General features: G+C 56.2%; 6 protein-coding genes and 1 long non-coding RNA gene across 28 annotated transcripts; 3 read left to right on the top strand and 4 right to left on the bottom strand.

Moving 5' to 3' along the window:
- Positions 1–13,888: 13,888 nt before the first annotated feature.
- Positions 13,889–16,060, top strand: LOC130680398 (uncharacterized). Its single transcript, XR_008993393.1, has 2 exons — positions 13,889–14,443; positions 15,839–16,060. It is a non-coding gene; the product is annotated as an uncharacterized LOC130680398 (long non-coding RNA).
- A 1,362-nt stretch (positions 16,061–17,422) lies between these two features.
- Positions 17,423–25,368, bottom strand: IBA57 (iron-sulfur cluster assembly factor IBA57). Of its 6 annotated transcripts, none has more exons than XM_036927841.2 (5): positions 24,959–25,368; positions 21,801–21,915; positions 21,331–21,365; positions 18,822–19,165; positions 17,423–18,414 (listed from the first exon to the last, which is right to left on the bottom strand). In XM_036927841.2, exons 1-5 carry the CDS (start codon positions 25,297–25,299, stop codon positions 18,023–18,025), a joined length of 1,227 nt encoding a protein of 408 aa, XP_036783736.2. In that variant the 5' UTR covers positions 25,300–25,368; the 3' UTR covers positions 17,423–18,022. The 6 variants fall into 6 exon arrangements, with proteins under 6 accessions (XP_036783736.2, XP_057346817.1, XP_036783740.2 ...); XM_057490834.1 differs by lacking the exon at positions 24,959–25,368 and adding an exon at positions 22,064–24,588 and having other exon boundaries at positions 21,801–21,968; XM_036927845.2 differs by lacking the exon at positions 24,959–25,368 and having other exon boundaries at positions 21,331–21,415; positions 21,801–21,946.
- Positions 25,369–31,191: 5,823 nt separating this feature from the next.
- Positions 31,192–39,042, bottom strand: GJC2 (gap junction protein gamma 2). Of its 2 annotated transcripts, XM_057490829.1 has the most exons (3): positions 35,271–35,404; positions 34,025–34,254; positions 31,192–33,051 (listed from the first exon to the last, which is right to left on the bottom strand). In XM_057490829.1, the coding sequence occupies exon 3, from the start codon at positions 33,031–33,033 to the stop codon at positions 31,774–31,776; it is 1,260 nt and encodes a 419-aa protein (XP_057346812.1). In that variant the 5' UTR covers positions 33,034–33,051; positions 34,025–34,254; positions 35,271–35,404; the 3' UTR covers positions 31,192–31,773. The 2 variants fall into 2 exon arrangements, with proteins under 2 accessions (XP_057346812.1, XP_036783694.2); XM_036927799.2 differs by lacking the exons at positions 34,025–34,254; positions 35,271–35,404 and adding an exon at positions 38,484–39,042.
- A 128-nt stretch (positions 39,043–39,170) lies between these two features.
- Positions 39,171–46,027, bottom strand: GUK1 (guanylate kinase 1). 11 transcript variants are annotated; one of them, XM_036927807.2, is made up of 8 exons: positions 45,805–45,989; positions 41,364–41,477; positions 41,175–41,216; positions 40,631–40,727; positions 39,891–40,029; positions 39,734–39,818; positions 39,564–39,649; positions 39,328–39,480 (listed from the first exon to the last, which is right to left on the bottom strand). In XM_036927807.2, the coding sequence occupies exons 1-8, from the start codon at positions 45,863–45,865 to the stop codon at positions 39,445–39,447; spliced, it is 660 nt and encodes a 219-aa protein (XP_036783702.1). In that variant the 5' UTR covers positions 45,866–45,989; the 3' UTR covers positions 39,328–39,444. The 11 variants fall into 11 exon arrangements, with proteins under 11 accessions (XP_036783696.2, XP_036783698.2, XP_057346816.1 ...); XM_057490832.1 differs by lacking the exon at positions 45,805–45,989 and adding an exon at positions 42,021–43,579; XM_036927801.2 differs by lacking the exon at positions 39,891–40,029 and having other exon boundaries at positions 39,171–39,480; positions 45,805–46,013.
- On the top strand, positions 45,960–49,027 carry MRPL55 (mitochondrial ribosomal protein L55). 3 transcript variants are annotated; one of them, XM_036927819.2, is made up of 5 exons: positions 46,073–46,087; positions 46,783–46,846; positions 47,236–47,323; positions 48,345–48,546; positions 48,738–49,027. In XM_036927819.2, exons 4-5 carry the CDS (start codon positions 48,367–48,369, stop codon positions 48,885–48,887), a joined length of 330 nt encoding a protein of 109 aa, XP_036783714.2. In that variant the 5' UTR covers positions 46,073–46,087; positions 46,783–46,846; positions 47,236–47,323; positions 48,345–48,366; the 3' UTR covers positions 48,888–49,027. The 3 variants fall into 3 exon arrangements, with proteins under 3 accessions (XP_036783711.2, XP_036783714.2, XP_036783713.2); XM_036927816.2 differs by lacking the exon at positions 47,236–47,323 and having other exon boundaries at positions 45,960–46,087; XM_036927818.2 differs by lacking the exons at positions 46,073–46,087; positions 47,236–47,323 and adding an exon at positions 46,094–46,292.
- Positions 49,028–50,360: 1,333 nt separating this feature from the next.
- Positions 50,361–52,543, top strand: C13H1orf35 (chromosome 13 C1orf35 homolog). 4 transcript variants are annotated; one of them, XM_036927809.2, is made up of 8 exons: positions 50,361–50,870; positions 50,941–51,112; positions 51,286–51,331; positions 51,422–51,504; positions 51,578–51,650; positions 51,754–51,839; positions 51,935–52,042; positions 52,132–52,543. In XM_036927809.2, exons 1-8 carry the CDS (start codon positions 50,777–50,779, stop codon positions 52,187–52,189), a joined length of 720 nt encoding a protein of 239 aa, XP_036783704.2. In that variant the 5' UTR covers positions 50,361–50,776; the 3' UTR covers positions 52,190–52,543. The 4 variants fall into 4 exon arrangements, with proteins under 4 accessions (XP_036783704.2, XP_036783705.2, XP_036783706.2 ...); XM_036927810.2 differs by having other exon boundaries at positions 50,363–50,870; positions 51,757–51,839; XM_036927811.2 differs by having other exon boundaries at positions 50,377–50,870; positions 50,962–51,112.
- Positions 52,544–52,884: 341 nt separating this feature from the next.
- ARF1 (ADP ribosylation factor 1) lies at positions 52,885–66,325 on the bottom strand. The gene is made up of 5 exons (XM_036927815.2): positions 66,174–66,325; positions 54,431–54,613; positions 54,249–54,359; positions 54,042–54,166; positions 52,885–53,963 (listed from the first exon to the last, which is right to left on the bottom strand). Exons 2-5 carry the CDS (start codon positions 54,576–54,578, stop codon positions 53,802–53,804), a joined length of 546 nt encoding a protein of 181 aa, XP_036783710.1. The 5' UTR covers positions 54,579–54,613; positions 66,174–66,325; the 3' UTR covers positions 52,885–53,801.
- Between the last annotated feature and the right edge of the window lie 216 nt (positions 66,326–66,541).

Genomic DNA, 66,541 nt, shown 5'->3' with positions numbered 1-66,541 from the left:
CTATGCCAAGAGGATTCTGGTTTTCAAGGAATCTTGAAATTCGAGGTCTGAAGTATCGCAATTCTTGCTCAGGTTTACCTAAGGGAAGAATTCCTTCTGAGAAAAGGTTGAAAGAGAGTATGATCAATTATAGACTTTTCTCACTGGAAAAGTAACAGGAGGTCCACACAGACAGTAATGGTCACGGATGCAGTCTCTCCTGTGAGACATACGAACCTTTGAAGATTTTATCCAGCCTTCTCATTTGAGATAATTACCCATGTCTGGTCTCTGCTAAGCAACAAAACCAGTTGTGCTCCTTAGATGATAAATGTTCTGAGGCATTTTTTTCCTGGGAATTTGAGCTTATTGTTGTAGTATCTGGGTGTGCCACAGAAGAAACCCTTAGAGAATTAAAATATCCTGATTTTCTTTCTTGCCCTGAAGGCTTCTTGACCACTGTAAAACCGAAGATCTCCTGAATTGTTACACATCCAATTCATATGGCATTATAAAACATACCACCTATTAAATTTTAGTTCATTAAAAATCTATGAAATCGCCTTTGCTCTGAATACATGAAAAGATACCTGGAGGGGCAGCACAGGATAGTTTACGTTCTGCAGCTGAGCTTTTCCCCTTTAATTGAGGGGCATCTACTGGTGCCGGACTTTCAGTTTGTCCTGAGACACAGCCGTGAGAATAATATCCACCCTGCACCCTCACTGAGAAAATACGGCAGAACAGTTGAAACAATAAAGGTGTTCAACAGTTTAACAAAGTAACATATTCAGATCCCGGACCTGTACTTGAAGCATGTAAGAGGAAGACAGAAATTCTGGAAGTTTTCTCCAACTTAAGTCTACTACTCTGTTATCTAAGACAACAGTTTAACCCACATTATGTCCCAGGAAGAACAAGCTAATTATTGATAATTATTGTTAGAGATTTCAATAATCCCTTTCCAGCAAATGATAGAATAAAAGACAAAATGCAATATGATAAAGATGACTTTCAAAAACACTATCAACCAACTGATTTATTACTTGACATTTACAGAACAATCTACTCAAGAACAACAAAATGAAATTACTGTCAGTGCACTTGAACATTTACCAAGTTTGATCATATTCTGGGTTATAAAACATGCTCAGTAAATTTGAAAAGATTGAAATTTTACACTATGTTCTCTTACACGATGGAAGTTAATTGGAAATCAATTTTTTAAATCTGAGATTAAAGGAAAATTGCAGGATACAGATTAAAATACAAAAGTCAATTGCTTTCCTATGTGCCATCAATGAACAACTGGGATTTGAAATTAACACACAATATCATTTACAATAGCACCTAAAAATGAAAGTATAAGTCTAATAATATATGCACATGATCTCTATTGAGAAAACTACAGAATTCTGAGGAGAGCATTTTAAGAAAATCTAAATAAATGGAGAGATGTTTCACGTACATAGGATAGAAGATTCAATATTGTTAAGATGTCAGTTCTTCCCAATTTGACTTACAGACTCAGCACAATCCTAATCAAAATCCCAGCAATCTATTTTGTGGAAATCAACAAACTGATTCTAAAGTTTACTTGGAAAGGCAGAAGCCCCCAAACAGACACCACAACACGAAAAGAAAGAATGAGGTTGGAGAACAGACACAAAATGTTCTGCTCCGTGAATGACGCTGTTTAGAGAATGAAAAGACAAGCCAGACTGGGAGAAAATTATTTGCAAAACGCAATCTGATGAAGGACCTGTATCTAAAATATACAAAGATTCTTCAAACTCAGTGATGAGAAAACAACAATTTAAAAAGTGGACACAATCTGAATAAAAACTTCTCCAAAGAAGATATACAGATGGCAAGTAAGCCTATGAAAAGAAGCTCCACATCACATGTAATCAGAAAATTGCAAATTAAAGCAGTGATATTCCACTACATACCAATCAGAATGGCTAAAGTAAATAACTGCCACCAAATACAGATGAGGATGTATAACAAGAAAAATGCTTATTTCTGGTGAAAATGCAAAATAATACAGTCACTTTGCAATACAATTAGGCAGTTTTTTCAAAACTAAGCATTTCTTACTATATATCTAGCAATCACACTCCTAGATATTTACCCAACTGATCTGGAAATATACATATATATCCACACAAATACCTGTACATGAAATGTTTATAGCAGCTTTAGTAATAATTGCCAAAAACAGGAAGCAACCAAGAAGACCTTCAGAAGGAGAACTGATAAAACAGACGATGGTACACACAATGTAATATTATTCAGCAATAAAAAGAAATGTGCTACAGCTATGAAAAGACAAAAAGGAACTTTAAATGAACATTATTAAGTAAAAAAAGGTAGTCTGAAAGGATATGTACTGTGTAATTCCAACATTCTGATAAAAGCATAGAAGATAAGTAGTTGCCAAGGATTGGGGTGGGAAGAGGGGAATGGATAGGTGGAGCACAAGAGGTTTTTAGAGCAGTGTAACTATTTTTTGTGATAATTTAATGGTGGACATTAAGCACCTGTCAAAACCCATAAAACTATACCAAGGAGTGAGCCCTAATGTAAACTGTGGACTTCAGTTAATAATTATATATATATCAATCAAATATGTTATATATATATCAAAATTATTGGCTTACCAATGATAACAAATGTACCACACTAATACAGGACATTAATAATAGGGGGCTGTGAGCAAGGTAGACAGAGGTATGTGGGAACTGTCTGCATTATCTGCTTTATTTTCTGTAAACCTGAAATTGTTCTAAATATGGTACATTAATTTTTTTTAAACCCACTCCCAAAAATGGGTTAACAAGAAGAGAAATTAGAAAATGTTCTGGACTGAATGAAAATAAAAATGCAAATGTCAAAACTTGTGAGATTCAACTAAAGAAGTACTTGGGAAATTAACAGCTTCAAACCTTTATTTTAGAAAAAAAAGTCTACAATCAATTGTCTAAGGTTCTATATCAAAAAGTTAGAAGGCCTAACTGAACAAAGGAGAAAGAAGAAAGGAGATACAGTAAGATAAAAGCAAAAAATATCAAAGAAATAAATAATGGGGAAAAAAATCAGTGAAATCAAAACCTGTTTTTTGTTTTTTTTCTAAAGATAAACTTCTAGACAGACTAGTCAAAAATAAAAGGAGACATCATTATGGATCCTACAGAATCATACAGACTATAGGGACTATACTACAAGTAATTTTATATGAATAAATTTGTCAAAATAAATGAAATGAGCAATGACTCCAAACACAAAAGAAACTAATAACCAAAAATGTCTATTAAAGAAAATAATAAAATGGAATAAAATCTTTTCACACAGATATCCCCAGGCCAAGAAGGCTTTACTAGTCTATTCTACCAAACATTTTTAAGATACAAATCCTTTCAGAAGAAAAGATGAAAAGAAAAAATTCTGAACTCTTTTTATGTGACTAGGATTCCCTTGATAGCAAAATCAGGAAACAAATGCGGAGCGAGCCTGCTGGTTATTAAATGCGTGACCTTGCTCGTGGTGCTTGGGAGCTCTGGCTTTCACTTGTCTCGCCCATGACCATTCAGGCAGAGTGTTCTTGCTCGGATCCGGGCCCTATAGAGAAGAGCCTGGAGGAGAGACCAGCACACGGCCTTCAGGAGATGCTCCCGAGTGGTACATACGCCACCTCTTCCCACTTCCAAATAGCAACTGAATTGTGAATCTACTAGGATTCCTTCCTTCTGCGTCTTTTCTTCACAAAATGGGTTAATTCCAACCTATGAAACTCAGGAGATCAAGGGTGAGCCTACTGGAAATGAAGGTGTGCACGATAGAGGACAGAGAATGGATTGGGACAAACTAGATTATGTACCAATTTCCTGCCATCCCTCCACACCCCATGTCTGTCTGTCTCTGTCTCTGTCACTAAATAACTATTGCTTCTTGCTTTTCCTCTTAGACCTTACCACTGTGTCAAGAAACATTCGGGCACTGCTTCAGTCAATGATCTTTAAGACTCCTTCCCTCCCTCCGATAAATACTGAGAGCCTGCTCTGTGCCAGACGGTGACGTATGCAAAATCACACACGACATTTGTCCTCATGGAGAATATTGAGACAGGGACTGTGGGTTTAGACAGAGTAAGCTGAGGGCCTCCGGAAAAAGACCCCTCCAAAACTCCATGTTAAACAATTAAGCAAAGCCAGAGTTACATCAATTCTCTAAGGTAAAAATGTCAAACTGGGAATATAGGCATTCTTCAGTGAAATTAGTTAAAACTAAAAAGCCAGGAGTAACTTGGCCTGGAATGTTTGAACATCCCCCAGATAAGAAAACACCTCAGCAAAGCCCGTGTTTTCATTGTGTCAGTTAAATCAGGCTATTGTAAAATTTACTTAAGCCTGCTAAAAGGCCCAGCTTATTTTCTTTAACTTTACCCAGATGCTGCTTTTCTTCCTCCAGTCCTAAATCAAATAATTTGCAACCTAGGCAAGTAATAATGGCAAGCAAGCCCAATCATAAACAACACAGTAAAAAATAGGAAGGACTCCGTCTTAAAGATAAGATTGCATTTTAAAACTCAAGAAGTCAAAAAGTAAGTTTCTTAACTTAACAGAAAATAACTCAGTCCCCCTTGGGAGCAGGACAGGCAGTCTTGATTGATATGCTCCCAGACCAAGAAGCGGCTACTCTGGGAAAGAATCAAAGCAGTAAATTTCTTGTGCTAAGTTAACTTTGCAAAATAACCCGGAAGACTGATAAGAAACTTAGTGTCTCTTCAAGAATAAGCATTTGGGGACCATTTAGCGGGTCTGCATCCCTGGCTCTTTGTCTCTCAGCTGCCTACAAAATCCCTAGACAACGCACAACTACGGACTCTCTTGTCCCCTCCTGGTGCGAGCCAGGAGCTCTGTCTTCTCACTTTATCTCTAAATAAAAGCATCTCCTTGCTCTCCTACTCTGAGTGTTTGCAAAGGTCATTCTTCAACTCCGTGAACAAGAACCCCGGCATCAGTATGGTCTGTGTTCTAAGGCATTACAGACTGTATTAAACAGGAACAAGAACTAGTTCTTGAGTGACTCTATATGCTAACTACTACTATCCCTATTTATTGCTGAGGTAACTGAGACTTGGAGAGAGAGAATAACTTGAAGACTGTGAAGCCAGAAAGGAGAAGAGCCAGCATTTGCGCCTAGGTGTGTCCTACCCCAAAGCCCATGATATTTCCACTCTGCCATTCTGCTTAATTAAAAAATAACTTAACTTGATTCTGACTTTCTGTCTCACTAATGGAGTAATTGATTTATATATTATCATGGCTGACAGGGCTGTATTATATTCACTGCTTCTCTGTTATGTTTTTGAATGGCTGATTTTGGATTTGAAGTATTTGGAATACACTTAAAATTCTGCTAGACTGTCTAAAATGCAAAAATCCCTGAAATACTTTTTCTCTTAATTATGAAGTGGGAATAAAGTTAGTGGAGAGTGTCCCTGACCTCACCAGAAACTTGGTGAGTAGGTACTTCTGCAAAGGTCTACACACAGGCTGTTAGTAGCAGTTTGGGTACAACTGAGGCTGGAGGGGAGAGTCACTCAGGAACTAGTTGTTCTTGCAAGGATATAAGTTTGGGATATAAAAACCAAGTTCTAATCCAGTTCTTCACAATGCCAAGGAAACTTCCAAATGAATTTCTGATGTCAGGTCATTAGGCTGATAGATACATACAGAAGGACACATTCTTTCTCGCTAATAATTCTGATGAATACATTCTCTGCACAAGATGTCAGCAGGTGCCTGCAGGAAGAAATAATGACGTATCAAGTCCAGATTCCTGACTTGGAATCCCAAACCCCTGGCAGTATGGCCAGCTCTACATTTCCAGGCCCATCCTGTCGCTGATCCCTTCCCCTACTCACCAATGCTTCAGCCACGCAGAAAGCAAACCACTTCCTAAAGATTCCTCTAAGCTTCTAACACTCCTCTATAAAACATGTATCCATCCCACCTTTTCTCAGCCTATACGGCTCAACTACCTTCTCTTCTATAGAATCCCACCCCCATTGGGACTGATGTCACCTTCTTCCTCAGTTGTCAGAGACTGTTGCACAACCATCTGGAGCTCTGCTCTTTATGTGTCCTTATCAGGGCCCAGAGCACACAGGAAGGAGCTGGGTTGTTTCTTGTCTTCGATGCCTGGTACCTAGTTCAGCGATGACCCAGAAGAGGCAGTGTGTAAACAGCAAACACTGAACTAACATGTATGGAAAGGAAGTCAAGCCCAGAAATGAAGCTCCACCAGTCTGCACACCAAAAGGACAGGATGAGTCAGCACCCCATTAATCAATTCATCGCCAAGGTCACTTGTAGGGCCCATGTGTTCCGTATTCTAAATTACCTTAAATCATTGATGTGGTTCCCAATTTGGGTTTCCAATTTCAAGTGAGAACAGTAAGGTATTTTTCATTATTATTTAAAATCTCTTTTAATCATATTTTAATACCCACCAGAAGCTTGAAATTGGAATGCTATGACTACACTGCCCTGATTCTCCGGTGCTCTATTTGCACAACGGATGGTCTCCTCGGATCTGCACTGCAACTGTACTGATCCTTTTCCTCAGGTAATATTTATTTTTATTTGAAGCAGCATTATTAAACCAGTAACATAAGTAAAGGAATATGCCCAGAAAGAAAAGCTGGGGAATATTTTTAAAATATACCTAAGACAATACCTCTGCCTAAGTAAATAAGTCTCTCCCCATCTCAGTTTCCAATGGCACAGAGAGCCAACAGCGAAAGGAGCAGGCCTTCCCCGAGCCCCTTCTCGGATCCTGTGCCCCGGGAGGCTGCTCACTAGTAGCAGTAGAGACGTTTCTTCGGTTCTCACACACCAGCTTTGTGTCTGGCAGCTTCTTTGATGAGGCCTCCGAGGGACTGGCCTGCTGCCCCAGCGCGGGCCAGGCAGGGGCCTTCCACAGGACAGAGCTCTGTATTCTGTGCTCCTTCCGTGGGTCTCCAGCGCCCCCATCATCTCCACGGTCCCCAAGCACTGCAAACGAATGCTGGCTACAACTATCACGCTGAAGGTAAAAAGGAAAGGGAATGCTTCCAGAGGGCCACCTGTCACCTGGCAGGAAGGTGCACAGCAGGAAAGAAGAGCTGCAGGCCCTTGGAATCCAGGGAAGGGCCCTCTGCCTTAGACCCTAGCATGTGAAGCCCAGCAGTTTCAGTGCCTTGCATCCTATACACCCTGCTGCCCTGATGATACAGAACCCCACAATATGGATCCAATGTGGCAACCAGGGTTTCTGCACTCCAGGCCTCTCAGTCGCACTGAGCCTCAGCTCCACGTGAGGTCTCTGCAACCCTGGGGTGGTGGGGTGGTTCTGGGGTCCTGCACACAGACCAAAGGAGCTCATCATGGAATCAGTGACTGAGCCAAGGCAAACCCCACACTAGATGCGGTGTAAGCTTCTGCACAGTGCACGACTCCAACCACCTTCCATCCTGGCTAGCTGGGGAAGATGCATGGATCTCCAAACATCATGCAGGGCCTGCACAAGCTGTCGCTCCATCTCCAAAATACCTCTCAAATAAAACAGCCATTAAATAAAATGATACAAATTTAAAAGGGAAAATGGGTATCTTTCTACCATTGCACTCAGGTATTTCCTAGGGGTAGATCATCATACCCCAGACTTTATTTATCACTAGTACTAAAGTCTCCAAAAACCTACACTTCTCTTTGGGAAAATCTTAAACAATATAAGAAAAGCAAAACTGGTTAAAAGGAAATGGAAATAATCTCTAGATTTGGAACAGAAACATCTGGTCTCACATGTGGCATTCACATACCATGGCCCCTTGGCCCGGGGACAAAGCTGTCCATGCAAGGACCCTTTCACAAAATGAGAAGTTGACATAGATACCGTCTAAGGCCCCTCCAGCTCTCAAATCACGTCTGTTCCGGTTTTGCCCTAGGTCTCCCTCTTACTCCACCCTGACTAGGATGCAGCAGAGGTGCTGATAAGGAAAACATTCAGCACAGCCGACAAGGTCAGAAGAAAAAAAAAGCAGGCCAGGATTTCATGTTTTCCCGTAACATTGGGTTTCCTGACCTGGAATCCCAACCGCGCTGACCCATTGTTGCCCCCGGTTTGGGGCAATGGCGGGGCGGTGACGGAACGGGTGGCCACAGCAGAGAAGGTGCGCCCCGCCTGGTCGTTCGGCCGCCTCCCGCCCAGTCGTCCCAGGCCAGCCCCACTCCGCTGTTCCCGCCGGACTCAGGAGGCTTGGCAGGGGAGGACCTGGTTCCGATGCTGGATTACGGTAAGGCCCCGGGGCCCCTGACCAGTTCCCACCCATTGGGGTGGAAGGGGAGCCTGCTCACCTCCCGGAGACTTCTTAGAGGGAATGTTTACACTCTGGTCTGAGTGTGTGAGTGAGTGTGCAGGGCAGCTGAAGCCATTCAGTCTGCACTGAATCTGTGATTCCACGGCCTGTGCTATGGAATCCGAGTGGGCCCTTCGCCATATTCGCGGGCGGCCACCATGACATAACGGTGACCCAGCTTCGACTGACCTGGCCCAGAACTTATATGGGTGCACCTTAGTCAAGGCTGACTTAATTCTCCGCGAGCAGAGCAAACAGACAGGCATCTGACTGGTCTCCTCTCTAAATGGGGCACCCCCTCCCTTGTCTGTTGTCGAGGCACCATTACACAGACACGTCATGGGGTCAGGGCACAGCAAACCCACAGTTCGTGACACCATGATCAAAATTTTCAGGAAGGGATTTTCAGGAGACTACGGAGTAAAATTAACTCCTAGCAGGTTGAAAACCCTATGTGAATCTGAATGGCCCACCTTTGGTGTAGGGTGGCCTCCGGAAGGGTCCCTAGATGTCCAACAGTCCACCCGGTCTGGCGGGTCATCACTGGAGACCAGGTCTTCCTGACCAGTTCCCATACATTGACTCCTGGTTAGGAATCGCCCAGACCCTTCCCCCTTGGATGCGATTCACTTCCAACAGGCAGGGACAGGGTAGGGTCTTAGTCGCCTCAACAAAGAAGCCTCCAAGAATCAATAGAAGCCTGAGCCTCTGCAAATTCTTGCTGGTGACCCAGAGGAAGAGCTAATATTGCCCCTACCTTACGTGCCCCCAAGGCCGTCAGCACCCAGCACCCAGGTCCCGGACACCCTGCCACCGTCAGCCTCACGGCCACCTCCAGAACCAGTGGACCCACTTTCCCCTGGACCAGCAGCCAGACTGTGCCCTCAGCCGGGAGCAGGCACCCTTCAGATGCCAGTGCAAGAGATGCGGGAGCCTGAGAGGCATGATGAAGGGGGGACCACCCGGCCCGGCCATGCTTTACTACCAGCCCTTCTCCACGACTGACCTCCTCAGTTGGAAACACAACACCGGTCAGACTCGAGGAAGCCACAAGCCCTGGTTGATCTCATGGAATCCCTCTTCCAAACCCATCGGCCGACCTGGGAAGACTGCCAACAGCTTCTCTGCACCCTGTTCAACATGGAAGAGAGGAGGCAGATTATAAAAGAGGCCCGCCAATACCCAGAAGAACATGCACCAGCTGGGGGTCCCTGATCAGGGTCCCCAAGGGGTGCCCCAAGTGGGACTTCACCACCCCTGAGGGGCAGCACCAGACCCGCTGATATCAGGACGTCCTCCTCCAGGTGATTAAAGTCAGGTCCAAAAGCCTATGAACATGTATTCCCAATGGGATTTGGGCTTGTTTCACTCTGATAGCCCTACCCTCATATTCAACTAACAGCGGCAGTCCCAAGAAGCTGCTCAGGGTTGCCATAAATCAGTGTTCAATTCCTGTGTCTACCAGAGCCAGGACACGTTGTACATCCACTGGCCCCCAATGAATGGATATTTCAACAGGTGGCCTCCGGTCTCCCATAGTCCATCAGGGCAGGTACCTCGACCCTCCTCTCGGTCAAACCATGTCTCCCAATCATCCTCCTGAGTGGGGTCAGGTGAGGTTCTCAGGGGCTCACATTCCGACAGTAAGTCTTGCAAATACACAGCCCGGACTTGTGGTTCTGTCTCCAGCCTCTGCTTCTTGGTCCTCAGTGGCTGGAACTTCTGTTCTGGTTTCAATTGTTGCTACACCTCCAGTAAGATTCTATTCTCCAGTAAGATCCCATTTACTCTCTCTGTTTGCTCCTGCCCCTATTAAATCAACTCACATCTGGGTCCTTGTAACCTTTATGGGGCCCTTTAAATTCTTCCTTTGAGTAGTAGACTGTATTTCCTTCTGTGGTCTCATTGTTTCAGCCTCTCCCAAGTCTGCTACCACACAGGTAACCTGACTTATGGGCTGTCCTAAATGAGGGACAAGAATGGCTGCTAGGGGCCAAGAGGGATGTGGGAGCTGTTTAAAGCACCATATTTCTCATCCCTGCAGTAGAAGACTCCTCATCTGGGTCTAATTCTCTGGACTATAGATGGCATTTTTCATGCCTAACTCCCATAACACCTGTTGGAGGTCGGCATACATCAGCCATCTAGAGGGGAAAGATGGTAAATCACCCTGTTTGGGCCATACAGCACAGAGTGTGGGAGGGAGTGATCTTCTGGTGTCTGGTGTGCATTTTGTAATCGCTGCCTCAAGGCAGGATGAACTATCAGGGAAGCCAGCTTTACCACCTCTGACCCAGACAGAACAATTCCATCTTCCCCTACATCCCAAAGATGCAGGAGCCAAGCTAATATTGACTCCTAGGGCTTCTGCCCAAACCAGGAGCCCAAATCCACCAGCTCAGCCAGTGGAGAATAGAGTGCTCTATGACCTGAAGAGGGGGCTACACCTCTCCCAGATGAACCCATAATTGCAGTGTTTTTATTTTCTTTACTACAACTGGGTGGGCTTTCAATAGAGGAGGGGTCGGTGCCTCCGGCACCACCCTTTGTCCTTCCCCAGCTCCTCCATTTCCAGAGCTGATGGCACCTTTCTCTCCATTCCCCCGAGTGCCTCCTCTGCTCTACCCTTTATCTTTTCTACAGAGCCTCCCAGCAATGCCAGCTCACTCTTCAGCAGCTCTCTTACCTTCCCCTCAATACCTCACAGCTGGTGTTCTCGTGCTGCCTTTTCCTGTGCTTCCCTCAGGAGTATGTCCTTCTCCTCCATGGCCTTTGCCTCCTTCAGAGCACCAGGCCGTGCTACTGGCTCATTCTGTAAGAATCTTTTACCTCCTCACTGCACCTTGCAGCCCATGTTCTCGCACTGCCTCATCTTGTGCTTTTTGCAGAGATATGTCTTTCTCCTTCATGGCCTTTACCACCTCCACAGTACCTCACAGCAACACCATTTCATTTTTTTAAACAAATCTTTTACTTCCTCCACAGCACCTCACAGCTGGAGTTGTGCTGCTTCCTCTCACATCAATGCCATTTAATTCTTCAACAAATCCATAGCACTTTCTAGCTGACATTATTGTGCTGCCATTTGTGTCTCTCTCACAGAAGCATGTTCTCATCTGTAGACTTTTTTAATACAATGAGAAACAGCCAGCATGTGGTAACTGCCAACTGACAGGAACTCGGTTTCTCAAAGGACCTCCATATTGTGCTGAGGCACCTCTACTGCCTCAGGCATTGCCTCCACCTGTTCCCAGTACTGGGGTGGGGCCTATCCCTCTAGGAACCAAGCCACCTAAAACCACATGCCCACTGGGGGACACCTGAATGTGTCCCATTCATAGGGGCAGCCCACAGAAGTACCGCTCCCGTAAGGGCAGCGCATTCCATTCTTTGGTCTACAGTGAATCCTGCTGATGATGCCAGTTGTCTTGCCTGAGGGTTTCAGCCATGGAAAATTTCACTATGGATTCAGTGAGACCGAGAAATGACAATGGAACATTCTTGGGGTAAAAGGGTTTATACCTACCTGACTTTATTCTCCTGGTGATAGGTCACACACTAGAATCATGTCTGCATCCAAAAGTCTGCAGGTCTGTAATCCTCTTCCGTCTCTGCCTCCACCCAGAGCACTGGGCAGAGCTCTTTATACAGTGACTCAGTCAGAAATAGCTTATTGTTTATGAGTGTGTAAGCAGTAGCCTTGCAAGTAGGCTAATTATATCATCAAGTAGTTTAGGGTCAGGTGAGGATCCTGGCCATAGGAACTTCAAATTTCCCCACAGCTTTACAGGGAAATAACTTCTTACCTATGGGGACCAGGCCAAACCAGTCTCAGCCATGTCTCAATGCGCGTGCAATTTAAGAACAGCACAAACCACACCTTCTCATAATCTCATTAAAATAACATTACAGTTTTGCCCCTGCAACCGCCATGGGCTTTTCTGTGTGTGTTTTAGGAAAAGACATGTGCACCAAGAGGAATGGGTGTACAATTAGAGCTGCCAATCACATGACCTCACCCTGTCAATGAAAAGATGTGCCTCCCAGCCATGTAGTGATAAATAGACCCTCTGCTAAAAGTTCAGGGTCTTTGTCTACCTTAACTCTGGCCCACTCCTCCCTTGGAGTGTATTCATATAACCTGCCTTTGTCTACCTTGACTTTGGCCCACTCCTCCTTTGGAGTATACTCAAATAAAACTTTCCCTCTGCTTCGCTATTGTGTCTCTGTGTCTTGCCAATGGGTTTCAGCTCCAGGAAAGTTCGCTATAGATTCAATGTGACCAAAGAAAATTGACAGCAGAACGCTCTTTGTGGTGAAAGGGTTATACCCAGCTTTATTTCCAGGTGGCAGGTCAGTCACTAGAATCCCATTCACTCAGAGCGAGTCTGTATGCAGCAAGCCAGTCTCTGCCTCTGGGCCCCTCTGTCCGCACAGCCGTCCTCTGGGCTTCTCTGCACAGCCGTCCCGCACAGCCAGCCTCTGGGCCTCGGGCCTCGGCGCTGCCACCACTCCAGCCTCTGTTCTGCTCTCCTGCAGCCTTGCAGCCCTGCCACCGTGTTGTGCCCAGAGTACTGGGCGAAGCTCTTTTTATAGAGTCAACAGCCAGGTATTGCCCACAGGTGTGCAGTGAGCTAGTCAACCACGGCCAGGTGAGAATCCTGGCCACAGGAACTCTCATTTTATCCACACTCCACCCCTCCAGGATTCTCTCCTCTCAATCTATATGCCCTTAGTCTCTGCAATGGTCCCTGTGCAAGGAAGCTTGAACATTGTTCTCCAGCCTCTCCAGCAAAAAGTCTTGCAGACACACAGGCTGGACTCATGGCTCTGTCTCTGACCTCTGCCTCTTTGGTCTTAATGGCTGGAACTACTGCTCTGGTTTCAGGTGTTGCCATAGCTCCAGTAAGATCCTATTTGGCTTCCCGTCTACTTTCCTTCCATGTACTCCTGCCCGCATCAAATCAACCCACATCTGGGTCCTTGTAACTCACATGGGGCCCTCCAAATTCCTCCTGTGAGTAACAGGTCTTATTTCTTTCCGGGTTCTCATTGCTTCAGCTAGTGTATGTATCACCTCGCATTTTGTAATCGCTGCCTCAAGGCGGGCTGCACTGTCAGGGAAGACAACTTTCCCATCTCTGATCCCGACAGAACAATTCCATCCACCCCTAAGTCCCACAGCCCCCGGCTCAGCCTGAGTATAGGGGAGGACCATAGAGTGCTCCCCAACCTGGGGAGGGGGCTGCTCCTCTTCTTGGGGAACTTTCAGCTGCTGGGTCTTTATTTTCTTTACAACCACTGGGCGTGCTTTCAATACACAAGGGGCCAGTGCCTCCAGCACCACCCCTTTGTCCTTTCCCAGCTCCTCCATTTCTGGGGCTGATGGCACCTTTCTCTCCACTCCCCCGAGTGCCTCCTCTGCCACAGTGCCTCGCAGCAATGCCAGCTCAGCCTTCAGAAGCTCTCTTACCTTCAGTCCAATGCTTCGCAGATGATGTTCTCATGCCACCTCCGCCTGTGCTTCCCTCAGGAGTTTGTCCTTTTCCTTGATGGCCTCTTCCTCCTTCAGAATGCCTGGCAGTGCTGCCGTCTCGTCTCCAATGGCACCTTGCCTCCGGCGCTCCCGTGCTGCCTCCTCCCGCATCATAGCCATCTCCTTCCTCAGGGAATCCACAGAGGTTTGTAGCTCGCGTTCTCGTGCCGCCATTTCTTGGGTCTCCTCTGTAGACTTTTTTAATACTGTGAGAAGCAGCCAACCCACAGTCCCTGCTACCTCCCGGGCACTCTGCTTCTCAAAGGATCTGCTTACTATACCAAGGGCCACCCCTTCAGCCTCAGGTGTCACCTCCACTGCCTCCAGTCCTGGGGTGGCCCAGTCCTCTAGGAGGCAAGCCACCTCAGACCACATACCCAGTGGGGGACGATCCACTGTCTTCCCATTCACAGGGGCAGCCCACTGAAGCACCCCTCCCATAAAGGCAGCTTGTCTTTGTCCTTGGTCAACAGTGAACCCTGCCAACTTTCACCAGTTGTCTTGCCAATGGATTTCAGCCCCAGGTAAAGTTCGCTATGGATTCAATTTGACCAAAGAAAATTGACAGCAGAACGCTCTTTGTGGTGAAAGGGTTATACCCAGCTTTATTTCCAGGTGGCAGGTCAGTCACTAGAATCCCATTCACTCAGAGCGAGTCTGTATGCAGCAAGCCTGTCTCTGCCTCTGGGGCCCTCCGTCCACACAGCCGTCCCACACAGCCATCCTCTGGGCCTCTCTGCCTGCACAGTCATACCGCACAGCCGTCCTCTGGGCCTCGGTCCTCGGCAATGCCACCACTCCAGCCTCTGCTCTGATGTCCTGCAGCCTTGCAGCCCTACCACCCTGTTGTGCTCAGAGTATTGGGCGGAGCTCTTTTTATAGTCATCAGTCATGTATTGCCTACAGGTGTGCAGTGAGCTAGTCAACCACAGCCAGGAGAGAATCCTGGCCACAGGAACTCTCATTTTATCCACACTCTGCCTTTCAATTTTTGTTGCAGTGGGGACAAGAATGGAGAACTCAAACTGTAACAATTCTGACCCTGTCTGCCCAGGACAGCATGGTGCCCAGGTGACAGGATCAGCCCCACGGGACTGCCCCCACTGCAGACACCCAGCCCAAGTCCAGGATGTCACCGTGCTGCTGCCCAACCAGCTGGAGATCAGAGGTTCCCACAACCCCTCCCTGGGTTCCATTAATCCACTAGAGCAGCTCACAGAGCACTTTCCTTACTAGGTTAATGAGAACCCTGTTGCTCACTAGATCACCAGTTCATCATCAAAGGATGGGCCTCAGGAACAACCACATGGGAGACACACACTAGACCCAGCTATGGGAAGGGGTACAGAGCTGGGTGCCCTCTCTGGGGGCACCCCTTTCCCCCAACACCCACATGGTCCCCAGCCTGGAAGCTCTCTAAACCCTGTCCTTCTGGGTTTGTGGAGGTTCCATTAGTAGGCCTGATTGGTTAAATCACTGACCATTAGCAAATGACTCAACCTCCAGCACCCTCCTCTCCCTGGAAGTCAGGGGTGGGACTGAAAGTTCCAACCCTCTAACACCAGAGGGTCCCTAGGCCACCCCCCTACCCCATCCTTAGGGGCTTTCCAAGTTCACCTCATTAACATGAACTCAGGTGTGGCCGATGGGTGGGGGTGGAGCTTGTCAGGAGTATCAAGACACCTGTGTGGCTCTCATCACAGGAAACCCTAGTAGTCTTAGGGAGGGGACAGATCAAATATACAATTCTTATGATTAATCACATCACAGATGCAATTATCTCATTCTACCTCATTCTTGGACAATGAGTTGTTTTTCTCTGTACTGTCCTTGGCCCTCCCCTAGAATATTGCTCTTCCCTCCCCTTCTGAGGCTCCACCCACACCCATCCCACACTCACCACCTCCTACCACCTCCAGGTTTCCCTGAGGTCCTTCCTGCCAGGCTTTCTCCAGAACCATTTCGAGAGATCACATGCTTCCCAAGTCCTCAGGAATTGGTCCCTGGACTCCTTTAAAAAGCATATTTATTTCTAGAGGCTCTTTGGTTCTTTGTCAAACCTGTCTGATCATTTTAGAGTTTCTTGCTTCTTATTATTTAAATTCCTTATTTTATATTTTTAAATATATTCAATATACTTATTTCATGTGTCTGGTTACTTCAACATCTGAAAACTTGTGTTTGATTCTTCTGCTTTTCTGCTGACTCTTGTTTCTTTGGGTGTTAAATGAGTGTTTTAGGGCTTTTTTAGTTAACAAAGCAGATACATACTTTTAACTTTTCTCTGTGAGGCCAGAGCAGGATGAAGTTTAGGCAGAAAGTTTACACCCATATTTGCCAAGCTCCTAGAAACACTACCACCTGAGGCTACTTCTTTTTTTAACTATGACTGTCCCCTGGGGGTCATGTGCACCAGGTGGCCTGCTTACAGCAAAGAGCTGGAGACTTCTGGGGGCACCAGTGTGTCTATTAGGCCAACTTGGTTTGTCCTACAAAGGAAGCACTTCTGTTATGTGGCAGCTTCCGTTCAAAATCAGGGAGAACATGGAATGCATTTTCATTTGGGTCTGAACCAAACACTCCAAGGTCCTGGTTGCCTGGGCCATAAGGACACATATGGGAGGCATGGCCCGTGAGGTGGCCTCTCCCCAGGAAGCTGCCCACCCGGGGTGTCTAGCTAGCTTGCTCCTGGACTCATGGCCCCCACCCCATGGCTCTACTCACACTGGTGGGCTCTGACACCCCTTGAACACCGCTGCCAACTCTGGGTGTCCACGGAAGCCCAGGCCTGTAACTCGAAGCCAGGACACTGGCCACAGGAGCACACCCACCTACTGCAGGAGCCACTGTAAGGTTGGTTTCCACTAATTCATCCCAGGGTGTGAGAGGCCACCAGTGGGTGTCTGCTCCTCGATCATCCTCCCCTGCCAACAGCGAGGGGTTAACACCTTAGCTCGGGAGTTGTGGCAGGAGACCACAGACTGCTGAGGCTGGAGGCCCTGGTTTCTCCATCGGTATGGGGCCCCTAGTCCTTTGTTCATTCCTGACCGGGTGTTCACCCCAGGCAACACCTGCCTCAGTTCTGGGTTGGGTGGGGGTGGGGTAGTCAGACTCATCTGGCTGTTTCTCTTCTGCAGGGGCTGCCACCCCATGTCACCACCAACTCCAGTCCCTCTTTGTGCCACTGCCCACCCCTACCCCTCCTGCAGCTCCCCACCTCTCCCCACTGCATCCCTGCAGTCTCTGGGAGGGGGACCTGCCTTGGTGGCCCTAGGACGTACCCTCCATTCCAGCTGGGTGGGCCTGGCTGCCTCTTCCTGGGCCATAGACCACAGCTGCCCACTGTCCCGGCCTCTTGCCTTCTTGTCCACCCAGCAAGCTGCGAACTTTGCTAGATACTTTATCGGTGGCTTGGGCTTCCCAGGAAGACCCTGTCCAGGTGACTAGTCTACCCAAAACCAATCCCAGGGGCTTCCCCCAAAACGAAAGCAGAGTTCTGCGGGGCCACTTGTGGTTCACACTTTAATAGCACTGGGGCACCAAGGGGGACAGCTGTCCCCTCAAGAGTCACCATGCAGCAGGGAGACAGAAGCCAGCAGTTAGAGGGAGTGAGGTATCATCTTCCTGTAAGGATGTAGCTGCTTCTGGAAACAGCAGCAAAAAAGCAAGTAGAAGACCCTGTCCGCACCCTGGGCCGCTGTCCAGGGCACCCGCCCTGCCTCTCCCCACCACACTCACAAGGGATCCGTGGGGCCCAAGCTGTGGAGCCCGCGTGGAGCACACAGCAGCACTGGAGGATGGTGAGTGAGGCTCATGTCACTGAGGCACCCCCCGCAGGGCCAGTGGTGGCATTCCCGGAGCCCACCTGCCCACCTGCCGACCGAGCAGCCTCCTGACCGCCTGCCACGGTAGGCTGATCGAGGACAAGGCCCGGGATGGCCGGCCTTATGGTGGGCGAACGACCCTCAGGCCTACGTTTGTGACCTCATCCAAGAACCTGCTCAGAGCTTGGCTCTGCACAGTGGCAAGTGGGCCCCCTTTCAACAGAGGTCCTCCTGGGCACCCTAGATGCTCTGCGGCCTGTGGGTGCGGGGCACCCAGGGCTACTTGGTGGTCATGGGCCACCAATCCGGCACAAATGCAGTGAGGGTCACCCGGCCACCCTCAGGGGTTCTGACGTGGAGAGGGCCCCTGGCCTGCTCTGAGCGGAGCAGGGCCAACCCCACGTCCCCAAGGCCCGCTCTGTACTTGCCAGCTGCCTGCCCTGACTCCGTGAACACTGCAGCGCCAGGGGCCAGGCTATGGGCAGGGAGTAGTCCAGCAAGCTTCACCGGGAAAAGGCGCTTGCGCACCACACCCATGTGGTGAGTGCGCGCGGTCAGCTCCTGGCCAATGTAGCAGCCTTTGGTGAAGCTGACGCCGTTCATGAAGGCCAGGTTCGACTCCAGGGGCAGTGCTACTCCCGGTGGTAGGTCCCGGACACCCTCGGGAACACCTGTGGTGGCAGGATGTGGGGGGGAAGGGGGGAAAGGGGGAAGGGGAACACAGGCGGAAACACATAAGGGCTGTAGCACCCCTCTCCCTCCCACCAGATCCCCCCTTCTGCAGGCCCCTCTCACAGGAACCCCCTGCTGTGGTCCCCTCCTCCCACCAGGCCCCCCCTGCCGGGCCCTCTTACAGGATCCCCTTCCTCCACACCCCCTCCCGGGACACCCCTCCTCTGGGCCCCTACTCCTCTCGATGTCTGTCCTCTGACTCCAGGCAGGCCCTCGGTCTGGCCTTCTATGCTACTCCTACAACAGATGAGCCCTGCCCTCGCCCTCCCGCCTGTCTCCACAGCAGAGATTCCCTGGGGCTCTACGCTGGCGCCCTCCTGCCCCCTGCCTAGTCCTGCACCCATACCGTGTCGGTACCGGTGCTGGTGATAATCCCGGACATCCCCAAGCCGGCCCCCGGGCACCAGGGCAGGGCCCTCGTCCTGGGCAAGGAGCCGCCAGCCCATGCGGGCAGTCCGCGGGTCGCGCGTGAGGATGGCAGTGCCCTGGACCTGCTCCCGCAGCACTGCAGCCCCACTGGCCTCCTCCGGTACATCAGGCAGCACAGCCCACACGCGCAGCTCAGGGTGCGACTCCACTGTGACCTCCCGCCGGATTTTGTACAGCGCCAGGTGGCTCTGCAGTGCACCCAGCACACCACTGTCACACTCCAGGAGGAAGGCGGGTGCCTGGTCGGAAGGTGCGGGGACCCTGAAGGAAAAGGCGGGGCTGTATGGGTGCACCGAGAGACAAGGACAGGCGCAGCAGAAGTGGAGAGGAAGGGCGAGGGGGCAGGGGTGGGGGAGGCTGAGGGGGGCTTGGAAAAGAGGAAGGCACACAGGGGGCGTGGGGTTGTGTGGGTGTGGGGCACATGGGGGCCTATGCGGGTGTGGGGGTGCATGGAGAGGAGGGGTAGGAGGGTGGCACACGGGTGCAGAGAGTAGCGGGTGAGAGGACATGGAGAGGCGGGGGCCAACCAGGGCATTGGAAATGCATGGAGATGAGGAGAGCAGACGGTTGGGTGGGGAGGCAGGGGCTTGCACAGAGGCAGGGAGAGAGGAGGAGGCTAGCGGAGGAGGGTACTGGGGGTGTGGGGGTTGAACGGAGAGGCAAAGGAGCACAGGGTGCACAGGGTGAGGGGTGCATGGTGCACAAACAGGAGGGGGTCACACACGGCAGGGGCAAGGGAAGGCGTGGATGTGTGAGGAGGTGGGGGGGGGCACACATGGGGCACAGCAACCCCAGAACCTAGACCTCTGGGCACTGAACCTGCACTCTGTGGGCACTGCACTGGAACCCCAGGACCACTGTAGGACAAACCCCCAGGCACTGGCAGAGCCACACACATGCCAGGAGCATCACCCCAAAAGGGCAGAAAGGAGAAGGAACAGTCCACTTAGTGGAGAGGCTGTGGTGGGCAGGTAGGAACCGGTGGTGGGCAGGTAGGAACTGGTGTCGTCCAGTGCTCCAGGTGAGATGGGAAAACAAAGCCACAGGAGACCAGGCTGGCCTCCTCCAGCCCCAGGGCTTAATACCAGGCTGAGGGAGGGGCCAGGAGAACCGCAGACAGCAGACGCCTCTGCCAAGGGGGATGGGGGTGACTCCTACCTTACCTATGCCTGCCTCCCCAAGGTGAGTACTACACAGACCAGGGCCCCAGAACCATCCTAACCCACGCTGGTCCACATCCCCTGGAATAACCTGGAATAACAGATGAGCACAGAGAAGAGGCTAGCACAGCGCAAGGCGGAAACGTCCAGGACCCAACCAGAACATACTGGGGTCCTGATGTAGATGTGGACTGATCAAGGACCCACAGTCTGCTGGTACCCTGACCCCTCCCAGAGTGCACCAGCCCATGCCCCTGACCACCTCCCAGGCAGGGGGGTCCATGCCATCCTTGAGAACCAGTCATCCCCAGGGGAAAAAACCAGAGGCTCTCTTGGTGGGCAATCCCTAGAGTTACCCTACAGCACACAGCCTGTCCTTACACGGGTCCCACATATGCAGCCATGGGCCCACAGAACAGGACAACAGTGTGGGGAACAACAACTCAGCCAAGAGGCCCACAGAGGGTGGGGACAGACCAGTCACAGAGATGGGGCTCAAACAGGACACCAAACAGCCACAAGACCTCAGAGCTGTCGCGGGCAGGAAAAGTTTCACCATCGTCTGTCAGGAGGCAGCCGCACAAACCATGGGAGGCTGCTGTTCGCCCACTGGAGCGGCTGGAGAAGCCAACGCAGGAGGGTTCAGCAGGGCTGAAGGGGATGTAACCAGCACAAACTCCCTGGAAAGTGGTCCTTCTAAATCGGGACACGCAGCCGCCCACCGAGGGCCCAGAGCTGCACCCCTGTGCACGACCTGGAGGAAGGCTCGTATGCACACGGAAACCTGCACATGAACGAGGCTGCTGTTCAGTCGCAATGGCCCAAACCCAGAACAACCAAGGTGCGACCCTCCACGGAACAGGGAAAGGACCAGGTCATCAGGCTAGTTGCCGGCACTGGAGGGCATCAAGTGAGGGGACACAACCTCAAAAGACACCTCTGCATACACATCTGACCTGCCACTTCACAAAGGGACAACAAGTGGGCAGGTCGAGGGCAGAGAAAGCAGGTGGGAGGAGGGGCCTGCGGTGACAGGTTACATTGGCCACTCCGGGAGCACATCGCAGACCTGCCCACACACCAGCTCGAGGATCTGGAGGAACCAAGGGCCCAAGGGGCAGCCCGAGTCCAGACTTGTGGTTACCCTGGACTGACTGAATTTTCCCAGCTTCCTGTAAATCTAGTTATTTACACATAAAGTCAGAAAAAAGGGGCTGCTCTTGGGGCAGGCCTAGCAGGCAAAGGGGAGGCCACAGTCATACCTACCGCATTTTATGGCACGTTGGCTTGGCTTCTCGAACCTTCAATAGGGACCAGAGGTGAGAGGCAGAACGAGGTCAGAGGTGCTGGCCTGGAAGGGGTCAACCAGTGGGCTGGGCCAGCTGATGCCCTGTGTCATCGTGGCTGAGGCAGGCAGCCAGGCTGGGGCTCAGGCACGTCCTGAGACCTGCACCAGGCAGGTCTGAGCCAGAGCTACCACCCACTGGCTCTTCCCCCCAAACCATCAGGCCAACGGGGAGGCAGTTCTCAGGGCGTGCTCCCTGGGGGCTGCCCACTCCATGCCAGAGCTGCCACCCCAGCCCTGAGGCAACCACATTGGGCCCCAGACCTCACCCTGTGCCTGGGGCACGGTGGCCAGATAAAGCAAATAAAACTTGGAAGTTTTATCAGATAAACAGCAATAACTCTGCATAGGATGTCCTTACCCAAAAAAGCCACCATCAACTGAGGCTCACCTGGGCATCTTGCATTTTTATTTGCTGGACCCGGAGTCCCTGGGGGATCCCCAACACGGCCACAGGCAGAGGGAGGTGGCAGGTGGCTGTGGCTTGCCCAGCCAGCAGGTAGCACCTGGATGCAGCATGTGGTGGCAGCACAATCCCAGGCTGATCCCTCAGCCAACCCTGCGAGGGTGGAGGCTGTGTAGAAACTCCAGATGGGCCACCCAGCCAAGCCCTGGCCAGGAGCACTCCCTCTAGGAGTTGATTCCCCACAGCACCTGCTGCCCGCAGTTAGCAGTGTCCTCACTCCATAACTGGTCTCTCCAGACATGGCTGGTGCAAGGCGGCCGGTGGGTCTGAGGCCCCTGAATGCCCTGCCAAGCACTGGGGTGCCCACCGGGGCTGCAGGCTGCTGCAGGACTACCCCAGGAAGATCGCATCAGGCAGGCAGTGCTAAAACACTGAGGGAGGCAGGGAAGGGGCAGCCTGCAGGGAGGCCAGGCCTGAGGGTGGGGGACATGTAGGCACATGGGATCAGGGGGTCTGCAAAGGAGCAGGAGACGGTGAGCAGATGCAAGCCAGGACCCACTGCCCTCCTGCCAGTTTTCTGCCACCCGCACAGGCTCAGCGAGGCTGGGAGGTCCACACCAGGGCACTGGGACCTGGAGAGGAAGGTACTGCCCGAATGCACACAAAGGGGTGAGGAACCGTCCCAACCCCACAGGCCACCCTGAGAGCACAGACACAGCCTTGAGGGAGCCTGGCCCCACAGGGAAAGCCACTTCAAGGACCGAGACCCAGGAATATTCCCGGTCCAAGAAGAAAAGGCCTTCGAGGAGTAGATGTAGGCCGCAGACTGGGAGGCAAGCTTGGAGTCACCCTGACAAAGGACGCCCTTCAGAATCACAAGACCACTTAAACTCTGCCCCTAGTAAAACCTGGCTGAAAACCTGAATTGATACCTCCCTGAGAGGGCCTCCAGATGGCAGCAGGCACAAGGAAAGCACTCCTGTCCTGTGTCCTCAGGGAGATGCCTATCAAACCAGGAAACACACCACAACCTGGAGAATGGCCACATCCCACATGGTCACTGTGCTGCCTGACTGGGGCAGGGGGCTCCCACACTTGGCTGGTGGGGATGCAGCGCCACTGGCCACTTCTTACAAAGTCAAACACACTTTCACCAGATGACCTGGCAGCTGTACTCCTTGGTGCCCACCCAGAGGAGGGGACAGGCCCACATGGAAACCCGCATGCATCTTACAGTGGCTCTGCTCACTACTGCCAGCACCTGGAAGCAGCCCAGACATCCTCCGGAAGTGGGTGAAAAGACACTGGGACATCCAGACAAGGGGACGTTTCCCCACTAAGGAACCAAGCTAATTTAGCTGTAAAAAGACAAGGGATCCTACTACACGACCCCAAGCACAAGCAGCCAATCAGAGAAACGTGCACTCTGTAGGATTCCAGCCATGATGTTATGGCAAAAGTGAGACTGTGAAGACCCTAGAGACGGAGGGTGTCAGGGATACAGGAGGGAGGGGGACCAGATGATACCAAGGGTGTGTTCAGTGTGCAGGGCAGTAACACTATTCCGTGAAACAGTGCAATGGACACTTACTGAAACCACAGGCCACAGCTCATGGGACGAGCTCTAACGTGTCCAGTGGATTCTGGGCCTACCAGCTGGAACAGAAGCACTGCCTGGGGGTGTGGACAGCTGGGGACGTTGTAGCACATAATCTTCCCCTCAGTTATGCTCTAAACTAACACTGCTCCACAAAGGCCAGGTCCAACTTGAGACCAAACAACCAGGTTGGACCTGAGAGAAGGTGCTGCCTGGGGAAATGAGAGCAGGTGCTCTGAGGAGCTCACAGGTAGGAAATGAGAAGTGGGGAGGCCAAAATGTCAAATTCCAGACAGAGGGAGTAAACACAAGGCAGGGAGCAAGCAAGGGAGGTCACAGGGCCAGACTCCCAGGGGTGCCATCTCCCCAAAGAGAAGAACTAGGACGCTGGCTTGGAATTGCATGAGGGAGACCAGGTCAGGGGATGTCACCTCAGGGAACTCACTTCCCTCTGCAACAGAACAGCAAGTGGCATGACACCCCTGCTGTCTGAAGGCAGCGTAGCCACAAGAGTGCAATTAGGTGACTGAGACAGCATTTCCACAAAGCAAGCAGTAGGTTGGATGTGCCCAGGACCATCCTCCAACTGGGCCTGTTCCTGAGTCACAGCACCAACTGGGTACCAACCCAGACAAGATGCCAATCTGAGCCCCAGGACGTCAGCATGAAGACCAAGGCTTGCAAAGGAAAAACAGCCCCAGTGCCAGCACCACAATCAGGTCGAGACCTCAAAAGTAGTGATATTTTCGGCCTGGGGCTAGGTGGCCCCCAAGCTGCCAGGTAGAACCATCTGCAGAGATGCAGCAGGTCAAAGGTGTTCTGGAAGTGTACCCTCCACGAGGGAGCAGGAGCAGATATAGGAAATAGGGGCTTCAGGCAGGTAGGTGAACACGAGCCCAGGCACCCTGCACCAGGGCATGGGGAATCGGTCCCGAAGGCATGGCCCAGCCACCGCGCACGGTCACAATGACGTCAACACCGACCGAAACAGAACAGAGCCCCGGTGTCGCTGGATTGGGTAGATTTGGGAGGGCACCGGGACATCGCAGCATCAGCCGGCCACGCAGAGACAGCCTGTAGTCGGCCTCCTGGTGCCGGGCCCTGTGCCCACTCCAAGTGTTCTTCCCCGAGTTCTGGGTCCTGGGAGCCCACGTCACAACCTCGGGTGCCCACCCCAGGTGTCCCTCCCCAAGTGCCCAGCCCTGGGTGCCGACCCCATAACCTCGGGTGCTCGCCCACCCCAGGGTCCCTCCGCAGGTGCCCCGCCCGCACCAGTGCACGCCCCTGGGGGTCCTGCGTGGGGGCTGGCCTCCCTATACCTTGTCCCTCCCGCTCCCATACTGCTGGCTACTCTATTCCTCCGCTAGGGAACTCCCAGCTCTCCCCCAACTTCCTGGTCCTACTCCCCGGCTCCTCCCACCACGTCAGTCCCCGCCCAAGCCCCGCCCCATGGATGACCCCCTTCCCCGTTCCCTCCCCTTGCCCTACCCGCCCCCCACGACCAGCGCCTCTCCAGACTACTCCCAGTTCCTCCGCCGGCTCTCACCGGTAGAGAATGACGTCGTAGAGCGTGCGTCCCTGGACATTAAGAAAGTGAGCGTAGCACACGCGCACCGCGGGCGGGGCCACACCGTCCGCAGGACTCGGAAGCGGCAGTTCATTGGTCAGCAGCCCCAGGAGGAAGGGCGCCGAGTCCGGCCCGCGCACGCGCACCAGGGCTCGCTCGCCCAGCGGAAAGCAGGCCCAGGTCAGGCCGTCCGCAGAGTTGGCGCCCTGGCGGCCCGAGCCGTGGGCCGGGCGGTACCTCGGGGCTAAATGCAGCCGCCAGCGCCAGGTCACGCCGCCGCTCCCCGGAGCCGCGCCCCGTAGTAATGCCGCAACCACCATCTCGGAGAGAAATGAGGGTGGGGAGGACTGTGGGCGGTGGGACAGGCGGGCTTGTAGACACTGCGGCCCCTGGCGGCGGGCGGACTGACGTGCCGGGGGGCGGGGGGGGCGTGTGCTGAGACTGACGTGCCAGGCGGGGTGAGGCGGGCCCTGAGACTGGGTGGACTGCGCGGGCGCCGCGGGGACTGGACCTCCGGCTACCTGTCCGCGCCGCGGCGCTCGCGTTGGCTCCTGGTGCAGGTGCGCGCACCTCCGAGGTTCGCTCTCTTAGAGCGGAGTTCCCTTGCTTCACGGCGGTGCGGTACGCAGTCCCCGGACTTGCCCGCTCTGCCTCGCGCTCGTCCTCCCAAGCCCCGATCACGCCCCATCCCCTGCATGCCCTGGACCCCGGTGTCCTGTGGCTGGCCGACGCCCTCCTTGGGGTCGCGGGGCCCTGGCACCAGAGGGCTCTTTCCTTAGGGGTGCGGATACACATCAGGCAACAACTGCGGGTACTGCATTTACATCATTCTGACCCTGCCTGCTAGGGATGACATGGGGCCCAAGGTTGAGTGAGGGGCTCGGCCCCACAGGACTGTCACCACTGCAGATGCCCAGCCCAAGTCCAGGCTGTCATGGAGCTGCTTCCTGACCGGCTGGAGACTAGAGGTTCCCACGATCCCTCCCCGTGTTCCATTAATCCAGGACAGTGGCTCACCTAGCTTCCTTATTAGGTTAATGAGAACCCTGTTGTTCACTAGATTACCAGTTCAGGATCAAAGGATGAGGCTTAGGAACAGCCACATGGGAGACACATATGGGGCACAGCTGTGGGAAGGGATGGTGAGCTCCCCGTTCTCTGGGGGCACCCGGTCCCCAAATGCCCATGTGGTCCCCAACCAGGAAGCTCTCCAAACGCCATCCTTCTGGGTTTGTGGAGGCTCCATTACTAGGCCTGATTGATTAAATCATTGGCCATTGGTGTGTGACAACCTCCAGCCCTCTCCCCTCCCTGGAGGTCAGAGGTGGGACTGAAAATTCTGACCCTCTAACCACCTGGCCACCAGCCCCCATCCTTAGGGTCTTTCCAAAATCACCTCATTAACATAAACTCGTATGTCTTGGGGAAGGGCTGGTGGTGCTTGTTATAAATATCAAGACACCTGTACACATATATGGCTCTCATCACAGGAAAGCCCAAGGATCTTAGGAGCTCTGTGCCAGGGACAGGGACAAAGACCAAATGCACACTGGGTCACATAGTAATTCTATGTTAATTTTTTGAGGAACCTCCTTACTGTTTTCTTAAGTGTATAAGTCAGCTCAGGCTGCATAACGAATACCACAGACCAGGGGGCTTAAACAACAGACATCCATTACTCAGACTTCTGGAGGCTGGAAGTCCAAGATCAGGGTGAGTTCCTGGTGAGGCCTCTCTCCTTGGTGTGCAGAGGGTACTTTCTTACTTTCCATGTCTCTTCCTCTTATAAGGACACCAGACCTAAGCCCACCCTGATGACCTCATTTAACCTCAATGCCTCCTAAAGACCCATCTCCCCGTACAGTCACACTGGGTATAGGGCTTCCACATGTGGATATTGGGGGACGCCCCAGTGCATACATCACTAAGCACAGTTTTTGAACCTTGCTTCCCCTATCAGCAAATGTCCCCAATGCTTTGCTCCCCTTTCGGGGAAACATTGAGAGCCTGTGTGCTGTCCCTTAACCTACCGTTAAACCTGCACCCACCCTCCTGAGCCACAGCCAAGATGGAAGACTGAAACTGGCCACAAATACCCATGGCACCTCCTGTGCCTGCAGGTGATGTTTGCTTCTTGCCTCCCTTAATCTGCCTGCTCTGGGCTCTCTGCCCACTGTCCCTCCTTCCCCAGTGGCAATAGCATGAGGCTCCAAGCATGTCCTGAAGTCCACCTCCCCCTCCCCACCTCACCCAGCTGCATGGCCTTCCTCACAACCCACAAGCCAAGTCCACGTCTGCAGTCCCTGTGTTCCCCCATACTCCATGCCCATGGTCAGCTGGCACTGCCCTGTGTGCTGCAGACTGTGGGAATGTGACCTCACATCTCCCCAGAGCCTGGCGCCTGGCACCCAGTATCCAGCCTGGAAACCCTCTTACGCATGCCTCATATGGATGCCCCATGTGTCCCCTGGGCCCACCCCCAGAACTCCAGCATAGAGGGTTGTCCGTGCATGGATGTCATGTCCCATGATGGGGAGGCTGCCCCAGGTCCACCGCCCTGCTGCAGGTGCCTTTTCCCCATGCCCTGAACCTCCACTGATCTGTCACATCTCTGGTTGACGGTCAGAGCACCAGCCTCACCCAGGGCCCAGCACGTATCTGGGGCGCATATAATTTGGCAGAACAAACACCCCTGTCCAGGAAGAGCTCCACCCAAAGTGCCCATGTGGGCAGGGTCTAGCCTGCCCTCTGGCCCTCTGCTCAGCTTCCTCACCCTGCTCGCATGTCCAGCCCCCTTGCCCTCTCGAGGCCCCCTCAAGCCCTTGTAAGGCCCCAGCTCCCTCCCAGCTGGGCTTGGATGACTGGGTGCCCACAGGCTGAGGGGTGCAGAGCCCTTGGATCCCTTCCCAGCTGGCTTCATAGTTGTGACCAGCCAGACCTGCTGTGCAGCTCCCCTGGCTGCAGGCCACCTGCCCTTTGTGGAGCAGGTCTTCCTCTGCCTGCCTGGCATTCCAGGGGTGACCCAGCACCTTCCTGCCAGCCCACCGAGGAAATGGGTTGGGGACGCATTCCTATAGCCTCATGTCAACCTGGCCCTAGGCCAGCAGAAGAGAGGAAACTGCTTGCTGCTGCTCAGCCCAGGAGTGGCAGGATGGGTGACTTGGGGCCACCCAGAACAGTCCTGGCCTTCCCAAGTGGCACCCAGCCCAACCACCCGGCACTGCCAGCACTTCTGAGCTGTTTAACACACATTAATTCGAATGAAACCAAGTGAAATTCGGCTCCTTGCCCCTGGGACCTCAATGAGTACCCGTGTCCACTGGCTGGCTGCCTCCATCTGCTGGCCAGCGCTGCTCCGGGCTCTTCCTACAGGAAGCCTCCCTAGATCTCTGCACTAGCCTGGCCTGCCCACAGCGCTGACCCCCATGCTAGGACGCCACCTGGCTGCTGCTTCATCTCAGGTTCCCCCATGGCCGCTTCTCACACCTGCAGCTATTGGGGTGGGAGTGGGTAGTATAGTTGAGGGCTGGCCTCTAAGGCTCCAGGAAACCCTGTTCATTGACCTGGGTGTGTGGGGCTGCAGCTGGATTCCGCGCCATCACCTCCCCCTGAGGTCATGGACCCTGGAGCCATGGGGAGGAGAGGGGAGCAGAGAGCTTGGAAATTAGCAGGCGTGGGGGTCCCAGACTCTGCTTCCCAGCTGCTGCCAGGCCAGGGACGGTTTCCTGTTATTCTCTCCTTGTGGTCTCCTCCCTTCCCAAAGGCAGGGGAGGAAACTGCCGTATTCTGGGGGTGTCCCAGCACCCCCCTCCTCACAGCCCTCTATGGTCCTCCAGGGCTGCCGGTGAATTGGCTCCGGCCATGGAAACAGATGAGGAGGTGAGGAGGCATTCCAACTGATCCTGTACCCACCACTTTCCTGGCCCCTTCCCACACAGATGCTACCCAGGGACCCAATGAGCAGGGAGGTTCACCCTGTGGCCTGAGACCACGGCCAGATTGGAACATCAAGAAACTGGTGTTGGGGGCAGGACCATGGAGACCCAGAGGTCAGCTCCCCAGGTTGCTGACATCAGGTGGGAGAATGTGGCAAAAGAGCCGGTCACCACCACTGGAAGCTCACAGCACTGACAGGCCCCAGGTGGTGCATCCAGGCCCCGAGTTCCAAAGACAGAGGCCGGTACTTGAGGGTCCCTTACTACGTGGTGTTGAGATTCATCTGGGCTGCCTTTGTCCCCCAAGTCCACTCGGGGGAGGCCTCATCCCCAGGACCTCAGAGAGGGGCTGTGTTTGGAGATGGGCCTTTACAGAGGTGATTAAGTTACAATGAAGTCATCAGGGTGGCCCTGTCACACAGGACTGGGGTCCATATGAGAGGGCAGGACACAGACATGTCCAGAGGGATGGCCACTTGGGGACCCAGGGAGACGGTGGTGTCTACACGCCCAGGAGAGAGGCCTCTGGAGGAACCAGCCCTGCCGGCACCTGATCTTGGCGTCCAGCCTCCTGGATGGGGAGGATAAATGTCTGTTTGGGCTGCCTACCCATGCCGTTTGTTATGCAGCCCAAGCTGACAGAGAAACCTTCCAACAGAGCTGCTTTTGCAGCTTCCCTCACAGCTGGGGGGTCCCTTCAACAGGTTCTGGCTGATGGGGTGTGCTTTGGTTAGGGTAATCCAGCGAAACAGAAACAATTGGATATATATACATATATATATATATTTTTTACGTTAGGGAATTAGTTCACAGGACCGTGGGACTGGCAAGTCTGAAGTCTGCAGGGCAGGCTGTAGGCCCAGGGGAAGGGTTGATGTCACAACAGCTATACATCTGAGAGATGAACAGAGACAGACAGATTTATTGGAAGGAATTGGTGCACATGATTTGGAGGCAAAGAAGTCCCAAGGTCTGCTGTCTGAAGGCTGCAGATCCAGCCTGAGGACAGAGACCAGCGTCTCAGCTCAACTGGTCAGGCAGGAGGAGCTTTCTCTTACTCCACCCTTCTGTTCTACTCTGGCCATCTCCCAATTGGATGAAGCCCATCCTTGCTGGGGAGGGCAGTCTGCTTTATCATGTCCCCTGGTGTGTGTAGGTGGGGTTTGGGGGCTTCACCCTCTGAGAGGCCAGCCTGGTAAGGCTGCAGTGCCCACGTGGCTGACTATATTCTCTGAGAGGCACAGTCAAATCCCCCATCCCAAGGGTGCTTCCTAAAATGACACTGACCCATGGAGAGAGTCCAGCTCTGCACTCACCTGCCTCATCGCAGAGACAGTGGTAGGGGGCCTCAGACTACACGCCCCCCCCACCGCCGGGACCCAGCCTCCTCCTGGCGACACCAGGCTCAGGCTCTCTTGTTCATTGATGACCCTTCCTCCCTGGGGAAGGAGCTGTGCCCTACTCACCAGAATTGGCAGCTCATCCAGGACTCCCAGGGGGTGAGGGTTCCCTGGGGCATGGCTTATCTGATGGCAGGCCTTACCTGGGGTCAAGGCTCCCCTGAGGATGGGGCTCAGTCTGTGGCCTCCCAAGGCTTGAGGGCAAGGATTTCCTGGGTGTGGACTTCACCTGGGGTCAGCACTCATCTGGAGGTGAAGGATTCTCTGGGAGCAGGACGCAATCAGGGAAGAGCTCCTCTGGGTCTGGGACTCAGCTAGGGGTTGGGGGGTAGGTCAGCCAGTCAGGCCCCATGAGAGACTGCATGTGCTGTTATCTGATTACAGCAGGTTGAGGTGAGGGATGTGGCTCAGCCTGGTCCCAAAGCTTGGCCTGGGGGCACCAAGAAAGGTTGGTGGCCAGGAGAGGTTGGGAGCTGGCTGGGGTCACCAGTCTAAACCAAGGTGGCTCTTTGCTAGCAGCAGATGATGTTCCCCGGTGCCCACCTCTGCCCTTCACTGTGTGGGCTCTGGCTAGGTCCGGATAATGCCAGACCAATGCTGGACAGCCGCCAGACCTAAGGGCTTGTCGACCTAGCCCTGTTCTTGGTCCTCACCAGGTGCGCAAGGCTGTACCCCTCATCCGTTGCCTGGTGCTGGGCGGCACTGGCGTGTCCAGGAGCTGTGGGCGCTCGGACTGGGCCTTGCTGTCCCACTGGTCCATGGAGGGACCTCCTCTTCCAGCCAGCCTGGCGGTGACCAGGTACCTGAAGGCCGGTGGTGGACATGCATGCACATGCACACGTGTGTGTAAACTCAGGTATGCGCACACATCAAATGCGAACACACTCACACACGGTTGTAAAGAAATTTGCTGTATTTTACTCCCTTTGTTTTTGAGGCAGTGCCTGAATTGGAGAGGAGGCGGGAGCCCAGAGAGGCCTCTGGGCCGGTTCCCAGCAAGGCCAAGGTCAAATCCTGCCCCCGCCCTTCAGGGTGGGCCGACACCTTCGCAGAACTTCAAGTACTTCCCAGAGCAACGGGCCGCGCCAAGCCCGCGCAGAGCCTTGAGGGGGCGTGGCCCCGCCCACCCCAAGTCCCTGACCTCTGCCCAAGTCCATGAGGGGCTGGAACTCGGAGCAGCCCCAGCCACAGGCCTGCCCACCCCGCTGGGTTCAGAATCCGGGCTGGCAACCCTTCCTGGTTCCCAGGCCCCTCTTCTACGTCCTACCCTGGACGGAGTGGGCCCTCAGGTGGTGCCCTTCCCTGTCCCGCCCCTCCCCGGAGGAGAAGGGGAAGGGAGGAGAAGAGCTAGAGCAGGCGGGCTGCTCTCTGCGCCCTAGCGCGTCCAGACCCCAGCCTCCCCCCGACCCCCACCCTGAGCCTGAGTGTTGAGGGAGGACGGCGAGCAGCGCGGCGGCCCTCAGATCCACACGGTCGTCTTCCCCTCCCTGCTGCTGGCACTGCCCTTCTCCGAGCCCGCCCGGGGCTTGACGCCTGGCCGACCCTGGACCCCGCCGGTGCCCCCAGACGTGGCGCTGCCCGACCCAGAGGCGGGGGCACCGGCGTGCGGGGGCCCCCGGGTGGCCTCTGGGAGACCTGGACAGAGCGGGCTGTCGCGGTCCCCGAGCGCGTGCCCGTTCCGCAGCGCCTGCAGCGCCAGGCTGGCCAGGTCCTGGTCGTGGGCGCGCGCGCGATCGGCTGCGCGCACCACGAGGCTGTAGTCTGGCGGGCAGGCCAGGCCGGCCGGCGCGGCCGGCAGCGCGCAGGGCGGTGGGCGAAGCACTGGGCCGGAAGCGGAGGGCGGCACCCGGCGGCAGCGCACGGCGTCCTGAGCGCTGCCCAGGCCCAGGTGCGCCATCTCGCAGAGGTTAAGCAGCAGGCAGAGGCAGCTGACCACGTACATGACCAGCAGGAAAACAGTCTTCTCGGTGGGCCGCGACACGAAGCAGTCAACCACGTGCGGGCAGGGCTGGCGGCTGCACGGAAAGAAGGGTGGCACTTCGAAGCCGTACAGCAGGTACTGGCCTACTAGGAAGGCCACCTCGAAAGCGGCTCGCGCCACCAGCTGTGCCACGTAGACACGCATTAGGCCCTCGCGCTGGATGCGCCTCCGCCCGTCGTGCTGGCCGGCCGGGCCCGGGGTTCCGACTGCCTTGGCGTCCTTGACCGCGTCCTCGGCCTCGTCCTCCTCGCCCAGGCCCTCGGCCGGCCCTGGTTCCTCATCCTCCTCGCCCAGGCCCAGCATGGGCTCCTCCTCGCCCAGGCCGGCGGCGTCGGGCCAGCCGGGATGCGGCGGCGGGGCCAGAGGTAGGGGCGCGCGGCGGCCGGGGCGGCGACGGGGTGCGCGGCGGCGCTCGTCTTGCGAGGCGCGGGCAAGTCGGTGCACGGCATAGCCCAGGTACATGACAGAGGGCGTGGAGATGACCACGATCTGGAAGACCCAGAAGCGCACGTGGGACAGGGGCGCAAAGGCGTCGTAACACACGTTGTCGCAGCCGGGCTGCCGCGTGTTGCACATGAACTTGGTTTGCTCGTCCGAGTAGATGGACTCGCCGCCCACGGCTGTAAGCACGATGCGGAAGACCACCAGCACCGTGAGCCACACCTTGCCCACGAACGTGGAGTGGTTGTGGATTTCCTCCAGCAGCCGCGTCAGGAAGCTCCAGCTCATGTTGGTCATAGGGGCAGGGGAGGCGACCTGCGGGCCGGGGTCAGAGCTCAACCCGGGCACAGACGGGACCTGCGGAGAGCTCACTACCTTCCCAAGAAGGGGCAGCCCCCTCCAGGACCTCCCCCACCCAGGTTCTGCCCCTGCCTGTGGGATGGACTTGGAAGAGGAGGGGCCTCCCGTACAGACCATAGGCAACCTTGCTCTGGCTGAGCACCCTCCTGGCTCCCCTCAAGATCCTACTCCAGATGCCTGGAGTAGCACCAGCCGTCCCTGCCGCCCCCAGCCCTCAGGAAATTTGCCCTCCTGCAAGCCATGCCTCCCAGCTCTGGGGACCTCCTCTCTAGGCCCTGAGAGCCATGGGGTATCTACTGGGTGAGTGGCCTTTATGGGGCCAGAGAGAGTTGGAGACCAGCCCCTTCAGAGTCTTGTAGGGGCACCCACCCACAGCCCCAGCTCCACCCACTGCAGAGTGTCTCATGGATTTCTATTCCCAGTACACACACACCCCTAGCCCCAGATGCTGGAGCCCCGCAGCCTGCAGCAGCACACCCCTCCTCCCTTCCTTCACACCCTGCACGGGGCTTCTGATCCTGCTACTTCCACCAAGGACCCCCCCCATGCCCTTTCAAGCTGCCTCATCAGTCCAGTGGCTGCCCCTCCTTCTGGTCCTGCACCCCTGTCCTCTGCAGAGAAGCCAGGTCTTCCCAGCTGGGAGGCTGGGTGAGGACAGGCATTTGTCCAGGATGGGCTGCGTCCAGAGAGGAGAGGCATACAAAGACACCAGGTAAGCCACCTGGGCCCCTAGGGGACATTCACAGGACCACTCACCACGTCTCAGACCAGTGCCCCTTGTAAGTCAGCTGACCCCTGTGCCCAGGAGAAGGGGCTCTGAGGGCCGGGCCACAAGCGGTTGGGGGTGGGGGTCTGCACTTCCAGAGAGGGGAGAGGGGCTGCAGCCTCCCAGCATCCATTCTCCCTCCTCTACGGCCAAGGCCAGTACCTGCTCCTGGGTAGTTCGGTTGCCGCAGACCCCTGAGTATGACGCTTCTGGCTCCCTCCCTCTGGAGGGGCTGGGAGGCAGCGAGGGCAGGTGTGGGATGGAACAGCAGAGGCAGGCAGGGCTCTGCTCTTTATGCAACTGGGGCCTCCCTCTGGGGCGGCAGGAAGAGGGGGCAGCCAGGGTTCCTGGGGAAGTGACTCTTCTTCCTCACATCTGTGTGCAGTGACCCTCTGAGAGACACACACACGCAAACACCTTATGCACACCTACACGTGCGCCCAGGTGGCCACAGACACACACGTGGACGCTCACACACTTGTAAACGATGCACCCATGCACACAAGCGCAGGCAGGCAGACGAGCACGCCAGCCCTGGGCGCCTTCTCCAGCCTTCTACCTCAGCAGCCAGTGGCTTCCTCCCCTCCGCATCCCCCCCGGGCGTTTCTTCCCAGGCTTGTAACCACGCCTCTCCTCCGGGATCCGCGTGGCCCCCACCTCCAACCCCGCGCTTCTCGGGAGGCTGAGGGCCCCAGCCCCGACCGCAGGAACCTGGAAGAGATGGCAGAGCAGCCCCCGACTTCTCTCCCTCCCTAGACCGAGCCCGGGGGAGAAACAGGGTGGGGGAAGGAGAGAGTCAACATTTAGCAACCGGCTAGGGGGTGGCGCTCGTTGAATCAGTTGCTGTTCCCCGGGGTGTAAACGTCCCCACCGCGCCATGGCCACCACCGGGAGACTCGCGCAGGGGCGCTCAGACCGGCTAGCTCGCCCCGGGCTGCCCTCCCGGGGGTGTGAGGGACCCTCCGCCCTGGGAGGCCGAACCGGCTGGGGCGGGGTGTCAAAAGAGAGGGAGGATCAGGGCGAGCCCTGCGGCTACCAGCTGAAGGGGGCCACCTGGGCACTGGTTGGGGTTGGGGGACTCAGGAAGCCTCCGGTGGGGTGCTGTAGACCCGTGGGGCCTGGTGTCACGGAGGAATCATTCCGCGGTCCGGGGCTAGCACTGAACAGCTCTGGCCTGAAGGAGCCATGCAGGGGGTCCCCCAAGTTTAGACCCCCAGCTCGTGCTGCCTCTGTCGTGGGTGGGCCGTGGATGTCGGCAGGACTCCAGAGGACCGGTCCCCCAAATCTCCTTCCAAGGCGCTTCCAGAACGGGTGGGCTAATCCCGATCGGCTCTCAGCTCCACCAGCCCACCCTGGACGCCACCCCGCGGCGCTGCCTCCCTCGCTGAGAACACCTGACGGAGCCTACCGCCACGCTACTGGACTTGCGGCCTTGTGAATAAGCCAAGCGCACCTGGCCAGGCCAGGTAACCTGCACCCCATGCCTCCTCCGCACAGGACTGGCCCATCGTCGGGGCATGGGGGAGGGGTTCCGCCCCGCCCCCACATACCTACGTCCCCCACGTGTCCCTAAGCCAACCCACCCCTTACACGCCCATCCCCCGTGTACACCCCCCGCCCCACCCTGCACAAACCCACCCCTGCAACCCCCAACGCTCCCCGTCCCCCCCCACTCCTAGCCCGCCTCAGAGGCCCCCACCCCCAGCTATCCGCTATTTCCGCGCACTGGGACTGAACCAGTCTGGCAGTTACAGACAGGCGACGGGAGCTGCTGCAAAGTCCCACGTGGTCATGGGTTAGCGTAATGGACGGCTTCCTAGAGAATGTCACAGACACGCATATGCACACCGCGTATACACACAGATTGTAAATGACCAGCGTGTCGCAGGGGGCAGGCGTGGGGACACGGAGTTCCTGGCTCCACTTCCCTGAGAACCACGGGAGTGACCGAATAGCGCCCTGCCTCTCCGCATTCGTCCCCCTGCAGGCACGTATGTCTCGGGCTGGAGGCTGCAAGCTGCTCCGAACAGGGACTTTAGGCGGTGACCCCGCTCTGGGCAGTGGGACACAACCCGGACTAGGGGCAGGGGGTTGGCGGCGGGAGCTGCTGGTGTGCTGGCCTCTCGCCAGGCCCGAGTCTGCAGGGAGCAGAGCTGCCTGTCAGAGCAAGTACAGGTGGGGGCCTCCAGGAGGAGGTCTGGGGAAGGGGCCGGGGCCCCCTGGGTGTCAGGGTCTGGGAGAGGGCAGGTTTGGGAGTGGCCAGCAAAGGGCGTGGAGGGTATGGATTTCTCATGATGGGACTAACTGGGATGTGGGTGTTGGGCAGATACCGTGGCTCCCAGTGGGCACCAGGATGGTCACCCTGGGGTGAGCTAGGCACCACACTGTCTGGACTGCAGTGGGGTGGCTTCAGCAGGGGTGGGCAGCTGGCTCCCCACTTGGAGTCCCTGTGACGCTGGGTCTGAACAAAGGTCCAGGAGCTAGGCCAGGTGGGAAGGTGGGCGTGGAGCTGGGGTAGAAAGCCAGAGAGGGCCCAGGACCTCCTACAGTCCAGCAAGGCCAGGGCTTGCCCAGCCATTTCCTTTGATCCTTAGCCGGCTTCCTCCTATGAGACCCCTCTTAGGGCAGACAGGACTTCCTCCTACTGGGGAGGCGCTGCAGGACAGCTCTCAGCTCAGGGAGCTGCCCTGTGTGTTGAGGGTGGGTGGGCTCCCCAGGAAGCCCCTTCCAAGGACACAGGGACCCCAGCAAGCACCTGGCCCTGGGCGGCCCCTGGTGCACATAAGGTACCCAGCAGTCCCCAAGGGGCTCCATCCCTGGACCTAGCTCAGAGCCCAGGGCAGGTCTCCCCTTCTCAGCTCAGTGCTAGTTCCCTGGGCCCCTGGACCCCCGGCACAGTGGGAGGTGTGCACCCCCCAGCTGTCCAGGACTGAAAACCCAGGCCTAGGGACCCTCTGCCACACCAATGTACCCCCAGGAACTGTATGCATGCCTCCAGTTGAGTGGATGCTGCCCAGCCTCCAGGCTCCCCCACTCCTCTTCCTGCCTCCTTCCAGGCCCCCACCTCCAGGCTCCCCCTGCAGGACCCCTGGGTTGGGGCCAGGGAGCCCTGGCTCTCAGGACAGGAACCCCTCTCCTTACAGGGTCCTCAGGACCTCCCTGTCCGCTCCACCACTCTCCAGCCCCCAGAACTGCCTCATCCTCATATGGATACCTGACAAACTCACACTTGTGCACTCACACATACACTGCACAACCACTGGCCTCACCCTCCTCTGCCTCTGCCTAGGTCCTGTGGCCCCGCAAGGGAATTCCTTCAAGCCCAAGAGGCCAAGGTGCGCCCCATGGCCAGCGAGGTGCCCTGAGGGCAGATGCAGCAGGGACAGGGAAGAGGGGTGGCCCAAGGCAGAAGGCTGCTTCCTCCTGGGATGCTGGAGGTGTGGACAGCTGGGCTGGCAACCGCTTCCCTCTGCAGCCTGGCAGCCTCAGACCTAGGGACCCAAGGGGTGTTGGAAGAGGGTGGGAGCAGGGGGGAGTGCTAGATGGAGGGAGGGATGAGCAGGCTTAGGCCTAGGCAGTGAGTCATGCTGGTGCCCTGGAGAGCTGGGCCAGACCTGGGGCCCTGGGTGTGGGGAGTGGGCCAGGAGCAAGGACATGAGGCCATCAAGATCCCCAGCCAGGCTCTTGGTACCCTGCAGATCTCACCAGGCTCAGCACACACCCCCTAAACCCTGCAGGAGGCCCACCCCCATGTCTCCAAACCGCCTCTGTAAAGCCACTACAGCTTGGTTTTGCCACCCTTTTCAGCATATGGCATGCTGTGTATCCTTGCCAATCCAGAACATCCCCCACCAGCCTAGGCATATCCCCATCCCAGGCAGACCTGCACCCCACCAGGTCCACTGTTCCACACAGCCATGTACCACAGGCCCCAGCAGGCATCGCCCTTCCCTGTGCAGCTGTTCAGGCACTCATGGACTGGCCGCTCTGCTGTCCTTGGCCCAGCAACCCATCCTCACCCAGCCACCCAGACAACTCACAACTGTGGCACACCAGAGACCACTCCTGGAGGACAGGGCTCTGTTCTGCTCTCTGCTGACCCCCACGGCCTAGACCTGGGGCCTGACACTGTACCCACAGGATTTAAGGGAAAGCACGCCCAGGCCACATGTGGTGTGGGTGGCAGGCAGGGGTACCCAGCCCAGCTTGACTGCCCATGTGTAGGGGTGGGGTTCCCCAGCATCCCCCCACTGGGCCCAAACACCCTAGGCCAACCTCTGGACACACTGCAGCTGCCTGGCTGGCATGGGCTGGCTGGACTGCACAGCCTGAGGGACCCCAGCTGCTGGGGAGGTACATCTTCCCCCTACCACCAGCCTGAGCAGCCCCAGGGGCTCCACCTCCCCCACCCCAGTTTCAATGCCCAGGAAGACCCAGCCATCAGGCCTTAGGCCTTGTCCATGAGAACCATGGGCCTGGGATGGACAAACCCCAAATGGAGGGCTGCCCAGCCAGGGGTCTCCCCAGGTTGGCAATTTCAGGAGACCCAGGCCCAGAGCAGGGTGTTCATGCTGCTCAGCCCCAAGGTCACCCCACACCTGGCCCCTGGGCAGGGCCCTACCTTTTTCAGGCCAGAAAATGTGAGTTGAGCTCTTCCACTTGCCAGCTGACTGGACACTGGCCCTCCTGAGGGTGTGTGCCCTGCTGAGCCTGGGCCTGACCCAGGGCCACCTCTCACCACCAAGTACAATGCTCGGGGAGGAACTTCAAGGGCCCCATTGTTTCCCGAGGCCTGAAGCCCGGGTCTGAATCCCTGATTGTCCTTGGACTGGCCCAGAGAGGGAAGGGGCCTCTTCTGGGCTGCAAAGCAGGGCAGCAAGCAATGTGGCCCTGCCTCACCTACCCCCAGCCTGGGGGGCTGCCCAGCACCCCTCTGGCCTGCAGTCCCGCATCCAGACAGAGCTCTCTGCCTTCTTCTGTATCTGGGCTTTTGGATGAAGCCCAGCCTCCCTGTCTGTTTCCGCCTGGGCTCTCTGCCCCCTCTGGGTCCTATTGTGGGACCCTGGCCCAGGCGGATTCTACAGGCATCTCCTCATGCTAGGAGGACCTGGAATCCCAGCAGAGGCCCCTAGTGTCCTTCCTGGGCCAGCTTTTCCTGGGGCCTCAGACAGCACTGGGTACACAGGGCCCCAGGACAGTGGTTCAATCTCAATTAGGCAGCTGGAGCAGGATGAGCCCTTGCATGCTTCTCCCTAGCTCCCCTTCCCACATGGTGCATGGAGTAGTCCCTGGCAGCCCCACATGTTCCCTCTGCACCCAACCCTCAAGAGCCAAGGGGCCCACCTGGTGGCCATAGCTGGTCTCCCAGAAACTGCTCCCTGCAGCCCTCCTGGGGCTGGCTGGTTAGGGGTGGGGCTGCCAAGAGCAGGGGAGAAGTGCACAGATCCAGGCAGAACTCCACAGGCTTGCGTAAGCTGTAACCCAGCAGCTCTTTATTAGGACATTGGCCCAGATCCCACAGGAGGGGCCATGGGGCAGGGGGACAGGGTGGTCCTGCCTGCAAGGACTCAGCTGGGGCCTCCTCAGGAGTGGCAGCTTCCCTGAGCCTTCTTGATTTCCTTTGGGGGTGAAAGGAGGATCTTGTGAGAGTCCAGGGAGCCACCAACCCCACCCACTCTCCTGTGCAGAGATGGGAGCCCACCTCCAAGAGCGCCTCCTCCAGGACGTGGTAGGCTTTGTCCAGGTTGTCATTGACGATGACCAGGTCAAAAAGGCCGGGCTCCTTGCCTGGGTGGGGGTGGGGCGGGATCAGGGAGTGTGTGGGGACTCCACGGACAGACCCTCCCCCTGGTGGGGCGCTCTGGCACTCACTGCTCTCCATGTCAGCCCGAGCGGCAATGAGCCGCTTGGACAAACTCTCCTCCGTCTCTGTGTTCCGCAACCGCAGCCGCTGCTCCTGATACACACAAGAGGGTCAGTGTGACAATAGGGAGCTAGGCCCACCCCGCCCATCCGGGGCCCACCCCACCAGCACATCCAGTGAGGGCGGCTGCACGAAGATAAAGATGGGCCGCAGGTCCGTCGTCTTGATGTTGCGCACGCCCTGCAGGTCCACATCCAGCAGGCAGATGCGGTTCATGGCCTGCACAGCCCGCACGGCAGCTTTGCTGGGAGGGTAGCAGGGGGCTGCTCAGGCCCGGCAGCCAACAGCCTGGAGGAGTCTCAGCATATTGCCTGTGCCCTGGGGAACCCCCTAACCTGCTCTGGGCCTACAGGAGCACCTGTAGGGGCCCACCTTCACCCTGGCACCCGCTCCACCATTTTGGAAGCAGCCTGTGCTTGAAGGACCTCTGTGGACTACAGTGCAGCATGATGGTCCTGTGGGGTCCCTGCTTCACCCCTGCAGACTGCTCAGACTGGCTGCTCAGAGGCCTGCCTGGGCATGCCTGTTCCCAGAACACACGTCCACCTGTCAGCCAGGTGGGAGGAGCCCAGCCCCAGGTGGAAGCTAGCCCAGCCCACACAGACCCTGCTGGGGAATGGGGGGGGTTGGGGAGGGAAAGGTGGGTGCCTATTAGGCCAACACCCCCCAGACACCCCACTGGTTGTGGGTTGGTGCAGAAGAGGCTGCATTGCAGTCTTCAGGCCTGTGGGACCCAGGTCCACAAAGTCCTCACTGCCCACTAGCCCCACAGTGGGCTGGCCAGGAGGGATGGCCTAGGAAACCCAGACCCCCTGCTCAGTCCCCACTCTGCTCGGGTGGCCCACCTGGTCCCATACAGGTTCCCCGAGAACTCGGCATGCTCAATGAAGTCCCCCGCAGTGATGTCCTGCTGCATCACCTCCCTGGTCACAAAGTAGTAATCTGCAAGGAGCAGGTGCTATGCCAGGCTGCCTGCTGCCAGGTCCCAGGGAACATGTGGCCAGAGCCAGCCCACCTCCCCATCTGCCCACCCACCCCAGGGCTGCTTCAGCTACCAGGCAGAGAGGGGTCTGAGGACGGGATAGAGGCAGGTGTCACTTTCCACACCGCCCTCAGGGGCCTGGAGACCACTGTCCTTGCCCAGGGAGGCTAGGAGCTTCCAGACTGGTCGACAGGCACAAAGTCCCAAAAGGCCACAGAAGACACTTGTGACCTCAAGCCCTGAGCAGCGCTCGGCTACAACTTCAGTGCACGTGGCCCTTGGAGGGTAGCGCCTCCTGCTGGGGTCAGGGCCCCTAAGGCCTTCCCTGCCCTGGCTCATGCCTTGCAGGAGGGGCCATCTGTCAGGCGGCACTGCAGCCCCAGAGCTGAGCCAAGTCCTGAGCTCACCTTTGCCGTTCTCCTCTCCAGGCCGAGGGTCCCTCGTGGTGTCTAGGAATAAGCCCCTGTGACGACCCAGGGTTTGTGGCCCGCGATCCCTCCCCAGGCCCACTCAGCAGCATGGAGGTGTGGGGGCCCCATGGTGAGTCAGCAGGGGCCCGACCCCCTCCCCAGGTCCTGAGTCCCCTGTGGCCTCACGGGACACGCTGAAGCCAAAGATGCCACTGTGCTCCTGCAGGAGCCTCTTCAGCAGAGTACTTTTCCCAGCTCCTGATGGCCCACTCAGGACCACGGGCCGCGGTCCAGACATCCCTGTGGGCAAGGCACAGAGGTCAGGGAGCCCAGGGACCCTCCCAATGGGAGGGGGCTGGGGTGGCTGCAGGACCCACCTCTGCCTGCATGACCACCCCAGGAACCAGGGAGAGCTGAGGACAGACCTGCACACCTCCTGATAGCGAGGTCTCCTTGATGGCAGACCAACCACAAACATGCAGCCTTCCTGGCCTGTGTCCCAACCCCACCCCTTGGGTAGCCTGGACTTTGGCTCCAGGGAGGGGCACATCTAGGTCCCCAGCCCAGTGTCTTTAAGCATTGCTCCCCAGAGGTGGCCTCAGTCAAGGTCAAGGGAAAGCATGCCCCATTCCAGGAACTTCCACTGGGAAGCTGGGAGCCAGCCCTGAGGGACCAAAGCTTTCTGGCCCCTCCCTGATACTTGGGCCCTGCGGGGCAGGCAAGGTCCTGCTCCAGCCCACAACTCAGGCACATATCACAGGTGAGAGCAAGAGGGGTGGGAACGGACTCTGGGGCATCAGCCCACCCAGCTCTGTGCCTGTCCACCCCCACCCCAAGACCCACCTCCTGGATGGGTTGCAGCTTCCTGCTCAGCTTGCAGCAGCTCCGGACAGACTGGCAGGGGTGGTAATCCCTGCCTGTTCCTTGCTCCCAAGGGCATCCAGCCCTGCCTGCTGAGCCTGCCCGCCCAGCTACTGAGTGTGACAGGCCAGGAGGCCAGGAGCAAATGGGGTTGCACAGGGAGACCCCTTGGGGAATGAGGCAAGCCTAGGCTCCCTGCACAGCCTGCCCTTACAGGGCTCTGCCTGGGAACCCCCAGCATGCCTCTGCTGGCTGGCCCAGGAGGAAGGGCTTGCTCCGCCTGTGTACACCAGTGGCTCAGTCCAGGAAGCCTACCAGCAGGACCCCTGGGCTGGCTACTGTCCTAATCCTCAATGCAAGAGAATAATCCTGCTAAAGCATTACTATTCTGGGTCCACTGCACCAGTGCATGCACTCTGCAGAGACACAGGAGGAGATGGAGAGGTCATCTCTAGCCACCGTCCCAGCATCGCCCCCTCGCCAGGCTTCCAGTCCAAGCTCATCTAGGATGATCCATCTCTGACACACAGTGTGGCCCCCTCTTTCCCCCAGGGCCCCGGCTGTTGACCTTCAGGAAGCCCCTTCCTCCACTGGACCCTTGAGGGCAGCTCCGCCCACACCCCGGGTCTGTCCTGACCTCCAGGTGCTGAGGGACCAGGGTAGGAGAGCTGCATGGATCAGAGAGGCTGGTGGGCCTGGTAAAAAAAAGGCCCAGGTGGCTGGCCACCACCACACTACCTGCTGTGCTGCCTAGGTCCTCCCAGGACTCGCAGAAATAAGGCAGGAGAATGCGCCCCTCCCACGGTGGGGACTACCCTGAGCACTCAGCCAGGGTCCGGCCAGGCCTTGCTCACAGCAGCAAACCCTCAACCCAGTGGCACAGCTGGGCTCCTGGACCTCCAGGGAGAGGAGGACCCAAAGGGATCCTATATCCCCAAAAGGGGTGCACAGGGAGGTGCCTCTGTTCTTGGAGGTCCCTGCAGGATGTCTCCTGTCTGCCTGTGCAGAGGGACCTTGACACCCTACACCTCCAGCTATGAACCCTAAGGTTCCTGCCCTGTTCCCCACTCCCATGGGGAAGCCAGGACAGCAAAGGCACAAACCTCTAGAGACTGCAGACCCCCCACCCCCAGGAGGACCCTTCCTCAGTAAGGACCAAGACCCTGCTCAGAAGGCCCAGCCCGACACCCCAGGGCCACACATTGGCTTCCATCCCTCCATCCTGTGGAGCTTGGGAGTGGAGGAGCCTGATGCACTCCATGGAACCCACCCTGATGGGGACAGGGCACCTGGACCAGGCAGCAAGCAGAAGGGACACACTGTACAGGATAGGCTGTGGCCTGCCCAGCTTGGGACCAAGGCCAGCCTGTTCCTTCTAGCCCAGTATCCAGGCCCCCAAAGCTTGCTGTCCCTCTTGACTTTCCTCAGGGCCAAACCACTGGTGATGTGGTGACATGGAGTATGGGACACCTCCCAGTACTGCCATCTCATGGTGGTGGGGTGCAGGCAGCTAGGCCTGGCTAGGGTGCCTGAGCCCCAAGCTGACTCCTGGGCCCACACAGGAGGGCTGGCCCATGCAACCATGTGGTGACATTGGGGACATGCCTCTTTCCAGCCACAGTGCTCACCAAAGCTGCCTCCGAGCACAGTGTGGGACAGAGGTCCAGCCTCGGGCTCAGGGACCAAGTGCCTGACTTTGGCTCTAGAGCCTGGTAGAATCCACCAGGAAGTGTGGAGGGACAGGTCACCCCTTTCAGGAAGGGAGCCCCAGCCAGGAATCTCTGCTCTGTATCCTCTATCCTGTGACTACTGGAAACCCCAAACCCCAGCTGCCTGGCAGGAGGCTATAAACTTCACAAGAGCTGCTGGAGGGCCCAGGAAGCAAGCCCCTGCACTACGAACCCTCTCCAGAATCCCTGGCAGCCGGGCACTGTCCTCCACAAGCACTTCCTGCTCTGGAGGTGGAATCTCCTCCTTCCTCTGCCAGTTGCCTGCTGCCTCCCTTCCCAGACACCCAAACTGAGGAAGCCCTGCTTTCCAGTGGATGGGGCCAGTGAAGCAGTCACATCTCTCCCCAAACAGGCCATGTTGGTAAGGAAGCCCCGGCCATGCCCCTGGGCTCTGTGTGGGACTTACCAGCCAAGCCACCTCGAGAAACCACTCAGCTTTTCAGAGCCTGGCTGGAAGCAGGACAACCACAAAGCAGCTGGCATTTTCCTCCTCTCTTCCTTTCCCCACAGCAGGGCATGGACCAATCCTACCCTAGAGGAAGCCCCATGGTGGACAACTCCAGCAAGGGAAGGGTCCAGAGCACAGGAACTATGGAGAAGCAGAAGCCCAGGCCCTGCAGAGAGGATCAGCCTGACTCTTACAGAGGGGAAACCAAGGCCCAGGACACAGGACCAGGGAGGGATTGAAAGGGAAACTGAGGCCAGCACACCCAGGGCAAGGGAGGTCCCTGAACCTGACTGAAGAAGTGCCACCACCGTGACCTTCCCTCCTGGGGGCTGGGGTCGCCTCCTTCACCTCACCCACACAACACCCACTCCCTTCTCCCTTCCTACTCATCCTCAAACAACCTGTAGCATTTCTCGGCTTCCCTGCATGAGATGGTGCTGATCTAGGTGTTAAGAAAACAGCCCCGAAGAGAAAGGCGAGTGTCTCACCGCTAAAACTCCTGAATCTGCTACTCAAGGAAAGCTCTGGTCCTACTGCTTACAGCCAAATCCCAAGGACTTGGTCAGCGCATCCCAGGGACCTCTGTGAAAGCCCAGGCAGACTGCACCTATAGCAGTTGTGGCGCCTACCTGGCCATGAGGTGCCTGACCTGTGCAGGCAGCTGTGTGGATTCTTACATAAGCGAATGGACTGGTGCTCAGCTGGCAAAAACTCGGCCCCAGTGGTAGGTCAGGAGACCACGTGGTCCGGGGGTAGGGGGAAGGCCTTCGGGTCCCTCCCAAGTCATTCTTTGGTCTTCCCACCCCAAGACAAAATAGGACGACCTCACTGCTCTCAGGCGAATGTCCAATTGCAGAAGATGGGCAGCTCCAGTAAGCTAGACTCGAGGTTTCTGAAGCTCCCACCCCCGCCTTTGCCAGTAACCTGCTCTTGACCGCAGGGTCGGTATCTGCACCGCTCAGCCGCTCCAGGGATGCTCGGAGCAGCAGCTCCAGCGACCCAGGGCCCTGCTGGGTTTGCCATCTGGGGTAATGACTAACTAAAGCCTACAGGTGAGCCACCAGGAGAGCTTCCCAACTGTTATCTCTGCCGCCCCACTGGAGCTGCGGGAAGATACCACCCTCTTCACAGCCCTCGCCAGCCGAGGCTCTGCCCGCACAGGCTGGCAGGCGGCCCCCTTGAGGCAGAGCTCCCGGCTGTCCTGGAGCTCCGCTCTGCCCCTCTGCATCCTGCACGGTCCACAGGGCAGCAGCGTGGCGTCCTCAGGCTGCGTGGGGCCGAGCAGGGGACGCAGCTTTCAGTTTACCTGAGGAATGAGGACAACCGCCAGGACACGCCCACGCACAGCCGGACTTGGAAACGCGGGGCGCCTTTGGAGAAGTCAGCCTACTCCCGCTGAAGACGTCCGCTCTCCGCGAAGAGCCGCCGGACCTGGGCTCTGGGGCCCGAGGACCTGCATGACCCGTCCACGTGCCCCGACGCGGGCGAGCCGTGGTGTCCCCGGGGGACGAAGAGGGCTCCGCGCGAACGGCGCCTGCGCGTGGGACGGCGACGCTCGGGCCCCGACCGTCAAGAGGCTGTCACTCACCGTCCGAAGGCACCCGGCCCAGGGCCGCCGCCACCAGCCCGGCCAGCGGGCGCCGCAACATGAGGAGCCGCCGCCGCCCGCGGGGCTCCGTCAGCGCCACCCTGGGCCCCCTCCGCCCGAGGGGCGAATGTCACAGCGCAGTGCCGCCTCCGCCCCGTTCCTCAGGGGCGTACGTCAGCGTCGCGCGACGCAGCGCCCACGGATGACGCCGGAGCGGCCGTGGCTGTGCGCGTGGTGACGTCTTATCCGGCTCCCGCAGGTCCTCGACTCGCTGCGGAGCTCGGTAGGTGGTAGGTTGGTCCCGTAAAGGCGCCGCGTCGCGCGTGTGGGAGGGCTTCCGCCGTTCTTGGGCGGGAGGCTCCCTGCGCTTCGCGGTCCTGCGGTTCCAAGGCCCTCCGGAAGTAGACGACGGAGGCCCGCAGAGGCCCGGCCCGGAGAGAGGAGACACCAAGACAACGCTGCCCATCTCGGCCGGCGCGCGTTCCCGGGTGTGTGTGTGTCCGAGGTCTCAGGTTTTAGGCTCGGACACTCGGGCTTGTCGCCTCAGAAACCTCCGCACAGATTCTTCCCGGGGAGTCAGGGCTTAGTAAGAATAGCCCTGAACTTTGCAAACCCTACCACGCTGGGTTTTGTGAGACATGATCTTGCAAAACAGGTGTGAGCCCTTCTCCAGTTTACGTTTAACTCCGTTCTAGGAGGGGCTTCCGATTCTCTATTCCACTAGAATGGGCTTGTCCTGTTCTACACTTAAAGAGTCAGTCTTGGGAGTAGGAACTAGGCATCCGCTGTTCAGAAACCTTTTACGGGTGGTTCTAATGCCAGGTTAGGACTGAAGACCTGATAGATTACCTGATAGGTGGAAACAAGCCTGTCCGAGGCAAACATGGGCCTGTGCCTCCTTCCTGGCTGGGATTTGAGGAGCATCAATTAGGTGAGGAAAGCCTGCCTTTCAAAAATACTTTTTATTTCTTTGTCCAGATCATCACACACCGGGCCAGGGGTGTGCCACAGGAAGAATGGCGGTTGTGGGCATCCTGCTGGGGTAAGTGTGGACTTATAGACCCCTTGGGACCACTGTCATGGAGCCATCTGAGGGAATGCTCACTCAGGAAACCTCACCTCTGGGCCTCTGGAGAAGGCCACTGGCCTTTCTGCTGTTCTACTTGCCCTTTCTCTCACCCCTTGCCTCCCTCCCAAGTAGTGTGATCAGTGTTGCTAGGAGAAAATGAATTCATGTTCTGAGTTGTTCCCTTGGGATCTGTGGAGAAGGTGGCAGGGGAAGTGGGGAGCCTCTGCAGCTGCAGTCCCTGGAAAGCCCTCATCTGGGGAATGGCTTACCTTGGAACATCTGCTGTCTTCTGGAGGGTGGGCATCAGCCCCTCCTGGATACCTCCACAGCCCACCGACCCCAAGCTCCCTGGTGCTGCTTAGGTCCTGGCCTTCCTGGATGAGTGCGGGCTCCTCCAGCCCTGGAGCACACCCCGTCTCCTTGCTGCCACCTCCATGCTGCTGAAGGCTGGTACTGGATTAATTCTGCCAAAATTTACTGAGTGCTCAGCTGGGGACCTGGGACTTAACAGCAAATAAGAAGAGGTTCTTGCTCCCCAGACATGAGTTTAGTGGAGGAGGTGGGTTCTTAGTGTGAGGTGTGAGCTGGGAACCCCCAAGGCAGGGCCACTGTGCTGGGGCTGTGCAGTCACAGGGCACTTGAGTGGGCTCCCTGTGGGACTGGGTGGGCAGCTGTGACTCTGCCTTTTATCCTGCAAGCAGTGAGCGGTTTTCAGAACCACCATCCACAGAGCAAGGCCACTCCTAGAGAACCCAACTCCTGGGAGTTCTGATGACTCTGTAGACACATTTACCCAGAAGCCTGGACCATGGCAACAACCTTTAAGTCTGAATCCAAGTTTGCATGAGAGTCAGGCTGGAAGTGGCTTTGGGTGTCAGAGGCTAGGCTGGGAAGGGGAATCCCAGGGCCTGAGTGGGTGACATATAGCTGCAGGTCGATGCCGCCTGGTGGAGTAGCCTGAACAGGGCCCTGCCCCACCCTTTCCCTGCCCTGTGTGTTTGGAGGGGGCAGCAACCTGTCAGGAAGCTGGGTGGACTCCAGCTGTCTTGATCCGATTGGGCTGCCATAACAGTGCCACAGGCAGACAGGCTTATTTCCTATAGCCTTGGAGGCTGGAAGTCTGAGACCAGGGTGCCTACAAGGTCAGACCTCCTGTGGCTTGCAGACAGCTGTTCCTCACTGTTACCTCATGGGAGAGAACTGTGGTCTCTTCCTATAAGGATACCAATCCTCATCCTCATGACCTTACCTAACCACAGACACCATCTTGTGGAGGTTAGGGCTTTACCATGTGAATTGGGAGTCAGGGCACAGATGTTTAATTCTTAATACCAGGATGCCCACCTCTGTTCTGGACAGAAAGCAGGGGCAGCTCTGACCATGTCCTTCTTGGGTGTGGGTCACCATGTGCCACCACAGGAGCTGGCTGGGCTGGCCGCTGACCAGCGTGTGAGTGCCTGTGTGTTTACAGCCTGCTGAGGCAGCGTGTGGGGATGGGGACCGCCTCTGAGGGATGCCAACTGCACACATCCTCCCAGTGGTCTAACAGCAGCAGATCCTTGCTCACGCGTGTGCACCGGCAGGCCTATGCTCGCCTCTACCCGGTGCTCCTGGTCAAGCAGGATGGCTCCACCATTCACATCCGCTACTGGGAGCCACGGCGGATGCTGCAGGTACACTCTGTTCCTCCTCACTTCCCTGGTGCATTGGGCCGGCGTCCACCCCATGTTAATTGCTCTGCCAGGGAATGTGGGCTCTGAGCTGCTGCAGCTCAGCAGGGGAGGGAGAACCAACTTAAACTGCATGGTACAGCAGAGGATGAAGTAGACCCAGAAAGCTCTATGTGCACCTGCCCTCCCTGCAGATGCCCGTGGACCTGGATACCCTATCCCCAGAGGAGAGGCGGGCACGGCTCCGCAAACGTGAGGCCCAGCTCAGGAAGAAGGAAGAGAGGCCAGAGCTGGGCGATGACTTTGACATTGGGCAGTACAAACAGTTTTGGACCAGGAAGTGACCTTGCATGGAAGCTGTTCTGGCCCAGGATACTGGAGGGGGGGGGCATGTCTATAAATGGTTATGTTCAGGAAGTTGCCTCCACCCTGCCTGTCCTGTGCCTCAACCTGGAGGGAACTTCTGTAACAACTTACCAGGGGCTGAGTTGTGTCAAGTCATTGGGAACACCAAACTGAGGTCTTGGGCCATCCTGGGGCAGCCCCTCTTCCCAGCCTGGTGTCCACTATGGGCCCCAGCCGTTGGGCACCTGCTTACAAACCTGCTCTACGCTTGTAGAGCACTGCCACACAGATGGTGGGGGTGACCCTGCATCTGGTGGTGGCTCTTGGGGGACAGCCTGGGTTGAGCGCCCACCCCCAGGCTCCTTGAGCAGCTCTGACCCTGTTCGCTGACCAGACTGGCCATGCACTGACACATGGGTATGTCTGTGGTGTCTGTGCTGTCCCTCCAGCTTCTGCCCCTGCTTCCCAGTGGGGGACACCAACAGTGTTTTCTGTACTTGCTGTTCAGGCCAGGTCATCATGAGGCTTGTGGAAGGCAGCGAGGACCCCCACCTAGGGCCAGTGCTGGAGCGGTGGAGGCCATATGCCAGTGGGGACCAGGAGCCCCACAAAATGCCCACAGTTGGGTCTGTCCATGGCAACAGCCAGGGCTCTTGCCAGGCTTGGTTGGAGGGCCCTGTGGAGCTACTCTGTTGGGCTGGCATATAATCCTGCTGGCGCCAGCTCCTCAGAGGTCCCCACCTACACAGGCCTCCTTTCCCATCCCCTCAGCCACTTTGAGACTTCAAACACCATCTAGGCTGATGACCCCAGATCCACACTGGGGGTAGCTGCTGATATGTTGAAGCAAGCACACTTTGCCGACCTTGCCTTTCCCGAGCATCTGGTCCTTGTCCAACGTGGCAGCACTGCTTCAAGATTACTGAGCCCCAAAGCCGCCCCTGGGACACCTGCCACTCCATGCTCCCCCATAACGAGGTGACCCGAGGTGCCTTCCTGAGCTGAGACCTTGAAGAGGTCACGCCTATAGTTTAGGACTTAATGGGCCATGCTGGAGGACCCTGCATAGCCAGGACCCAGGGGAAGCTTTGCTGTTAAGGCCACCAAGGCTCAAAGACGACTTAGCAGTAGTGCGCTACAGGGCCAGGCTCAATCGCAGTAATGACTACCACTGTAGGGAACTCTGAAACCCCAAAGAATTAAGTGAAGGTGTTGGAGGAGGGGTCATAGAGCCAGGTCAAAGGCTCCTCCCTCCCTGATGCCGCCAGCTGGTGGGGCGCGCGGCCCGCTTACCAGTGACCGAGGACACGCTGGGCTTCCACCCGGTATAGCTGGTCCACGGGGCGCGTCCATCCGCTCCCCATGACCAGAGGCAAACTGGCAGGGCAGCGCGCTAATGACAAGTCGGGATACCCAGACTCTGATCCCGGCCGAGAGCCTGACCCAAACTGCGAGCCCGACCGGGATCCCGACACTGGCCGCTGCCGGAACCACACCTGCTTCCGGGACGCTCGCGCCTTAATTGGCACGTGATGGCCAGGACCATAGCCCTCTTGGACACTGCCCCAAGTGTCCTCCGAGGGCACCGGGTCCTGACATCCCTCACACAATGGGACCTCTAATAACGGCCGGCGCGCAGGCCCAGGTCCAGGGCCTTCTCCGTGCCATCCTCGGGCCAGGGAGCAGAGCTCAGGCACAAGGGGCGGGAGTTCGGGCGGAGCGTAGGTACAAGAGCTAAGGATTGAGGAGAGCAGTACGCAGGCGCACGCGGCCAAGCGGTTGTCGTCACGATGCGCGACGCAGGAGCAGGAGCGGGCGCTGTTGGGAGCGCGGACGCAAGGGGAGCTGGGAGCTTGGGGTCGCAGGGGCCCGCAGGTAGCCTAGCACCATGTTCGGATCCAGCAGGGGCGGCGTGCGCGGCGGGCAGGACCAGTTCAACTGGGAGGACGTGAAGACCGACAAGCAGAGGGAGAACTACCTGGGTGAGCACGGTGCGGGGGCCGGTCTGGACACGCGAGCTTGGGGGCTGGGAGCGAACCGAGCCGCGACCAGGACTCGCGCTCCGTCCCGCAGGCAACTCACTGATGGCCCCAGTGGGCCGTTGGCAGAAGGGCCGCGACCTCACTTGGTATGCCAAGGGCCGGGAGAACGGCGCGGGGCTAAGCCGCGAGCAGGAGCTGGCTGCCGTGAGGCTGGCAGAGCAAGAGGCTCTCATGGCGGCTCTGTGAGTGCGCACGGGGAACGGGGACCGACGTCGGGGATGGAGCATGGGGCACGGTCTGGGTACCTGGGCGGGGGGCGGGGCTCGGGGACGGAGGACGGAGCTCCGGGGACAGGCGAGGGGATCCAGGAGCGGGCGCGCCCGGCTGCTCCCTGAAGCTGGCGGGGGCCCTGCAGGGGCTACAAGAACGTGAAGAAGCAGCCCACCGGCCTGAGCAAGGAGGTGAGGGGCGGATGGTCCCGGGGGGCGGGGGCGGGGGCGGGGGCGGGTTGACCCCGCGCTGCTGCGAGCGCCGTCCCCGCTCTCCCACAGGACTTTGTGGAGGTCTGTAAGCGGGAAGGCGGGGACCCCGAGGACAGGGGAGTGGAGCGGCTTCTGGGCCTGGGGAGCTCCAGGTGAGGGGGCCCCAGGGCGGGAGGGGGTAGGGCCTCACCCCGGGGCGGGGCCTCACCCGCTGCATTTCCGCAGTGGCTCGGTAGGCCGAATGGCGCTGTCCCGAGAAGACAAGGAAGCCGCTAAGCTGGGGCTGTCCGTGTTCACGGTAAGAACGGACCCCCTTGCTGGGGTGCCCCTTTCTGAGGGCTGGTGTCCTGGACACGCGGGCGCTTGGGCGCCGCGCACGCCCCCAGAGCACCTTTCCTCAGCAGCACCAGCGCACGGAGAGCGGTGTGCCCGGAATTACCCCGTCTTCCGCCAGGAAAAAGCCTCGGGAGGACAAAGTGGAGCCAGGGTAAGGGCTTGGATGTCTGGAAAAGGGGCTCAAGCTGGGAGGGCCACCCCTGGGGAAACCCGATTCCCATGGCTTGTGGCACTGTTACCCCGCAGCCCCGAGAGCCACAAGAAGAGCAGGAAGGAGAAGAAGAAACACAAGGAGAAGAGAAAACAACGGGCGCACAGGAGGGCAGTCTCCTCTCCAGGCCCCGCTTCCTCCGGGTAGGCCCCCCCTCATCCAGTACTCTGCCCGGTAGGCGCATGCCAGACGGCTCACTGCCCCTTGCACCCCGTTTCTGTCTCCTCTGCAGGCACTGCTCTGGCTCTCCGCCCTGCAGCCAGAGGCAGCCCAGGCATGATAGTGACTGAGCCCAATCCCTGGTCCTCCACTTCCGTTTCCCTTCGTGTCACTTCCTCTTTGTACTTGCATAAACTCATTTCAAGTAGAGCATGTCTTACACTAAAGGGAAGGTCGCTGTCACGTGGAAACAGGAGCAGCACTGTCCTGGGGAAGTCCTAGGCTGCTGCAGGGAGCAGACCTCTGAGGTCTGGGGTGGGCTTGCACCTGGGGCATCCCCACCCCCTGCTGCCAGTCCACTCTTACACTCTTCTGAAGGGTACTGCCACCCACAGGACTTAGGCTTCAGCATCCGCCTGGGCTGCATCTGTTATTGCAGACTTTTTTTTGCTTCTAATTAAAAGAGAAAAATTATGTATTCAGAACCTTGGTCTGGCCTAGTGCAGGGTGGGACTCCTATATGGGTGGCCTGGACATGGATGTCACATCCAGCCAGGAGCAGGGGCCCCCTGGCAAGGGCTCCTGGGGTAGCTTTGAAGCTCTACCAGGTCGCACCCTCCTGGGGGTGCCACTAAGTGAATGTGAGTAATGGTGGGGGCCTACACATGACCAGTGGTCCTGGTCCCTTGGGTACACCCCAGGTAGTGACCCTGCTGTCCCTCTCATGGCCAGGCATCTCTATCAGGGAGACCAATGAGGTAGTCACTGCAATGACCCTGGGACACACGGGGGGGGTGGGGGGGGTGTTGGCACCCAAACACTGGAAAACCATGAAATGGTAAGATTTTATTCTGACAGCTATTAATTACAGTGCTCATCTGTCGAAATGAAAACTGAACACAAGTATACAAACAGTTGATTACTAATTGTGTATTGAAAGCAGTAAAGGTTCCACGACACCAAGTATACCAGTTCTGAGTTTCCCCAAGGTAAAGTTTAACAGCGCCAGCTTCTTCAGTGTTTATCAAAATACAAAAGAAAAAGAGGTGGTGTTTTGATGGCAGGTCTGACCCTTGCAGGCTGAGGGGTTGAAAGCATGTGTAGATGGGCTGCCCTGCTGCCCATGCTCCTGCTGGTGAGGCCCCCGCTCACATGTGAGCATCTCATCCAGAGCTCCAGGCGCCTTCAGGGGTCCGCGCCCCAGGCGGCCACGTGAGCATAAGCACAAAGGCCATGGGATGCAGTGACCCGGGCACAAATCAGGGGTCCCACTGTGACTATGCAGGGGCCAGGCCACTCCACCCCAAGTTCCCAATGGAGCAGAGGCCACTGCAGAACCCAAGCGAGGTACACTGCTCCCTTCTGAGTGTCAAATATTTGTGACTATTTTTAAAAACACATGGAGTTTGGGTTAAAAACCAACCTCCGAGATGGAGCTGCACAGATTTAAAGCCTAGAGCGGGGCACTGCCTGTGGGAGGCCCCAGTGTCTGCCATCCTTTTCAGTACTCAATAGTGGGTTGATTTTCTTTTTACAATAAAAAAAGCTGAGTAATATTGCATAGGAGTACCAGAAACTGCCACGTTGGAAACAGAACTATTTACATTAAATAAAAACCCGGCTGCAGGCTGCGTCTGCACATTTACAGCATGTGAAGCACACTGACCACCAGGGGCAGCTTCTGGCACTCTCCCCCTCCCACGCCCCCTCAGGGGAGAGAAGGCAGGGCGGGGCACAGCACGTTCACTTCTGGTTCCGCAGCTGATTGGACAGCCAGTCCAGCCCCTCATAGAGCCCATCCCCGCTGGTGGCACAGGTGGCCTGAATGTACCAGTTCCTGTGGCGCAGAGAGTGCAGGCCCAGCTTGTCTGTGATCTCAGCAGCGTTCATGGCATTGGGGAGGTCCTGAGGAAGGCATGGCAGGCAAGGTCAGTGGGAAGGCAGGCACAGACATCCCCCCTCAATCCCATCCCAGGCGCATACCTGCTTGTTGGCAAACACCAGCAGGACTGCGTCCCTGAGCTCATCCTCTGCCAGCATCCTCATGAGCTCTTCGCGGGCCTCGTTGACGCGCTCTCTGTCGTTGCTATCGACCACAAAGATGAGCCCTGCAGGGTGCAGGGATTAATGCCATTAAGGCTGGATTGGGGGTGGGGTGGGGGCACCTTGCCCCTGGCCAGCGCTGCTCACCTTGTGTGTTCTGGAAGTAGTGGCGCCACAGAGGCCGGATCTTGTCCTGGCCACCCACGTCCCACACAGTGAAACTGATGTTCTTGTACTCCACTGTCTCCACGTTGAAGCCTGCAGGAGCACCAGTTGGCGTGAGCCCCTGCTGGAGCCCTGCCCAGCCCCCTGCCACCCCTGGCCCTCACCTATAGTGGGGATGGTGGTCACAATCTCTCCCAGCTTCAGTTTGTACAGGATGGTGGTCTTCCCAGCAGCATCCAAGCCCACCATGAGAATGCGCATTTCTTTTTTGCCGAAGAGGCCCTTGAAGAGGTTGGCAAAGATGTTCCCCATGCTATTGTCCGGTGGGCAGCACTGGACAGAGAAACCTGCAGAGACAGAGTCTGTGGGTCTACTCCTATGCCCCCAGAGCTGTCGGTGCACAGCAGCCTGGAGAGCACCCATCCACCACAGGTGGCCCACCTTGCCCTGAAAACGTACACAGGGCAGAAGAAATTCAGAACAGATCAAGAGGAGGGATGCTGCCTGCCTGGCCACTCAAGCTCCAAGAAGTCCTGGAAAGGGAGGGTCTGGGAATCTTTGGAACAAGGCTGACTGCATTTGAGGCAGCAGCTGCCATCTCTCAGGAGGAGATGCCCAAGGCCACACGGCAACTTGCCACTGCCACGGTGGGAAGCGACTTCCGACACATAGTAAGAAGGGAAGTGTGCCATTGACAGCTGTGGCTTTCAAATGAATGCTGCATCCTCCAGGTCTACCCGGGAGCATTCAAGGGGCCCTGTGTCTCCCGAGGGCCTCACAAAGTACAATGCAGCCCAAGCTCAAGTCTGGTGCTCAGACAACTAGGAGTCCCTCACCCAGGCCATGTTCCCACCAGAGCTTGCCAACATGCATAGGGCTTAGCCCTCACCCCAGGGCCTGGGTCCAAGGGCAAGAAATGTGATGGTGCAGGGGAGCCTTCCAGGCAGATACCTCCCCTAGTTGCAGTCTGCCCAAAGGGGAGGCAGCCTGTGCACTAAGAGCAGGCACACCAGGACTTCACTGAATGGGCTGGGACCTAAGGTCAGCAGGGTGGCAGGGACAGGAAGATCACAACGGTGAGAGGGCGGGTGGGGCCGCAGAGTGGCCCAGGCCTGGCCTCTCAGTGTTGCAGCGCCTTCATTCTCCAACTGCGTCGTTTGCAAACAAGGTCAAGGAGCAGGGGCAGGGAAAGGCGGGTGTGGGTCACAGACACATCTGTGCTCCAGGCAGTGCATCACGTGGGGAAGGAATCATGAGCTCTGTGGTCCTTGGGCCCACCTGGTGGGTCAGTAGCTGTGCCCCAGCCAGCAGCAAGCACCAGAGATGTGTACTCCACTGCTTCTCAGCCCTGCACCCTTCCTCAGCATCTACAGCATCAGGAAGAGGTGGCTCCCTCTTCCTATCAGCAGAGCTCCACTGTGTGTAGAAGCTGCCCTTCTTCCTGAGTGGTGATGGCGCAGGGTGCACACCTTATACCCCTGTGCCTTGGAGTGCTTTGGACACATTTTGATTTGAACAAGAATTCAAGAAATTACATTTTAAAACTTAAACACACACTCTTCAAAATCAATACCAGTGAGGAAGTAAAGCAATCCTGGACTGAGTGGGTGCAGGTAGGGCCTCACCATCCTCAGCTCTGCAGGGGAGGACAGGATCCTCTGGGAGCTGCTGAACAAGTGGTGGTGTGGGTACACTCAGAGACGTGGCACACTCGACAGGGAAGCAGATATAAACTGCCCAGAGACCCCAGGCCCCATGGCCAGGACCTACTGATGCCTGCACCCAGAGGCCCCTAAAAACTTTAGTTTTGGGAGAGACATTTTTTTAAATTAATTTTTTAAATTAAAATTTGCTATTTAAAAAAGCAAAACAGTAAAAAGCAACCCCCCACCCCAGCCCCACACACAGCCCCAGCATCAAAAAGGTGGGGCCCTGGTGCCCACAAAACATGAGCCAGGGCATCAGAACACAGGAAAAGGAACCTGACAGACCCGACAGCCAAACTGAGATCCACAAACATAGGGGAAAAAAGGAAAACTAGCAGCAGTTTAAAAGATCAACATCTACCTTGGGTATGGTAATGTCATTTTAGGTAGAAACCAAAGACAATCCATGGAAGCAGCAACAGGGAAGCTGGACTTCTGCTCTGGGAGACAATGCCGGAGAACATGAAGCAGACAGGAGAAAGCATTTGCCAGACACCTCAGGGAGATGTCCATCAAGCCAGGAGACACACCACACCGCAGACCCGGAGAACGGCCACACCCACCATGGATGCAGTGTTGCTGGACTGTGGCAGGGAGCTCCTGCTCTCTGCCAGTGGTGGTGCACCACCACAAGCTGCTTCTTACAAAGCTAAACACACTTTCTCACCAGATGTCTGGCAGCTGTACTCCTTGGTGCCCACCCAGAGGAGGGGACAGGCCCACACGGAAACCCACACACATCTCACAACAGCTCTGCTCACCACCACCAGCAGTGGAAGCAGCTCAGATGTCCTCCAGTGGGCAGTGCATAAAAGGACACTGGGACATCCAGACAAGGTGACATTTCCCCACTGAGAAACTGGGCTACTGAGCCACGAAAAGACAAGGGACCTTAGTACACATCACGAAACACAAGCACCCAGTCAGAGAAAGCTGCGTTCTGTATGATTCCAGCCGCGACATTCTGGGAAAGGTGAGCCCGCAGAGACATTTGGGAGACCTAGGGTGCCAGGGATCGGGAAGGGAGGGAGACCAGACAGTGCCCAGGGCATTTTCAGGGCAGTGACACTACGCTGTGAGACTGCAATGAACTCTTGTCCAAACCACAGGCCACAGCCCACGGGACAAGCCTTAATGTGTCTGGTGGACTCTGGGCCCACCAGCTGGAACAGAAGCACCACCTGTGGGTGTGTACAGCCAGGGAGCTGTGTGTGCAGGATATCTCTGCAAACCATCTTCCCATCAATTATGCTGTGAACCTAACACTGCTCCACAAAGGTGAAGTTTCAAAAATAAAAAAAGAGAAAAGGACAAAAAACAATCATCTAATAGAAATTCCAAATACGAAGAACTCGGAAAATTATAGGGAGGAAATTCTTAAATGTTCCAGAACAGAAATCTCCAGGCTGAAGGGGACTGGGTTATGAACACCAGACTGCAGAGACCCACCCACCTGAGAGGACCAGAAGTCAAAGTGATGCTTGAAACCAGTAACAACACGGCCACACATCATCCAGGCAAGGCCCTTGCCACAGGCATAAGGCTGCCACGGGCAGGGAGCCCCTGGCAGCAGAGGGGGGACAATGGCCCAGCAACCAGCCCAGATGGAGCAGGAAGGTAGAGAGTTCCAGGAAAAAGTGAACTGGGAAAACTGATAGACAAATAGGAGTAGGGCATTTTCACAAGTCCTGTGGGACATGCAAGCCAGTCACCAGGTGGCTCAGTGGTGAATGGCATTTACCATGACTGCTGCTGCTGGGTGTGGAGGTCAGAGCTTGTGGTGTCAGGGCCCCCTCACCATCCAAAGCTGACAAACTGAGGAATGCTGGCAGCAGGCTAACCTCAGGACTTGGAGGAAGGGACTGTACGGCAGGGCTGCGTGGAGGCATGCTCTTGTTCTGGTTTCCATGTTCATGCAAATGGAGCACTGTGATGCCAGCACCCGCAGCCCCAGCCTGCCTGTGGTTGCCCCTGGCTTGCCTCAGCCCTGCCAAGCCCTGATTCCAATGTGGCCCCCCTCAGTTCAACAACAAAGTCCTGGAGCCCTCAATGGGGAAGGGACCACACATTTAGTGGAAGTACATCTGGGGTTTAAGACGTGAACCCAGCTCCTGCTTTCCCACCTTATGAGCACCTACACTAGCCCTGCCCCCAGCACTATGTGCTACTGTCAGAGGTCCAACATCTTAGGGGTGTTCAACAGTAACATCAGGATACTTTTTGGGGTACTCCGCACAGGTTCTAATGTGACATCCAGCCTGGGTGTGAGCTGACCCTCTCCTCCACTGAAATCTCTCATAACTCAAGTCAAAACATGCCTTTCAGGGTCACAGTAACAACCCCGCAGGTTAGTGAGCAGAACACCAGATCCATAATGAACACACTCTCCCTCTGGTCAGCACCAGGAACACCAGGGTGGCAATTCAGCACTAAAGCAAAGAACTCGGTGGACTATCCTCATATGCCGAGGTCTACCTAGCTACAGGCAAAGGCCAACAACAGGGCCTCCCTGGGGAAAAGCCAGTCTGATGGAAGAAAGCATAGCTCTGTTCACACCCATCCACTCCAGGAAGTGAACCCAACTTAGTGCCTGGCTTATCTCCTGAGCAGAAATACACGTCTCAGTGCCCTCTCTCTGCCCCCTCTGCTCTGCCTTGGTGGTTTCAGGGCACACCAGACGGCCTGGCTTGAGTTGGCCAGAGTGGTGCAGCTGGCTCTGCAGAAAGAAAGGTGGCCATGTCACCAGCCCAGTAGCAGGGGGCTCAAACGATGAACCCCTACTGGGGTACAGCAGGTGACACCAGACTATTCCTGCCCCTTTGAACCAAGTTTACTGAAGCATAGTTATGTACAGGGAATGCACAGCTCACTTACAATCTGCTTTAACATCTAATTGGAGAAAAGCGCAGCACAGGCTTCTCTGAGAAGGGACATGTGTTCTGAAATGCTTTCCTCAAGGCTTTCATTGACAACTGCCTCCAGCAGAGCACGTACCTTGTGATAGGCCTTGGACACTGAACCTACCCTTCCCCAGCCATGGGACCTTCCTCCCAAGGGGCCCACTTGGATGCAGCACATCAGCTAACAGCCTCAGCCCCACCCTGCCTGTCAGCTCTACAGCTCTGATACCCCTCACCAGCGATCCACTGTTTTATGATGATTTAGTGGAAGAGGGAAACAGAATATGCCAATGCTAACTAACTGCTGTGGCAAAGACTCTGTGACAAAGGTGTGATGCTGCCACATGCCTGAGGGCACAGAGCTCCATGTGCCCACACTCAGCAATCTAGCCCAGTTGACTGGACTTGCCTTTCCCACCAGGTCACTGACACCAGTTTACAGTACATCCTCACTGTATCTGACCATGTGCTCTCTGCATACATGCATCGTGTCCAGTAGACACCCACATCCCACCTCTCTTATGTTTCTCTCATCAGAAGAACTGACAGGATCTCCTCCTTAGCAACCTTCACACACACACAAGGCAGTGTCAAATACAGTTGCCATGCTGTGACTTACATAAAGACACAGGACTTACTGTCTCAAAACTGAAGCCTGTGTTCTCAGCCCACCACCCCAACCTCTTCATACTCCAGAAATGTCTCACTCTGGTCCACACTGAAGGCAAGCTCCAATGAGGGCCCGGTGTTTGAGATGCTTTTAGGATGTTTTACAAGAACCAGTTAAGCACTGGGCTGGCCTCTCTGCAGTCCCACAACCCCTGGGGGAGGAGGGAGAGCCCCAGAAGGCTCCAGGCCAGCCCCCTAACCTGGGAAGACTGGTCTCTGCCCTGCTGTGGCACGTGACCCCACACCTGAAAGAGGGGGCCCCACCTGTCCGGTCTGCACCTTAGAAGGAGCACTATGTGAAATTCAGTGTCAATGAGTCTTCAACAGCTTAAAATGCAAGGTGGTCTCCTGGAGCCCCAGTTTTCTGGCTCTCACCCTTGGTAACATGCACACCCAAGAGCCACTGTCCACTGTCTACTGCAACTTAGCTGCACTGACTAGAAATACCAAAGTATTTAGGTTCTTCTAAAAACTGAAAATAGAAATACCACTGGACCCTGTAATTACACTCCTAGGAATTTATCTGAATAGAACAAAATCCACGATTTTAGAAAATATACGCACCCCTATGTTTATGGCCGCACTGTCTGGAGACAACGTAAGCGTCCATCAATAGATGAATGGATAAAGATGACCAACATATACACAATGGAATATTATTCAGCCCTAAAAAGAAAAGAAACCCTGCCATTTGCAACAACATAGATAGATCTAGAGGATTTTATGCTCAGTGAAATAAGCCAGGCTGAGAAAGACAAATACCATATGATTTCACTTATTTGTGGAATATAAAAAGCAAAACAAAAGGAACAAAATAGCATTAGACTCACAGACACTAAGAAGTGACTAGTGGTTACCAAGGGGGAGAGGAGGGGGCAGGGGAGAGGAAGAAGGAGACTGCTGAACCACTGTGATGTACATTTGATTAAAAAAAAAACCCAAAGCATTTAATGTAACACGCTTACATGGAGTTGCCCAGAGGCATTAACATGACTGTCTTCAAGGCACTTGACCAAACACTTGTGTCCTTCAGGGGCCAGCCCCCAGGGAGCAACAGCATGAGAAGCCACCTTACACGGACGTCACAGGCCTCCCATCCGCCCTCTGTCCTTGCCCAAATGCAATGCAGTCTGAAGGACTTATTACTGAAACTAATTAGAGATCGAAATGCAAATCTGCATAAACCACAATGTTAAACTGCACACAGATGCCTGAGGGGCCAGCCCTTGCTCACCTGCAGGCCACGCTGGCTCCCCGGTGGTCCCCCACGCAGGTGCAGAGCACGAGCAGCTTGGGAGCCACTACCAGCTGGATGCCTCCTGTTTCCCAGCTCACCCAAGAGCAGGTGTTCAATGACTACAGCACCTGGCGACTCTTGAATGGCGTCACCAAGTGGAGAGGATGCAGGCTCTCAGAGGTCCACCTCAGCTGCTCGACTGCGTGGTGAACGGCACGCAACATCTTCACCACAGGGGCCATGGGCAAAGCCTCAACATATCCCACACACGGGCCCCTCTCCACACCCAGAAAAGGGACCTGCTTACAGGCTGTCCTGAGGGAAGTTCCTTTTCAGGCGACTTGTGAGGCTGCAGCAGCCCTGCCCCCACTACCTAGGCCTGGATCTTGAAGGCACTTTCGTTTTGAAAACAAAATAAAAAGCAACTGCAGCCCCACTTTATCTGAAAGAGGGGCTTCCAGAGGCTCAGAAAGAGAAGGGATAGCGGGGCCAATAGCTTCCACTGGATTGGCCCCTCCAGTGACCCCATCATGATGGCAGCTGGGACCAGGTTACAGCCCCCAGACACCTTCCAAGAAGCTGGCCTTGCCCTTGCATGGAACGCCTGTACGACCTGGGTGGCACAACCTCTCAGCAAGCCTCCCTCTTCCTGCCCTGGTGGCCCTGGAGCCAGGAACCTCATTCACACTTGCTCAAAGCCTGCTTAAGGCCCCCCCAAGGGATGCCCGCTGGCCCCTAGGTGACTACATGGAGTGCCTGGCACATCTGCCCCCACTCACCCTAGACTCTCGTACTGCCCTGATGCAATCCGCCCCTCATGGGCTACTGTCCACACTGATGCCACTAACTTCTTCCCATATTCTGAAACCCTCATCCTGGGCACACCCAAAAGTCCGTCTGCTTTCCCAGCTGGCCCATCATCGCTCCTTTGAAAGGCTTAGGGGCTTCCACCCCATAAGGTGCTCTGGACACCAGGGAGGGACCTGTTAAGAGGTCAAACTCAACACCACACGCAAGTACAGGCAGCCCACCACCTCTACCCTTGTGACAGGGAGGCAGCAGACAACCAATGCCACACACCCACTACATGGCTCTGACCATCCCTGAACAGAGTGGTGAAGAACATGGCTTACAGGAAGACTCATGCTTCCACCCTGGGCACAACCGCACGCACCACAAGCTCCAGGGAGGCAGTCCTGAACCAGTGGCAGAGACCGCCCGACTGAGCACGGGCTGGCAGCTCACTCTTGGGGCCTGTTGTGTCCACGAAGCCAGTTTTTTTCCCCGGACTGGAAACAGAACCACTCTTAGGTGAGGTTCCATGAAGAACAAAATACAGTCACCCTGATCTACAAAATAGCTGCCTTCCTGGAAAATTCAGAACATCTATTAAAGTTATGCAAAAAAGTCATCTCTGTATGTAAACCTGAATCAGATTTAAGAAATATGAACATTTTCCACCACACTGAAAGTCACGGAGTGCAATGTTGCCACTCCCACAAATTCCCCAAGTGCCTTTCTGGGGGGGCTAGCTGGCACAACCAAAAGGCTTCCGACCCTCATGTGCTCGGCTCCTGCAGGCCTCCCCAACTACAAGGGTTCCTCCCACCCCATGCTGGACACAGCCCACTGCCTGAGAGAAGCCCCAGTTTCTCCCACACAGGTCTCATGCCCACACTCAGTGCCTGCCCCTTTCCATGTCCACCTGGCCTCACCTTCCTCCCTCCTGCCCCAACATTCCTCTGCTGGGCACCCAAGGGATTCACCATCGGGAGAGCAGAAAAGAACACTTTCCAGGGCCCTCAGGGATTAAAAGAGTAAAAAGACAATCATACACATCTACAGATACGCTCTTTCTAAACATGAGTCTGTCCAGGAAACCTGTCAAGTTCACGCCAGCTAAGTTACACCTAAGTGTGCAGCCCAGGCTTTCCCAGCCTTCCAGAGGAAGCCATGGCTATAGAGAGGTGCTGACTGGTCAGGGCAGGAGACAACATGCAATACCTCTGGTACAGCATGTGCACAATCTGCTCTCCATCCACCTGCAGACACCTGCGACTGGTGACTGAGAGTACATTTCACTGATTCCCAGCAGCTGGCAAGATCTTCTTCCCCTTTGACAGAAGAGAAATGCTAAAAGCTGTAATTGTTTCAAACAGTTTCAAAGATTCAATCAGTTAGTTAGGGTCTGCACACTCCCCCACAGGCAATAGGCAGCTTCAGGACATCCCTTGCTCTGAATTCTGCGATAACAACACTCAGTGGTACATCTAACTTTTGCCTTCATGCCTACTCTCCATGAATCTAGACAGGACCCTGAAATTGTTTCTTGGTCATCTGTACCTAATTTAACTGTAAGATGCTCAAAAACTCCACATTAATAATTAGTTCCCATCACAGACTGCTCACAGGTATGGATGTAGCTGGGCCTTCTGTTAATGCTGCACCCGGACAGCCACCCCTGTGCCTCCCAGGTGTGTGAAAATGCTTGCCTCCTGCAGGGAACTGCTCCCAAGTGCTGGGTAAAATCTGCTCCTTTCCTACTTTTCCAACTCTTCCTTCCTTTAGAGGGGGCTGACAAGAAGCCCATGCATCCCTCTCTACCTGCCCATGACAGCCTGCCAAGCTCTTGCAGCCAGTGTGCAAAGAAACCAGGAACTGCAAGGGAGACAGTGGAAGTGGGCAGACAGGCCTTGGGGTGAGGGCCCTAGCTCTCCTAGCATAAGGACCTTCTATGTTTGTCCTCTCCTGGACTGTTCAGCTAATCAGCCGAGGATACATCTGAGAATGCCCAGCCCCGTCAGGCACAGAAAAGTGGCCACAGCAGCACCTGCATTCATCACACCTTAAGGACACGGCCATAGGCATCCTGGATGGGCTAGAATGCAGGTGTGACCTGGGACACCATCCACACTCTGTATTCACACCCCCTCCACACACACACACATTCACTCTCTCTCTCTCCCCATGCCCCCCACGCTCTGGATTCACTTCCCCCCATACACAAGCTCTGGAATCACCCCCCTCCCGGACCCCACACGCACACAAACATACAAGCTCTGAAATCACTTCCCTCGCATACACACACTTTGATTCATCCTCCACACACTCCCTGGAATCACCCACTCCACACACACACTCTAACCCTCACAGTGTTACATGCACATCCTGAGCCCACCTGTCCTCCAGGAGAAGGCTTACTCTCCCCCCAGAACAGGTCAAGATGTTCCAATCAACCACTTCCCAAGGTGTGCACGGTGCCCACTGCCTGGGCCATGAACAGGAGGCCGTGTGGACCTTCTCACCTGATTTTAAGATCCTCACTGTAAGTAGTGTTCCTGTGTGTCCCCACCACCTGGGCCAGCTTTGCCTCGATCCCCTTTTCTTCCCCTAATTCCAGGAAGGTTCAAAGGACAGAGAAGACAATGTCTGGGGGCAAGGTGCAGAGCTGTCAGAAGCAGTTGGGCAGGCCAGGCATATCCATAGGCACATGAAGGCTGCAGGAGCACTGTGGCCTGACTGGTGGGTGATCAAGAGCTGTCAGGGCGACATTCCACCTGCAGAGCCTGCACAGAGCACATCCAGCAGGCTGAAGCTTAGCCCACCATTTGTGTATTTCTTGAGGGCTCTTTCCCTTGGCTGTGCTTACTGCCTCAGACACTTGCCTCTGGAGATCACATCAGTGGCCCAGCTGATCTGGTGTTTGGATGCAGCCTAAGGTCTGAATGTTCTCTCCCTGTGGGAGACAGGCAATGCCAACCCAGACCACACCACTAAACACCAGAACCGTGAAGCAGAGAACCAGTGTTTGCTTTCTGCTAACTTCCCTTCAAGGATGAGCACACAGCCTGTGAGTCAATTATCCAAACCAACTACTTTTAAGAGTTTCTGAAGTCAATTCTGAACACCCATGTCTGAAGATGACCCTAGTGGGAAATAGATTTCTAATGCCTAACTTGTGTTATTTTCAACAGGACATTCCTGAAGACAGTGACACCTGTATGTTCTGCCCAACCAAGAGAACCTTCATGGGAAGAAGGCTCACTCTGCAAAAGGTCAAGATACGTGATTAGCACGCACACACTCAACTTCTCCTAACTTTGACCTGGCTAGTAACACACTGCATTTCCAGTTCTTGTAGTTTTGGCTACTCAATGCGGTTCCTCAAATCTCTCGAAGTGAGCACCCCACACATGCAGTCCCTACGCGTTACATATTGGTAACTGGCACTCGAGAGAGCCCCAGTGCACCCCACATCTCACAGCCCCCCCCACAGAGCCCCAATGCACCCCACATCTCACAAGCCTATACACACACACAAACACGCAATACAGTGCTGACCACTGGTTCTGAAAAACAAGAACTGGAACTGACCATTTCAATGCCTTCAGTGGCACCAACTACACAGCTCTCCACAATGACTTCGGGACCACCACAAAGGGCTTGAATTCCCACCTCCTCCAGCCAAGTCTGCTCTTTTATAACAGCAATTTGGTGTCCTGAGAAAATGAGAGTGCCCCCTAACTCGGAGGTAATGTCAGAACTGACCCCCTAATACCTTAAATATTTTGTACCAATCGGCAAGCCTAATTAGCAAAGCTACGATTTCACCCACAGTACCCCCTAGATTGTGCAACAAAACCTTGGGGTACTCTGCGAGGGCGGCCAGGCAAGTCGTTCCACAGGTAGGTTAAAGATACACCACTTCAGAAGGAAGAGCGTTCCCGGGGAAAGTAATCCGGGGTCACCACAGGCTTTAAGGGTCCGGCCCAATGCTCCCGCCTGGGGCCCCGGCCCCGGAACCCGGGCCCCGCCCTGCCCTGCCCAGTGCGAACAGGAACTGAGCTCAAACCCTGGCCATCGCGTGACCTTGCGGCGTCCCAGGCCGCGGGCCTCAGTTTCCTGGTCTCGAGACCCCGAGGCGGGAGGCCTCGCAGGCGGAGCAGGAAGGTGGCCTTCCGGAGCAGCCCGCGGCCGGACTTCCGGACTCCTGCCCCAGGCTCTCAGGCTGTGCCGATGGCCGGCGGCTCGACATCCCGCCACCCCCGGCGCGGCCCCCGCCTCGAACTCCGCCCCGGCCTGACTCCGACCTCTACCCGGGCCCCGACCCCCACCTCGGTATCGGACCCCGCCTAGACCTGCACCCCAACCCTCCGCGCCCACCCCGCCTCGGTCTCCATCCCGGATTCGGCCCCCGCCCTGCCTGGCCTCGACCCCCAGCCAAGCCTCGACCCCCGGTCCGGTCTCACCTCAGCCCCGACCCGGCCCGGCCCCACCTCGGCCCTCACTGCCCCGCCGCCGGGGGGGCAAGGCCTCGTGCAGCCCCGGCTCTGGCACCCGCCCCCTACCCAGCCCCGGGCCCGGTCCCCTCTCCGGCTCCGGCCCGCCGCCTTACCCTCGGCGGCCGCGGCGAGGCTGCTGCTCCCAGCCAGGCGTTGGTTTCGCTCCCACAAGATGGCGGCTCTGACGGCGGCCACGTCAGAACCTGCTACCGCGGAGGACGCTGGGGAACAGGGCGGGGTTTCGCTCTGTTCCGCCCCCAGGCGCACGCGCAGTCTCGGGGTGGGGAATGGGCCGTGGGCGGGGACACAAGGATAGAGACTCCGCCCCGCCGCCTGCCGCGCCCTGTCCGTCGTTGCAGGCGCGCGCCCCGCCTTGGCCGGGCGGGGCTCTTCTGCGCTTGCGCCGCTAGGCTCTTAGAGGGCGCGGCGCGGAACCAGCCTGCCAATCTCGTGGATGCGAAGACTGAGGACCCGCGCTGGG

Source organism: Manis pentadactyla, chromosome 13 (assembly GCF_030020395.1).
Source record: "Manis pentadactyla isolate mManPen7 chromosome 13, mManPen7.hap1, whole genome shotgun sequence".
Classification (NCBI taxonomy): domain Eukaryota; kingdom Metazoa; phylum Chordata; class Mammalia; order Pholidota; family Manidae; genus Manis; species Manis pentadactyla.
This window is presented reverse-complemented; position numbering and strand designations above follow the sequence as displayed.

Bases quoted from the DNA above. Each gene is read 5' to 3' on its own strand.
- IBA57 (XM_036927841.2), bottom strand. From the start codon at position 25,299: ATGGTGGTTGCGGCATTACTACGGGGCGCGGCTCCGGGGAGCGGCGGC. The intron at 21,916-24,958 runs GTGAGAGCCGGC...TGCTGCATCCAG, and splicing joins TACGACGTCATTCTCTACCG to GTGCTACCTGCTGGCTGGGC. The intron at 18,415-18,821 runs GTATGGGTGCAG...CTGCCACCACAG, and splicing joins CCAGCACCGGTACCGACACG to GTGTTCCCGAGGGTGTCCGG.
- GJC2 (XM_036927799.2), bottom strand. From the start codon at position 33,033: ATGACCAACATGAGCTGGAGCTTCCTGACGCGGCTGCTGGAGGAAATC.
- GUK1 (XM_057490830.1), bottom strand. From the start codon at position 42,279: ATGCTGGGGGTTCCCAGGCAGAGCCCTGTAAGGGCAGGCTGTGCAGGG. The intron at 41,217-41,363 runs GTGAGGCCACAG...GCTTATTCCTAG, and splicing joins CTTTGGCTTCAGCGTGTCCC to ACACCACGAGGGACCCTCGG. The intron at 39,650-39,733 runs GTGAGTGCCAGA...ACCCCCACCCAG, and splicing joins TCGGGCTGACATGGAGAGCA to GCAAGGAGCCCGGCCTTTTT.
- MRPL55 (XM_036927816.2), top strand. From the start codon at position 46,821: ATGGCGGTTGTGGGCATCCTGCTGGG. The intron at 46,847-48,344 runs GTAAGTGTGGAC...GTGTGTTTACAG, and splicing joins GTTGTGGGCATCCTGCTGGG to CCTGCTGAGGCAGCGTGTGG. The intron at 48,547-48,737 runs GTACACTCTGTT...CCCTCCCTGCAG, and splicing joins AGCCACGGCGGATGCTGCAG to ATGCCCGTGGACCTGGATAC.
- C13H1orf35 (XM_036927809.2), top strand. From the start codon at position 50,777: ATGTTCGGATCCAGCAGGGGCGGCGTGCGCGGCGGGCAGGACCAGTTC. The intron at 50,871-50,940 runs GTGAGCACGGTG...AGCCGCGACCAG, and splicing joins GCAGAGGGAGAACTACCTGG to GACTCGCGCTCCGTCCCGCA. The intron at 51,505-51,577 runs GTGAGGGGGCCC...GCATTTCCGCAG, and splicing joins CTGGGCCTGGGGAGCTCCAG to TGGCTCGGTAGGCCGAATGG.
- ARF1 (XM_036927815.2), bottom strand. From the start codon at position 54,578: ATGGGGAACATCTTTGCCAACCTCTTCAAGGGCCTCTTCGGCAAAAAA. The intron at 54,360-54,430 runs GTGAGGGCCAGG...GTGCTCCTGCAG, and splicing joins GACCACCATCCCCACTATAG to GCTTCAACGTGGAGACAGTG. The intron at 54,167-54,248 runs GTGAGCAGCGCT...TGCACCCTGCAG, and splicing joins CTACTTCCAGAACACACAAG to GGCTCATCTTTGTGGTCGAT.